At 56.0% G+C, this 70,138-nt stretch overlaps 1 protein-coding gene across 1 annotated transcript; it reads left to right on the top strand.

Moving 5' to 3' along the window:
• Window positions 1–18,535: 18,535 nt before the first annotated feature.
• LPCAT1 (lysophosphatidylcholine acyltransferase 1) lies at window positions 18,536–56,217 on the top strand (the record flags this gene model as incomplete). Its single annotated transcript, XM_079702786.1, has 14 exons — window positions 18,536–18,670; window positions 33,985–34,127; window positions 40,015–40,229; window positions 42,510–42,622; window positions 43,934–43,994; window positions 44,288–44,346; window positions 45,858–45,892; window positions 46,852–46,906; window positions 48,623–48,705; window positions 51,069–51,194; window positions 51,739–51,892; window positions 52,198–52,296; window positions 54,698–54,839; window positions 56,033–56,217. The coding sequence occupies 14 exons, from the start codon at window positions 18,536–18,538 to the stop codon at window positions 56,215–56,217; spliced, it is 1,605 nt and encodes a 534-aa protein (XP_079558912.1).
• Between the last annotated feature and the right edge of the window lie 13,921 nt (window positions 56,218–70,138).

Genomic DNA, 70,138 nt, shown 5'->3' on the forward strand with positions numbered 1-70,138 from the left:
ACTTGGTTCTGCCAAAGTCGGGGCCGGCGGGGAGCCTGCCCGACTGCGGCCCCACGGTGACCCTCCCAGCAGCGCTCCCACCCCGTGGGGACACACCCCTGGCCCTCCCGCCCAGCCCAGCTGCCGACGGGCCCGTCCACTCCAGCCGGTTCCCTGGTGAGCTAAGGAGCGATGCTGCTGGGTCCCGAGAGGCCACCCCTCCATCCTGTCCCTCAGTGTGTAATCAACACCGTCAGAAACTGTACAGAAGGCATGCCTTCCGTGTGCAGTGGTGAGGGCCTGGCAGTCCAGACGTGGTTAGACACAGAAAAGCAGCACTCAGTTAAAAAAAAGAAACTCTGAAACTAAGGAATCATCACTGCAAGGCTGTATAATCCTTGTTTTGACAGAAAAGACAGCTTCCAGATTACCCTGTTCTATAACTGAAAGTCTCACACACTGGACCGTCCTGCAGAAAATCCACAGTGGGCACCATGCAGAAAGGAGCAGCTGTCGGATTAATCAGCGGCCACGGGGGCCTGAGCTCCACGGGGTGTTCTCACCAGGACCCAGGGTGTCGCCTTCAGGGTGAGCCTTGGATGAAGGTGTTTAGCCTTGAGAAACACAGTTAGAATTTGCAAAGGTGTCAGGGTGGGGGGACCAATCCTATCACTCTGCAGAGGAGGACACCGAGGGGTGAGTCCCCAGCCCTGATCAGGGACCCGCGGTGACCCCACCCGCCCCGCGCCCGCCTTCCAGGGCTGGCTCTGCAGAACCTCTGTTTGGCACGTGGGCCCTGCATCAGCCACCCGCCTCCACAGTCTCCCGTTCTCCTCCCAACCCCACATGTGTGTTCAAAACACACCCACCTCCAGGACACACCGGCGGACAGGTGTGCTCAGGTGAAAACACCTGAAAACCACGCAGAGCAGTCCTGTGCCTACCTAGGCCTCAGAGGGGCAGGACGGTGTAAAAGTAACTTCCCTGAAGCTTTGGTTGGAGAGAGGGGAGGAACAGGGTTAGGTGGCTGGAAGACCCCTTGAGGGGAGCCCACCCGGTCTGCAGCAGGTCTGCCTGGAGGGATGAGCCCTCAGCCCCGCCTGCCCCCTGGCTGACCGCCAGCTGCAAGTCCCGCCCCACAGGGCCTGGGCCGCGTCACTCCGAGGACTGTGCCCAGAGGAGAAGCAGGAAACGTGCCCTCTTCTCTTTCTGCTCTGCTGATCTCTGAAAATGGGGCCCAGCAGGTTCCGCCCCCGATGTGCAGCACCAGCCCCTCCTGGGAACTGTGCTGCGTCGACTGGACGACAAGACAGCCTAGAAAGATCACACGGTGGCAGGCAAGCCCCCCGCCCCACCACATTCTAAAGTTCCAAGGCCTGAAAGAGCAAGACCCCCATCTGAGAACCAGCTGCAGCCCACCCGACTCCCAGCCCGATGCATCCGCCTCAGGTCCCTGCCAGGCTGTAGAATTATCCAAACAAGCCTGCCTCGTCCCCCTGGGAACTGCAAAGCTTCCTCTGCAGCCCCCCAGACGGGCCCATTAGTCATGTGCCTGTGACTAACACCTGCTGCCAGTCTCACCTGTCCAGGATGGGGTGTGGGCAGGTCCCTCCCTTCTGGGTGGGGCGAGAAGCAGGTGGCCAGAGCGGCCCCTTTGGCTGTGTTGGCTGAGGTCCAGGCATCCCTAGACGCGCTTTCCCCTTGGGGTCAGGGAATCCTCCCTGCCTTCCTTCCAGGCAACGTCCAAACAGCTAAGGTTTCAAAGCCAAAAAAAATAAAAAAAGGATTGAGAACTGAACACAACAATTCCACAAAATCTGCAGGAATGGAGGTCTCCCCCAAACCAAGTTCCTGATCCTGAGTTTGTGGGGCTGACGTGCCCCCTCCCCGAAAACTAAACACGGGACCGAGCGCCTCAGGAAGGAAAGGAAAGGTGGTCGTGAGGGTCCCGTGAACTCGGAGGTGCTGAAGAAATTCATGGGGCAGAGTCCCCTCCCTCCAGTCCACCCACTGAACCGGAATCGGGCACCGTCTGTCCCCCTCCACGGGCTTTCCCGCCAGGTCCATCTGCAAGTCCGTCCCCGTGGCTGAGCCGAGGCCGGGACCCTCTCTGTGCAAAGCCTGTCATGAGGGAACAGAGGCTTTTTGTTGCCCTGTGGTTTCCAGGGCTGAGCTGGCCTCACGCACTGAGTGGTCTTGCTCCACAGACCTTGGCCGCCTGGCCGCTGTCCAGCGGGGGACAGAGGGATCTGTGTTGGGTCAACAGCACAGCACAGCCATGGCAGGAAAGCGGGGCGGCCGTCCCCAAAGCTCTGGATTGTGTGAACGAGGTTTCTTTTTCCGAAGTCGCCAAAATGTCGGTCCATGCTGAAAGCTCACCGCCAGCCAGGGTCACTGCAGTTCCATCTAAAATAAAAATACTACAGAACCAGAAGCTGAGTAAATTCTTTTTTCTTACTCTCCTTCAACAAAGCTGAATGGAATAATTGAGATCAAATCCTCCCCTTCAAAATCACATTTGGCTGAGAACCATCTGTGCCAAGTGTCAGCCTGAAATAATCCTTTTGCTGACATTGTAAACCCTGTGAAAGAGCGTGGACCACAGAGATGCTGACGCCACCAGAAGCGCGGCAGGACAGATGAGATGTGAGTTCTCTTTAATTTTATTCTTAAAGTGAAAGAGCTTGTCAGCAGAGCTGCATCTAAAACGAGTCACGTAAATGCTGTGAGCACTCAAACCACCTACTGTCAGGATTTTACCCTCCAACGTAAAATAAAATTCAAGCACGGAGATTAAAATTAAAAGTATTGAATATAAAAAGCCACAGTTTCATGATCAAAAGAATAAAGCTCAAGACCTAAAACGTACATTCCCAGTTACATAAACACCCGTGGGTGTCTCAGGGTCACACCCCCTCCTGGGTCCAGCCCCGTCTGCTTTCCTGTGCAGGACGGCACGTGCCACAGTGAGACCCCGACGGACCCCAGCCTCATGCTGCTCCCCTAGCCATCTGCCTTTGTCCATTTACTGTTGGGGTCATTTACCATTGCTTCAACTTTCAGGAGATGTCTCATCACCTTCCGCATCTACTTGTCCAAATCTGCTCATGCCTTAGAAGGAGTCCGAGTCCCCACCCAAAGTGCTGCCTTAGGACACCCCCTGGAACTCTGTGCCTCTCTTCTTTGGTCTTAGGTTGTGATTGTTTCCGTGCTTCTAAAAAAGAAAAACAATCCCCATTCGCTGTGGTTCTCCGGCTCTGCCTTGTTACCCACCGCCAGCACCCGGGGCTGCATCTCCTTCTCGGCTACTAGTCGACTGCTCAGGGCTCCACACGTGACTCTGCTGACTTCTCTTACCACCTGCCCCCTGGATGGACACTCCAGTTCTCACAATTCCACAATAAAGAGTCTGCTCAGCTGTGGGGCTTCTCTGGGATGTATCCCTAGGGCTGTCGTTCCTGGGTCACAGGGCGTGTGCATCTTCACTGACTGGGTGTTTGCGCACTGGTTCCCGGGCGGCCGCGCTCGCCTCGCGTCCCAGGTCCTGGCCGGTCCCCAGCACCACTTTGCCAGCCCCTCTCATGCTGCATCTCCTTGGGTGCGTCTCCCGTGGGTCTGCAAGCTCAAGCACCTTCTCGTCTCTTCCTGCCCTGCGGGCTTCCTCTCTTGGGCATTGCCTGTGCGTAAGCTTTCCCCATTTGGGGTCATTTTGCTTTCTTAGAGCCATGTAGAGTTTCTTTACATTATCAAACGATGCTGGTCCTTTTCCCATGATGCTCATTGTAACTATTTTTTGGCTGACTTGTGGCTTTTATTTTCAGCTGGTTTACAGTGAGACTTTTACAATGTTATCGAAACGTGTTGGTGTCTCTTCGGCTTGTGCTTTTTGTGGACTCATTAGGAAATCCTTCCCTATCCAGAAGTCACAAAGATAATCTCCAATTTTTTTAACTTTAAGGTTACACTTTGCACAATTAGCCACTCATTCATTTGTGGGGGTTTTTTTTAATGTGGTAAAATAAACATAAAATAAAATTCACCATTTTAACCATTTTCAAGTGTATGGTTCAGTGGCATTTAGTGCATTCTCAATGCTATGCTACCATCACAGGCTCTTTCTTCACCCCGGACTCATTTGTTTTCTAAACCATTTATTCAACAGACCTTATCGAGCCTCTCATGAGGGCCGGCAAGACGCTGGAACAGCCAGTGAAGGAATTAACAGGACTCCCTGTCCTCGGGTGCTGACCCTCGGGGACACGTGTCAGTGGTAAGAAGCGGGGACCGGACTACCGGGCCGGCTCTCCGGCTTTTGCCCGAGGGCCGAGATTTGTCCCCTCTGAGCTGTGAGGTGACGCGTGGGGCCATCACCCCAGCCACGCAGGGCAGCCCGCATGCGGACCCGACGCTGCTGCATCTCAAGGAGCTTCCCCCAGAGAAAAGCTGCTGAGAGCACCTGGTGGCACAAACCAGCTCCCGGACGCCGCTGATGAGGGGTGTCTGCGGGCAGGAGATGACGCTCCTTCCGTGCAGATTTCAGATCTGCTGGAGCAGAGATGAGAACCAGATGAGCTGGTGAGAGGGGCCCCGGGAGGGCGGTGACGGCCACCGCCCCATCTTTAAAGGGCTCATCCTGGAGGGAGGCAGACGGCTGTTCTGCTCTGTTCGGAGAGCCGCTTTCAGGGTGTGGTCGGCGTCCTGGCCCGCGGTCGGGCGGCAGGAGGGGTGGCTCCTGGGGTCCCAGGAGGTGCAGGCCGTGGGGTGGGGGGGCCCCGGGATGTCCCCGGCACCTTCTTCATGTGCAGCCGGCAGGGCCACAGTGCAGCCACGGCTCCCCCGGGTTTGCCGATGGCACGGGCTCCTCAGCACAGGCCTCGGCCACATGTCCGGTGGGTAGAGGGAGGGTCGGCCTGCAGTGAGGCCGCCGGCTCGGGATGCGCCCTGGACAGAGGCACAGGGTCGGGGGATGGCTCAGGACCAGCTCGGGGTGCGGACAAGAGGCCCCGGCCGGGTCAGCCCCCTAGTCCACAGCCAGGCTGGTCCTGACTGTGTCACTCCAGCCACCCAAGGCATCGCCGATTTTAACACGCCTTCTCCTGAGCGGCGAGTTCCACCGGACCTTGGTAACAGAGCCATCGGGGAGCCGTCCCCAGAGCGAGGCAGGCCACTGGGGTGCCCCTCACATGACAGCACTCAGGACTGGGGAAGAAGGTGGCTGTTCCGTGTCTCACGGGGTCTGGAGCTTTACACAACCGCAGGTGCTTTCTTTAAGGAAAAAAGTGTAAAATTACAATAATAGATTAGGATGACACTGAACACCTGTTTAGAATGAGAACAGAAAGGGCCACATATCACAAACATTTTAAAGCTGCAGGACAAGGTCAGATGTGGGAGGAGTGCCCACCCTGGGACCGCACCCTCTCCGCTCCCCAGCTGGCCCACACCTTGGACACAGGGAGTCCAGAGCCCAGCCCAGCCAGGCCACATTTACTGACAGTTTAGGGAAGTTTCCTTCTGCTTTGCCTGCGGAAGGGCTGCCCTTTTGAGGCAGGAAGGGGGCAGGGCACAGCCTTTAAAAGCATGACACAGCCCGAGGACACGACAGAAGCTGGTTGGAACAGCGAGGTCCAAGATGGCTGACAAGCAGCCCTCCACTAGACCCCGAGCCTCAGTATCCGCTCACTGTAACACATCAGCTACATGACTCCCCCACAGGAGCCAGGAGAGTTCTGAGGGTGACCATGGAAGGCCGAAAGCAGGCGAGGCCCGATTCCCAGAAACTTCCCACCCCCCCAACCCTCCTACTCACTAGCCTATGAAATTACCCAGCCCTATAAAAACTGACAACCCCGTACCCTGGCTCCTTTGGTTTCTTGTTTCTCTCACCTTCCGTGGATGGAGTGTGTTTCTCCCTGAATAAACCTTCTTTCCCTTTACTACGGCTCGCTCTTGAATTCCTTCCTGTGCGAAGCCAAGAATCCACACTCGGCGGCCATCCCCGGGACTCAGATGTGACCTGGGAGGTGACCATCCTCTCACGCCTCACTCTCTTACCTGCAACACTTTGACCTCAGCTGTGCCAACTTCTTACCCTGCCTCAGCCCCCGGGGCTTGGCCAGGTCCTGGGTGCCCCAGGGGCAGCAGGGGTGCCCTGCTTGGTTCTTTCTCCTTGAGGGTCACAGAGGTCCACGTGGGCCATGGGCCCTGGGGGTTGGGGAGGTCATGTGGAAGCCAGGACCTCACCCAGGGGAGGGGGCACCTACTAGGCCTCCCCCCACATCCCAGAGAACGCTCTGGAAGGGTCAGGAAAGAGGGGCCCTGACGCTTGAGGGTGACTGGGCCAGGAGGTTGTGGGTGAGGAGGCATCACTCTATGGCCAATGGGTAGAAGCACCTCCCGGGGAGGCTATGGCAGTGGGGTGGACACCTGGCAGAGGTCAATCTCCTCGGGCCAGGCCCTGCGGCTTCCTGGCAGAAAGAGGAAGGAAGAGGGTTTGCTTCTCCGACTTTGGCACCTTCTCACTGCGTGGATGGTTAGAGCAGAGGCACCGGGGTCTGGCGCTGCAATTGTCATAGTTGTCACCTGGGCCCCCTTGCTGTCCCCTCACCGTGCTCTGCGGCTCACTCCCCTCTGCTCATGGGGGACCTCGGGGCCCCCATGAGTGCTGTCACTTCCTTCCTCTCACCTCGATCCCCTCAAACCCAGCCCCCAAGGGAGTGCCCTCCTGGCCCAGTGCTGGGGGGTGACCCCACTGCCGCTCCGTCTCCCCCTCCTTCTTCCTGTCCGGGGCTGCGTCTCCTCTCTGGACACCGCTGTCCACTCCGCCGCGTTCCGTCTGCATCCTGGAGCCGCGCCAGACATCTGGGCATCCCTTCCACGCTTGGTGGAGAGGAAACAAATTGGCTTTGAGGATCTGAAAGAAACCGCTGCCAAAGTAAACCTTAGTGTCCTCCACAGTGACAAATACCACGGTTGGTTCCTCAGACAGCCGAGATTCGAACGTAAACGTGTGGGTCCCAAAGACGCCGTGGGGTGGTCCACGGTCAACCGAAGAAGAGCTTGCAACACCAAACGGTAACATGTCCACAGAGTTTATTTTCTACTGAATCTCCTATTACTAGAAACTTTCTTTACTCCTAGGCTAAAAAAAAAATTTTTTTTTTAAGGATTAAGATAGAAAGATTTAAGTTGGAGCCTAAGAAACTTGTTACATAGAGCTTGAGGGACTGACAAAAAAAGAAGAGGGAAAAGGCAAGGATGCTACAAGGGTAAATCTGCAACTCTGTCCTGCCTGCAGATTTTACTGAGAGCTTTCTATCTCAAGGTAGAATACGATTCCAAGGAAAGAAATCATTTCTGGAAAAAGGACCTTTTGAAAAATGTTTGACTAGTTCACATTCTCACAGTGTGTCTTTACATTTGGACTTTGGATAAACTAGAGGAGTGGCTGTGTAACTTACCTGTGTCCCCAGGGATCCCGTCACAGGACACCTGACAAGGGACTCCACCTCCGAAGCCCTCGGGGCGGGACTGTCCTCTTCTCTCCAAGCCCTAACCCTGAAGACTTTATAGCTTAGACAGCAGGCCCAGACATCTGGGAATTCACTGGAATTCAAATTCACTGGGCATTCTTTCTGTTTGCTTGTTTTGTTTTGGTTTTTTAAGTTGATATGTTGTGTTTTCACTTTTATTCAGTTCAAGGAATTTTTTTTTTTTTTTTTTTTTTTTTTTGCCACACGGCACGCGGGACCTACTTCCCCAACCAGGGATCGAACTCGCTCCCCCTGCAGTGGAAGCCTGGAGTCTTAACCACTGGACCGCCAGGGAAGTCCCTGGGCACCCTTTTTGGGTGTGAGGAGACCCATCTCATCGCCCAGTGTGGGAGCTGCAAGGAACTGCATTTTCACACTTCGCGCCTGTGAAGTACGACCGTGGCTGCAGAAATACCTGGGGGAGCAGACACAAGGGCTGCACGGGGTTCCTGTGTTTTTACCCGCGTTCGCTTCATAGGGTGGGTCTTGTCCCCATCACACCTGTTGGGATCCTACAGGAATTCTTCGTGGTTGCTTAGCCACATGGGACGTATGTCCTTAACCCCAGGTCGTGCTGTGCACCCGCGATGCCCTCCCCCACCTCGGAAGAGGAGCTGGATGCCAGGAACGAGGAAGTGGCCCTAAACCATTTGGTTGGAGTCACTTCATGAATCATAATGACGGCTGAGAACAATAAGCCGCATTGTGAACACTGCATGAGTTCACCTCAAATATACTGTGTCGCTGTATGCAGCCTTTCCCCGGATTTCTTTTTAAACAGGGAAGACAGAAGACCTTACTGCCCACCCACGTGTGAGTCAATGTCCGTTTGTCTCGGTTGGTTTCATATGCGGGAGGTGGGTCCCTCTGGTCGTATCAGGGGCCTACCCTCACCCCCAGCCCCTCCCCCAGCTCACTCCCCCGGGGACAGGACAGGCACGAGGCTGGACCATTTACTTAGTGGTTACCTCCGTAACCCTCCTGACAACCATCAAAGAGGCGACAAGATCTGGACACAGCCAGTCCCATGGACTCCAGTGAGAAAGGGGTGGAGTTAGAATCCAGGCTTAGAAGCGGCCACCTTCAGCCCGTGTCGACTTCAACTTCTCACAAAAGCACAGCATGCCTGTGAGAGTCACACGTATGAGCTAACAGTTTAAAATAAAAGTCCACATCACATTTAGAGACAGGAAACAACCTGCAATTTAAAATAATAATAATAATTTGAATAATATTATAAAAAGACGACAGAGCATCGGCGTAATTTGTTCCTGAGAGGCTATGGTGTGGACAGAGACCCACAGTCACGAACACTGAGCAGCACCTGAACCAAACGCAGGCTATGATGTTCCACCTCGTGGAAGAAGTCCACACGGTTGGCACAGTGAGCGAGGAACAGCCGGACCTCAGGTTTAGGTGAGGAAGCGGCTCACGCTGACAGTGAGATCATTCATTACGAACTTCCTGTGAGCCCACCTTTTGCTAAGGTTGGACATGAAGACGCTGTTTGCAGTGACCCTTGAGACACGCCGTCTCACTGACCCCCTTAACTTGTCCAAGGTTCCCCTCATGGCAAAGGCCACCCCGAACCCCAACTCTCGGGCAGCCCCTGGGGGGCAGCCTTTGTTCCGGTGCCCTTGGTCAGCGGGCACGTTCATATGTCTAAGTCATGTCACCGTGCACAGATGCTGGGGATGTATGTCCAGAGAAATGTGTGTGTGTTACACAGGAATAAACCCAAACTGTGAAAATGAAGAATGCAGGGCACATGGTCAGAGTAGGACCCATGGAGCTGCATGTGAATGTGGAGGAAGTCCTTTGCTCAAAGAGAAGGTGGGGAGATGCCCACGTCAAAACACACCACCTCTCCTGTAAGAATTGGGACTCTCTGCTAAACACACGAAGTTGGCAGTGCGTTTCCCCAGTAATCCAGTCAGTAGCAAAAATCACATCCAACTTTCCACAAGGCCCTGTTTGCCGTCCAGGACCCAACTCTCAGAGAACTAGGACTGATTCCCTAACCTTCATGAAGCAGTTGACGCTTTGTGTTTTCCCGGCCACATCAAAACAAACTCTACCGAGAACTCAGGGATGTGCTCCTGTCCACCCCAAATCCCCGCTTCTCTGTGAAAAGAGCACTGACTCTGGCAGATGAGCACTGATGAAGACCATGGGGGCTTCAGAGCCCAGGCCATGCCAGGCGCCCTTCCACGCCCTTCCAGGCCCCTCACCTGTGCTCCCTCGGTGCTTCACAAAAACCCTGCAGACAGGTTCAGCTCCATCCTTAGTTTTCAGGTGAGGAAGGAAAGTGAGGCAGACAGAGGCGGTCCCCCCCAAGGTCACGGCAGAACCCACGTTCCTGACCCCACTCTGCTGTCTTGCTGTGTCACAGAATGTAACTCCCATGACTAAAAAATACTCTGGACTTGGGTTGTCCCAACGGTGAGATCGCCATTGGTTACAAGAGGGTTTCCAGGATGACCCTTTAATTCTGAGCCCGAGGAAAGGGGGATTGCTGGGACCATGGTCAGAAAATGGCCCCGCTCATATCAGACAAGTTTGCCCTATCACGGGGATTGGCACAGCTGAACGGTATGAAAGTATTTCCTTTACAGCTTGAAAAATACAACTGCAAAAGAATTGGGTTCATTTTGGGTTTTCAATGCCTGTTCTAACTGGGGGTCATTTGGGACTTCCCTGGTGGTCCAGTGGTTAGGACTCTGTGCTTCCACTGCTGGGGGCGCAGGTTCCATCCCTGGTCAGGGAACTAAGATCTCACATGCCACGTGGCGAGGCCAGAAAAATGGGGGTCATTCTAAAAATACACGATGAAGTGAAATATATGCTGTTCAACTAGGACTAAACACACTTTCCGGGAACCAAGGGCTGCACACCCAGTTCTGAGCGCAAAGTCCTGACTCAGAAGCCCTTCCTCAAACCCAGGAGCTATTTTCCACCCCTTGTCTTAAGAGATACACCCTCCTTATTGAGTCGCTAAAATCAAGTGGCTTATAAAAGCCCTATGCTCCGATACAAGTTCCCTGCCTTATCAATTTAAGTGCAGAAAATAGGCACAGGGCTCCTGTTATGACGGACACCCCAAGGTCAAGGAGCCGGATCAGGTAATTCTCTGCAGTCTCTCTTCTCAGAGACCAAGTGCTCCTGCTCAGGAGGATGCCCCTGTTTGCTGAAGCAAGAACCACTTGTACAAAGTGAGCCCCGGGGCTGCCGCAACCGGGGCGCCAATGCACTGGGGGGGACATGAAGAGGACAGGTGTGCAGGCAGGGCTGTGTGCAGGTGTGTGAACAGGTGCAGGTGTGCTTGCAGTTACAGGCTGTGAGCAGCACACCCCCGGGTGCCCATGGCTCCACGGCCCAACCCATCCACACCTGCCATGCTTGCTCACTTCCAGGCGTGAGTGAGGGATGTGGCACCACCCGGCTATGTAAGAGGTCTTGCCAGAGATCCGGTGCCCAGCCCTCATGTCCGCAAGAGAGGACTACAGGGAGGGAGGGGGCAGGCCACCCCCCGCCACCTGGCACCACATGCTGCAGGCACCACGGGGCCTGGAGCGGATGAGGTTCTCACCTCCTCACTCACCACTTTCCTCCTGGACCTCTTTCCAGACTTTCCCAAATGCCCTCTCCTCCTTGGAAACCTCCATGACCTTCCAGTAGGAGCTACTGCTCCCTTCCTCAAGCTTCTGGGCCTTTCCAGCCCCTCTTTTCCCCCAGGCACCTGCTGGGCCCACCTGCGTAGGTGTTATCCCCCAGCTCGGGGCAAACCCACATCCTTGCCCCAACCTCCCGGCCAGAGCTTGGGATGTACGAAGGGTTAGTCAATCATGAATATGAAGATTTAAGCCACTACACCCATCTAGAAGAAAGTTTTTACTTCTCTAAATGAGTCTATTTTCTCTCTCTCTCTCTCTTTTTCAAACGATAATGTGATACAACCAAAATGTCTCAGGACCTTAGAGCGAAGGTGGCACCTTTGAGAAACATCTCCTGAATCCCTACGACGTTCTAGAGCTTTGAGGTGAATAAAAAGGTCCGGGAGATGTCAGACCACCAAGGGCAGGAGGCCCTCCTGACAGGAGAGCAGGGTGGGCTTTAGGGAGTGAAATGGTGTGGGAAGGGGTGGAGAGGGGCCAGGCCAAAAGGCCCTGTAGAAATTGGGATGAGAGACAAGGGGATTGAAGAGGAAGCAGGAGATAGGCGTATTCAGAGGGGTTTAAAGGGGCCTCTTAAATCTAGTTCAGTGCACAAAGATCAATACCTAAGTCTATTTTGTCGATGCAAAAAGATCAATAACATATCTCCTTGGGCTTTGCTTAGGTTTTGTGGGGTTTTTTGTTTGTTTTTGTTTTGTTTGTTTTGGTTTTGCGTGGGCTTTTTTCAGTCCAAGCATCCCTAGTGGCCTATATATTCATTAGGATTAAGTTTACTTGCAAGCAACAGAAAAATCCAAAACAATAACCACTTAAAGATAGAAGCTTACTTCTCACAACCATGAAGGCCAGCGGTAGCCACCCAGGGTTGGGAGCATCCTCCACATGGTCCGGGACTTGGGTTCCTTCTCTCCGATTGGTCTGCTAGGATGCCTTCCACTCCCAAAGTTGTTTCATGGCTCAAGATGGATGCTGTAGCTCCAGCCATTACATTCCCCTTCCAGCCAGCAGAAAGGCACCCCTACTTAAGGGCACTTCCCAGAAGTTCCACAAACCTTGTGCTTTTGTCCCATCTGCTGCTGGAACTTAGTCATATGACCACAACTAACTGGCAGGTAGGTTAGGAAATGCAGTCTTTATCCTGGGTGGCCATGCTTCCCTGTGAGACGTGCATAGTCCATCACGATGGAGGTGCAGATGGGTGTGGCCTGGCCTCCACCCGCCTCCTCACGGTGAGCCCCCTCCTTCAGGAATATGCCCCTCTTCCGAAAAGTGAGGCCTCTGTTTGCAACTTTGTAAGAATAATTCGACACAGTATTTCTCAATGCCAACTGGAAACAATTACTGTAAGCAATTTTTTTCATAAAAGATCACTCCTTTGAGAATATATTTTCATATTTGTGCTTTCTTTTGACATTTTGGGAAGCAAAATTACATGCAAACATTTGTTCTGCAAACCCAGTGTGTGAGGAAGTTCTGCCTCTGAGTTCCAAAATCTGTTTAGTTTGCACAGAGGCCCACGGAAGAGCATCATCTCAGCGCATGTTCCACTCCGAGGATCGTTTTCTTAATGCCACAGAAAAGGGAACACTGCTAAGGGGACACTGCTAAGAGAGGGGCCATGGGATGATGAGACTTTAACCCCCTGGGGCCCCTTACACCTGCATCTCTGTGTAAGTGGCTTCAGATCACCAGCGTTACCCCAAGTGGGTTGTAAGTGCTTACCTGAATATTAAATGACAGTCAAAAATTACACATAGGGGCTTCCCTGGTGGCGCAGTGGTTGAGAGTCCGCCTGCCAATGCAGGGGACACGGGTTCGTGCCCCAGTCCGGGAAGATCCCACATGCCGCAGAGCAGCTGGGCCCATGAGCCATGGCCGCTGAGCCTGCGCGTCTGGAGCCTGTGCTCCGCAACGGGAGAGGCCACAGCAGTGAGAGGCCCATGTACCGCAAAAAAAAAAAAAAAAAAAAAAAAAATTACACATAAAATATAGAAAAATGTCAAGTATCTAGATCCTTACTTGATGTCCAATGTCTGTATCTTTGAGGAAAATGGTTTTGTCTGGAATCCAAGTGTTATAAAAATAGGACCTCTCTCTGGAAGGCCACCTGCAGAGATGGATGACCACGGGGCAAGTCCATCCTGACATGCGAGCTGAAGGAACGACACCTGGAAACATGGCTGCGGCCTTCACTGGTCCTGACTTGGATCTTGACCTCAGTCTCTGTGCCTCCATTTTTCTATCTATAAAATGGCCCTACTTGGTCCGAATGTGAGGGGAAGTGGGAGGGGAGGGAGGGAAAAAGAGGTCGGGAGAGAAGAGGGAGACTGGCGAAGGTGCTGACGGGGGTGGACGAGGTCAGGGGAGCCTCCAGCCAGGGGAGAGTGGACAGAGACTCCAGGGGCGTCTGGGAGCCCAGACAGTAAGGTGGAGGAGGGGCGTGGCCAGCAGCAAGATGCCCTGGAGCGTCCAGACGCCGAGAGACCAGGACCCAGCAGTGTAGGCCCCGGGACCGGCCATGGGAGGGTGAGGAGCCCGGGGTGGCAGCAGGTCCGGGGCGGCCGGGGATGTGGCCACACCAGCCCTCAGAGAGGACGGACACCTCGGGCCCCTCTGCTGTCCTGCCACCTCCAGAGGGTTCTGGGCCCTCCCCGGTGCCAGAGAGCAGCCCGTGCTGAGGGCACCAAACCAACACAGGCAAGACAGTGACGCTGCTCAGGCCACCAGCTCCCGGGCAGCCCAGCTCCAGCCACAGCCCCGGGTGGAGCTGGACGCCGGCAACGAGACTTCCGTGGGCGCATCCTCGCCTCTGCCAGGTCTGAGGAGGAGGAAGGGCTCTGAAATCCTCCAACGAGAGGCCAGACCTCACCTGTGTGTGCTGGTGGGTTAGCCCATGCTCGCAGAGATGCAGGAGTGAGCTCCTCCAGAACCTAGGAGACACCGACGCAGCCAGGTTTTCTTGAAGGGACCACGTAACGTAAATTCCTGAGCATGCAAAAGCAATATTTTCTTTGTGCTTCTACGCTGGATTGTGCACCTTGAATCTAAATTGAGTACAGAGAAGATGATGCTCTTCACCGTGTACTAGAGAAACCCTGTGTAATAACGCTCAACTGGCTGACGCTCATCAACATTATATTTTGATAGGTTGAAGTCCCCACATAGGTAATATTTTCTTTCTTTTTCTTCCTCCAAATTGCATCAGAGTTGGGTTGAATAAGAAAACACGAGGGGGGATACTTCGTGGCCTTAGAAACACGTTCACACACACGGTGCCCACATTGACACCTGTCCCCTGCCCTGGGGAGGGCCCCGGGGGAAGGACTCAGGCCCTGCAGCCCCGTCCCCACGGCTCACGGGGGCACTGCAGCCAGGACCCCTCCCCACCTCGAACCTTCCGAGGACTGGACGGGCAGCGGGTGCCCGGAGCCAGAGAATCCTCAGTGAACTCGGTGCTTGGGTATTTTATGGCCAAATGTGTACAGAAAACTCTCCCAAAGGGATCAGCAAGGAAATGTAACAAGGAGAGTGGCGGGCATGCAGTGAGACGAGGCCCCAGTGCAAGGCAGAACACAGTTGGAGGACTTACATTATCTAATTTCAAGGTTTAACACAAAGCTTCAGTAATCAAGGCAGTGTGATGTTAGCACAGGGGTCAATGTACAGATAAATGAAACACTACACGGGGTCCAGAAATGGACCCCATACTCATGTCACAAATTTGCTAAGGTAAGTCAACAGTGCAAGGATTTTCTCGTCAACGATGGTGCTGGATATCCAGAGAGAAAACAATATAAGCCTCTGTCTCCACCCTCACCACAGGGCTTCACAAACATTCATTTCCAATGGAATCTAGACCTACAAGGTTAAAGCTAAAACTATAACACTTTTTAAATTAATTAATTAATTAATTAATTAATTTGGCTGCATTGGGTCTTCGTTGCTGCGTGTGGGCTTTCTCTAGTTGTGGTGACCGGGGGCTACTCTTCGTTGCAGTGCGCGGGCTTCTCATTGCAGTGGCTTCTCTTGTTGAGGAGCATGGGCTCTAGGTGTGCGGGCTTCAGTAGTTGTGGCACGCAGGCTCAGTAGTTGTGGCACAAAGGCTTAGTTGCTCCACGGCATGTGGTATCTTCCTGGACCAGGGCTCAAACCCATGTCCCCTGCATTGGCAGGTGGATTCTTAACCACTGCGCTACCGGGGAAGTCTGATTAAGATAATTCTTGAAGCGCCACCTGGAATTCATCCTACTGGCGACTAAGGCACATTAATCCAAAGGTATAGATGTTAGAACAGTGTGGTACCAGCACAGGAACACGCAAACCAATGGAATAAAATAGAGCATCCAGAAATAGCTTTATAAACACTTCTCTTCATGCCCAAAGCGAGACCACAAGTGGGAGACACAGATTGATCAATGGTGTCGAAAATATCGGGTCACTGTGTAAGAAGAAAAATCTGTAGATGGGTTAGAAACAGCCATGAAAGGCAGAACTAAAAATAAATATTAGAAGAAAATGAAAGAATGTCTCTTCCTCTCCTGTAAATAACTCTAGAATTCAAAAACTAAACAAACCAAAACTACCTCATCACCCAGGAACGGGCAGATAGCACCTGCGCTCCGTGCATCTGGAGCGCGGGAAGTTGTTCTCTCTATATCCACCTTCACTAAACCAAGCAAAGCAAGAGTGGGGAGCTGAAGGGACACAGCTGTGTCCCCAGAGCACAGCCAGCAGCTCCTGGGTCCCAGTGTCCAGGGTCCGAGGGTTCCCGGGGATTCCAGGCGACTGGCTTTAGTGGTTAAAGGACCCACCTGGTGGTTTTTCCAAAACAAAGAAACTAAGGCCCCAAATGATTGAAAGCTTTCTTTCTCCTCTAGCAAAAGGAACTGCTTATAACTGCCTTCCCGAGACCAGCTTCTCCCAACCAAGCTTCCAGAGCCCTCTGGGACTTCCAGAACATCCCATTACACTATGAAAATTGAAGCCTAGGTTTGAATGACCAGTGCGAGCCAACAAGCTCCCCAGCCCCTCTTCCGGGCCCGCGGCACCCTCCCCCCAGCCCCTACCCAGCATTCTCAGTCCCCCTGCACACACGGAGGTCCCTCGTCCCCAGCGGGTAACTGTCCTCCTTTCCAGCTGGAGCAGAGAGGGCTCCCCAGCCCGTCCCAGCCCGTCCTGTCTCTTCCCCTGATCCGGGACCCTTCAGGACTGAGATGGGGCCACAGTGGGGGTTTCAACCTCCCCTGTAGGGCTGACTTTTTGCCTCCTGCCCCCAGCCCTTCCCCAAAGAGACAGTCCTGGATCCGAACCCCGCCCCTCCCCAGGCCTCCGCTTCCCTCCTCAGCTTTCCCCACGGCCCAGTGCAGGCTGGTCTCCACCGCTGGCTACTGCCACTGAGTGGCCATCCCAGTTCTATCCTGGTCGGTCCTGCCGGCGGGGGGGGCGACTCCAGAGCATCACCCCTCTCTCCCCAGCCCCGCTCTCCTGGCTGTCTTCCGCCCTCGTTGGCCACTCGGGGCCCACCAGGCTTCTGCTCGTTGTCAGTGAGTGCAGCATCCCTCCGTCACCCCTTTCCCCTCACACTGCCCAGCCCCCCGCACCATCCCACCAGCTCTCCCAGCCGTCAGAGCAACTGACCACCTAACATCCAGGAGGTCAGCAGAGGGACAATGGCCTCAGAGGCAAAGGAGATGGAGCCCACCGGTGTCCACCGGTGTCCACCAGCAAACAAGGTCCATCATGACCCCCGGGGCTTTCGTGTGGTCACAGCATGGTGGAGAAGGCAGGCACCGCTCGAGTTGCCTTTTACAGATGCGACAACCGAGGTTCTGAGGAGTGGTCACTTGCCCAGGTCGAGCATGAGGCTTTGAAGAAGTTTGGACGCAGCCGTGCACTTTCCCTTCTGTATTAACAATGCACGCAGGATGCCAGAGACTTCGGGGGGGACCACTGGCCTCCCTTTTGGCTCTCCTTGCCCCAACGTCTCTCTCTTCATCAAAACACAGAAGGGCCCTCAGCATGGCAAGGCTTCACCACGTCATCCGTGAGGGTATTGGCTGGGTTATCAGAGGGCAGATCACCCCCTGACGTGCTGCCCAGGAGAACGCAGCTGCCCCAGGAGCCCAGGGCTTTGGAGAAGGTCAGCCAGGCAGCCCCAGAACAATGTGGGAAGAGCTGGGGGTCCTCCCCAAGGTTTCGGGAGTCCTTCCTCACCCGCCACCCACTGCCTGCTCCTGCGCTCCGTCACCTGCCTGTGGGGGCCACAAGGAGAGATGTGCGGAAACGTAGCTGTTCTTGATACTAAAGGTTTGCGGTGACTTTTTGAAATTTATAGACTTTGAACAGGGAGTTATTCTGCATTTGCCCTAGTTAGTACTGTGCCACAAATTAGGGATCCCCTGTGTACCCCCTTCACCCAAAAGAGTAATTCCAAGAACTAGAGTCCTTAGGGAATGAGAAAGATTCATCACCCCCTTCTCAAACCACTGGGTCCCTGGACCCTGTGGTCTGAGTGGACCCCGTGCGTCTGGGATGAGGCCTGCCCTCAGGGGCTCCTGGTGCAGCCCACAGCCAGGGCTGGCAGGACCACGGAGCAGCGCAGCGTAGCCCATCTGAGGAGGACAGGTGAGGAGGAAGAAAAGCCAAGGGAGCTGGGTCCAGGACGGGGACCCAGTGGAACCTCTCACACGTGCGCCTGGCCAGGCGCTGCTCAACAGCGTCCCTCGGGATTTGGGCTGCCTCCCGCGGGGACTGCTCTGGGACTCTGCATCCACAGCCCGGGGTAGCGCGTGCCCGCCCCATCTCCACGTCGCTGCACTCCTTCCGCTCCACAGGCCGCGCCCCGGCTCGGCGCCCGGAGCGGCGTAAGGGGCCAACGTGGCGTGCCGCGCCGCGCTGGGGACTCGATCTCCCCTTCTCCGGGACCAGGCCCGGCTCGTGAGTCCCTGTGGTCAGGCCACCGCGAGCGGCTCTCCGCCAGGGCCTCGGCGCCCCTCAAGACCCGCGCCCAGCGACTCCGGCTGGCACACCCGGGAGCAGCGCGCGGAGCCCTGGGCTGTCGGCGCGCGCTGGGGCGGTCTCTCCCGGCCCTCGGGGGGCGGGGCGAACAAGCACGCCCCTCCCCGGCCCGCCCCGCCCACCCCGCCGGCGCCCCCCGCCCGCCCCACCCCGCCCCGCCCACGTCATGCAGCCTCCCCTCCCGCGCCTGCGCGGCCGCGCGCCTGGCCCGCTCCAGACGCCGCGCATCCTCTGCCTGCGCCCGGCGCCCCGCGCCCATCTCTGCGCCCGGCTCCGCGACCCGCTCCTCGCCCGGCCCGGCGCCCCGCTCCCCTCGCCGCGGGCGGCGCGGCCATGAGGCTGCGGGGACGCGATCCCCGAGCCGCCCCCGCCTCCAGCGCGGGGGCCGGCGACGCGCGGCGGCTGGCGCCCCCGGGGCGGAACCCTTTCGTGCACGAGCTGCGTCTCAGCGCCCTGCAGAAGGCCCAGGTGGGTGTCCGTCGTGTGCCCAGCCCGCCCCGGGCCCGGGGCCGCGCCGAGGGTCGGGGATGCGCGGCCGGAGGGGGCCGGGAAGGGGACTTCGGGCGCGGCCCAGCCCCGCGGCGCCCCGGGGCCCGCGATTGCCACACTTCCCTGCGACCCGCAGCCTGCATCCCCCGCCGCCCTCACCCCATCCCCGGTTCCCGTCACCCTGGTTCCCACCGCCAGTGCCCTGAACCTGGCTCTGCATCCCCTTTCCCCAGGTCCCCGCTCCCGGCTCCATCCCCCTTTCCCTGATCCCTGGACCCCGCAGCCCTTTGCCCTGGCCCCTGCACCCCGATCTCGTACCCGCACCCCGGTCGGTCGGCGCCGCGCGCTGTCCTGGTCCCGGCGTCCACTGCCGCCGCGTGCAGGCCCCGCGCGGTACCGGAGCGGCTCCCCCTGGATGTGACTTCGTCACTTGATGCGCTTCGTGTGTGGGGACCTCTTTGGTCTCTTGAGTCAGTGCCGGCGGCAGTGGGGTGCGGACTGTGGGCTCCCCTGGAGTTGCCGGCAGGAGGGTTCTGCGTCTGCGGGTTTCCACGTTGTTTCTGAGCGACTCCCTTGGGGGTTAGTCTGCGGCCAGAATCGGTCGCGTCCAGCCTTGTCCAGCCTGGGGTACAGCGCGCAGGCGGCCTGCTTCTGGCACGTCTTATCTGTGGGGTGGTCTGGTCCTGGCTGAGGGACGGCGGCTGCAGGAAGCAGGGCGCCCCCTACACTTGTCCCCTGCCTTCACGTGGCTCCCGACCTGGAGGGATACTTCTCTGAGCTGGTGGGATCTCTGAGCTGACCGTGAGCTGTGTTCGCATTTCTCTAGGATTGCTCACGGGAGGGCCTTTCTTTGACTCCAAAACGATGCGTAGAAGCAGGGAAGTTTCGGGTCTTCAGGGGTTGTCTAGCCGGTGGGGCGTACACCTCCAACTGGGACAACACTTTTTGTGGGAAGATCGGAGTTTTTTAAATGTGTAAAGTAACTCATCTGAAATCATATTAAAGTGAAAAGATCTTGAAGTCAGCCTAAAACTGTCATTTCCCCAGACGCCTGCCTTTTCTCTAACCGCCCCCTTGGTGGGTCCGGTGGTTGTCAATGGGAGCAGAACCGGGCAGAAGAATGGGGGGGAGGGGAGAACGGAGAGCGGCAGCCCCCTGGCGACACGAAAGGACAGGGCTGTCCCACCCCACCCGCCGTGTGGTCCCCGGTGCCTCCCCCCTCATCCTCACTGGCTCACACGCCCCCTTGTCTCCCCCAGGCGGGGCTCACAGTGGCTTCCTCTGAGCTCCTGAGTGAGCCCCCGTCACTGTCACACCCCCGCTCCCCCACCCCCCCACCCCCGCTTCCAGGGTCTTCCTCCCGCTGCTTAGAGCCCTCGGGAGGGGGCTCCCTGGGATGGAGCCCTGAGGCCTTCGCGCAGTTTCCGGTGCCCCAGGCCCGTCACCCTCGGGCCCCCCGCTGATGCAGAGCCGGCCCCTCTCTCCTGGCCCCTCTTCTCCTCCCTCAGGTCTGGGGTGAGATATCGCCAGCAGCAGGCAGCCCCCTGCGCCCTGGAGGGCCTCCTCTGTGTCCCTGTCACACTGGCAGCCCCCGTTACTGCGGGCGCACGGGACGGTGGGGGGTCAGGCCTGTCCTGCCCGGGACTGTGCTCACTGCCCCAGGGGATGGAGGACCCACACGCAGAGCCAGCTGGCTGTTGAGGGAATGAACAAGCAAAGGGACAGATGTCCGAGCAGAGTCTGAAACCCTGGCCCCCCTCAGGTGGGGGTCATGGGGCTGGGAATTGTAGGATCCCAGCTGTGGGCAGTTGTTGCCTCAGCATCTGGATGAGTTCAGAAGAAGAATAGGTGTGTGGGAAAAAAAAAAAAAAAAAAAAAAAACGAACAGGTGGGTGGCATGTTTTCACCTGCCTCCAAGGGAGTAATACTTTGTTTGTACCTTGTTGCAGTGTTTCAGAGGCCCGGTCAGAATAATCTTGGTGTATTTGTAACAAAGCCCTGTTTCTGCCCAGGGGTCTGAGGCCCCAGGTGTAGTCTGTAGTCTCCAATTTCCAAGTCCGGGTCTGCAGAAGCATTTTGCTTTTTACCAACACTGTTCTGCAAAGCTATCCCCCTTTACCATACTTTGTTATGGTAAAGTTTGAGCAGAGTGGACTGGCCTATCCAAGCAAAGAAAGCCCACCTCCCGAAATCAATACATAAATGGATCCTGCAATGTCCGAGACACCCGGGGGCCTCTCAGAAGCTCACCGAAATTCTGAGTTGAGATCGAACAGTCAGTGTGCCTATATTTACCTGCTGGCGTTTGCTGTAGGGGAGGGGCTGCTGCGTGTCTGGGGATTAATGACCAGTTGGCCCATCTGGCATTTAACTGCAGCTTAGTGAGGAGCTTAAGCATCTCTTTGGACAGAAAACAACAGGTTGAGACCTGAAAACCCATGGATAGTGGAATATCATATCATCACCCTGTGATGTGGAGTCAGGCGGTGGTTCGATGTCACCGGGTGTTTGGGTACTTCCCGCTGGAAGCCGCGGGTGTGAGCACATCCCCTCCAGCTCTGGTGCTTCCCCATTTCTGAACCCCCTGAACCAGTGTCACCGAGAGTTTACTTCCTGGAGAGCAGCCTGGTTTCCCAAACACCTTGGAACTGAGCCCTGGGAGGGAGAGGCCCTGCATGCACCCCTCCCCCGATCCAGTCCTCAGAGAGGATCACAGGAGGGGTGTCTCCAGGGACAGACCTGTTGGACAGCCCAGAAGTGGGCGATCTTTTTCTCCAAGTTCTGATCCAAATGCCCGAGTCTGGGGCTGTGTCTGGACGCCGAGTCAGGGGCAGCCGCTCCGGGGCAGGGAGCCCGCGCCCTGCACACTCCCCAGCCGCTCAAGGGAAGGCTGCTGTTTACATCCATCGTGGCCCCGGTGCTCCACCCCCGACATGTCCACACACCAGGCCCACCTGCACCCCCCCACGACCCTCACGTCTGGGTGCTTCACGCAGGAGACTCCACGGTGAGCAGCTCTTCATCCAACGCCTCCCACGGCCCCAGCGCTGTGCCTGGTGGTGGGGTTGGGGGGTCGGGGGGCGGATGAATGGGGAGGTGGCCCGGCCTAAAGCCGGTGCTCTTGAGGGTCTGGCGATAATAGAAACTGGGAACAGGAGATGGAGGCCTTCCAGGAGAGCACGTGTCCTGTGGAAGGAGCAGGCTGTGTCCCTGGGGACCTGGGAGGCCAAGGCCCCAGAGTCCCCTTCTGAGGACTACTGAGGACCCGGGAGCGCAGCCCTGGAAGGCAGGCGGGTGGAGGGTCGGGGGCCGTGTCCTCATGTCCAGGTGAGGAGGCCGAGGCCCAGGTCCTGTGCTGTCCCCGGGCTCCGGGCAGCATGGGCTGGCTCAGAGCAGGTGTCTGACCCGCCACTTTCTCTTCCAGCTCACCGGGAGCCTCCTGTAATCCGATCCTAATTTTCTGGAAAGATGCTCGTGTGAAACTTCATTGTGGTTAAGGTTGAGGAACGAGACGGGGGGGTTCAAGGGTGCAGGATTCGACTTTTCATTTGTTCGGTTCTTCTGACCTGAAGTGCGACACACACACACACACGCGCGCACATGTACACACAGTTTTCTCTTTCTCTTTCTCTTTCTCTCGCTTTAATTCCTTAGTGCTGAGCAAAGCACAGTCTTATTTCTCATTTTTACAAAGCAGGATTTTGTCCCTGAGCGTGGGCCCGGCCCGCCCCGGCCCCGAGGCCCGGGGACCGTCTGAGGAGGTGCCCGGTGGTCCTGTACCCAGCGAGTCCCAGCATGGCCTCCAGGAGCCTCTGTCACGAAGCCGGGCCCTGCCCACCTGCCCCCGGGCTCACCCACACAGCCGGGACAAGGGCCACCAGGACAAGGGCCACCATCCCCAGCGGGCGGGGCCCGAGCCCACTTCTCGCGGGTTCGCTGCAAGTTAGGGTTGGTGTTTCCGTGTCCCGTAAACCTTCAGTCTTGCTGTGAGTTATTCTGAAATGAGCCCAGAGGAAAGCGTGTGTTTGGAAATAGCCTGTGGAAATGCCGTAGTGGGTTCGTCCTGAAGCCCAAGTCACTGCTCGGCCGTCAGTGCAAGGTTTGCAGTAATTTGCTCATTCACACGTTCCTTGGTGTCTTGACCACGTTCCAGCCTTGTGGGCTGGGGTGTAACCGTGGCTGAATACCCTTCGTCACCGCGCACACGGCTGCCGGCCTCCGGGACCCCCTTGGGCCCAGCGTCCTCGGTGGTGCTCCGCAGGGGTCCCGGATGGGGGCCGAGCCGGGGCGCCTGGGACTGCGGCCTGTGTACCCCTGACTCGTGTTTCCATGTTAGACCCAGAGGAGTGAGTTATTTTCCCTAAAAACTTAGTTGCCACTTAAGAGCTTTTTAAACTACATCTTTCACGCTTTTACCCTTTCAGTCCCCTGGGATGGGAACACGGAGCTGGGCCTCACCTTGCAGAGTCGTGCTCGGGGTCCTGAGGTCCGGCTGGGGAGGACAGGCCACCCGGCCACCCGAGGAGCCCGGGAGCACAGAGCGACCTCGGTGCCCGAGACAGCGGGGATGCCGCTGGGCTGGACCAGGCACTGAATGCCCGCCCCAAGGCGGGGGTCTTTTCTACCGGGGTCTGTTCGCTAGCCCTGGAGGGCTGACAGCTGTCCCACGTACAGAGCGAGTGACAGAACCTCCTTTCGGTAGCAGCAGATATTTCTCCCAAGAGGGCGGAGCCAGTGGTCGCTTTTGTGCGTGTGCCTCATAATCCGCACGTCCTCACTGGGCCTTTCCAGCTGGACCCCTGGTCCCCCACCCTGGCTCCCTTACTTCGGCTGGTCGCTGGCCTGCGACCACCCGGCGCGGAGGGGTTGATGTGGGATGTGGAGCCCCTCCTCCCTCCCCCCAGAGTAGCCGGGGCCACTCTGCGTCCCCGCAGTGCAGTGGTCTCCCGGCTGCCTGCCCTGGCCCCGCCCTCTCCTTCCATCACTGCCTCACCTGTACCTCGTCCTCAGGAGCTGTCAGACCGGTCACCTGCCCGCTTCCCCAGGCTGCTCAGAGGAGTGACTGCCTGGCTGGGGGACGGGCTGCCCCAGGCTCCTCTCCACTCCTGCTACCCTGAGCAGCCCCAGGGCCCAGTGCCGGGCCCAGCCCAGCCCACGCCGGAACTGGCGGGCCAGGGGCTACCTGCAACCGGGGCGGGGGGGTGGGCGGAGCTGGGGTGTTCTGGGGGGCTGCCTGCTGCTGGGGGAGGTACAGAATGTACCCGTGGGTGGCCTTGCAGCTAGAGGGGCCGTCCCAAAGCTGGGATTACAGCCAGGATGTGGTTGGGGGGAACCCCTTGCAGTTGGGGGTAGGGCCGGGATGTTCCCTGGGGCTCCCCACAGCCGCGGGCCTAGAGGCAGAATTTTGGTGACGGGCCTCCAGCCGTTGGGCCGGGGTTGAGCTGGGATGTCCTGGGGGTGCTCTCGGTATCTGAGGGTGGGGTGCGTAGGAGGTGCCCCGCTGGGGGGCTGCCTGCAGCTGGGAGCCCCAGAGAGCCCGAGGCTGCTGGAGAGGCTCCCACAGCAGAGGGACTAGGAGACTCTGGCCAGGGCCCTGCCTCTTCCTGCAGGTATTTGCTGAACAGGTGGAAGCAGCGGGAAATGCTGCAGGTCTGGAATTTCGAGATTCTCTTCTTCAAACCCTGCAGTAAGGGCCCTGGAGATAAGGGATTTCCTTGAGCCACAAGCCAGGGTGGGTCTGACGTCAGGGCGGCTCTGAGCTGTGAGCAGGGGGCAGCGAGGGGCTGGGTCTGAGCCTCTCAGGCCCGTTCTGTGCAGGGGCTGGGGTGGGGGGGAGTTCTTTGTCATCGGGGTTCTCACAGCATCCTCCATCCCTGCCTTGGGGACCGCCCCAGGCCCCCCTTCCCGTGTGTCCTGCCCCTGTTGGCCACCCGCTGGGCGTGGTAGGATGCTCCTGGCTTCAGACAATGAAAACATCAGAAGGGGTGCAGGTAGGAGCCGGCCGCGAGAGCCCCGAGGGCAGGGACCGCCGTGTCCTGCGACACAGCCAGGGATTCATAGCCACCTGTGGTGAGCCAGCCAGTCGGCAGACATTACCTCTGGGCCCTGGCACTCATTCGGGTGGCACCCTCCGGCCCAGTGTGTTGTTTGTGGACACAGAGGTGCCCCGCCTCAGCTGCCCCCCAACTCCCCCCTCCCGTGTTTCTCAGCCCCTCGGGGAGACATTCTCGAGGACCAGGCTGCTGGGAGTGCTGGTGGGGTGGGCCCTGCACCCCGGTGCCTGAGCCTCGGCACCTTCGTGTGGGACTTGCAGCCTCCTGGGTCCGCTTCTGCAGGTGGGGAGCTCGGAGCCTTGGAAGCTCCCTTTCTGCAGACGCAGAATTACCGGGTGTCCCAGCCCCACAGGGGAGATGCCTGGGGAAGGAGGTCAGGAGTCGCTGAGTTCCTGAACCAGCACCTGCTTTGGGATCTGAGCCTCGTGCTAGTGGAATGTCCAGCCCAGAAGGCTTACACCTTCCAGCCTTTCTGCTGCTGCCACCCGTCCTTCCCACAGAAGGGCTCCAGCCTGGGGTTTGCTTTGCTGTGAATTTCACAGCTGGAGGCTGCAGATCGCCATCACGGGGACCCCGGGACAGAGCTCTGGTCTCCAGCAGAGGGGTCCTGAAAACCCGGAGGAGATGAGATTTGGTACAAAACTTGGGTGATTCGGAGGAGGATTGAGGATGGCCAGGGAGGGTGCAGGCAAGACCCAGAGGCCAGCCCGGTGGGCGCCGGCGGCCAGAAGCAGGAGCGGGGCACCGGCTGTGGGCGCCCCCCACGTGTCCGCCCTGCCCCTCCAGGCCCAGCCTCCCCTCCCACACGTGGGAGGCTCTCGCCTGCACTTCCTTCCGGCTTTGCTCGGACCCCACCAGTTATTATCCTAGGGGCCTTTCTCAACTGCCCTGGAGACCCGGAGTCCACGTGGCAGGCGGCTCCCGGTGTCCCAAGCGTCCACTGCCCTGGCCTCCCGGGCGGGCTCCTCTGCCGTCTGCTGGAATGTACTGCGGCCTCCAGCCTGGCCTGAGTGCCCTGCCCGGCCTCCTTCAGGCCCCCAGTGCTGCGATCTCTGCTGCACTGCCCTCGAGGCCCCCGAGCTGCCCCTCCGTGCAGACTGCTGACCCTGGGGCTGCCTTCCCACCTCCTTTGCCTGCGGACCATGGGCCCCACCACCCCCGGCTGCCTGCGGTGTCTGGGCACCAGGGACCGGCAAGCCCCGGCCCCGTGAAAGACCAGTGTGAGTGCCATGGCCAGACGCAGGCCGAGCCGGGCAGGATCAGCTGATGTGAAGGCTTCGACCTGCCCCCTGGAGCCCTCGGACCCTGGCTGGGAGGAGGAGGGGCCAGTGTGTGGTTCTCCTTGCCGCCTGGGCTGCAGGGCGTCATGCTTCGGGTTCCTTCCGACCAAGTGGCTCTGATCGCTCAGAGCTGCACAGGTGTTCACTGCGGCCTCACAAGATCACCCTGTCAGCTGTGGTTGAAAATGGTGAATATTGTCATCTAGGAAAATCGCTCTGCGTTGGGCTGTGGGACAGATTTGTAAACTCGGTGAATTACCGAAAGACACTTATTTTGCAGAAGGCTCCAGATGAGGCAACACGCGCTAAAACTTGAGTTGAAAGCTCTTGAGTAGATATCACCAGGATGGTGGGGAAGTTGGGCCTGCTTGAGAGTTTGAAAGAAAAAAATAGCTCTTTAGAAAAGCTATATTTAATTTTAGATTTGAGTGGGAGAGCTAAGAAGAAATAGCTTCTATACACAGTCAGCATGGGCTCTGGAAGGAGAGTTTTCCCAAGTGGAGGCACAGATTATCCTAATAGACACACAGGTAGATGGAGAGCCTCGGAGGTGAGGCAGTGGAGGCCTGAGGTCAAGAAGACAGTCACACCTTAGCAAGAAAAAGACACATGAGTCCAGTGTGAATTTGGGCACAGGATTTATGTAGATGGACAAACCCCCAGAAGAAGCCCAGGTACCCAATAAACAGAAAGTTCTCAATAAGCACAGGACAGGACCTGTGCCCCCTGGGCCCCCACTAGCCATTCCCCCCTCGCTGTTGACCCCTTGGATCTCTGGCCACACTTAGTGTTTTGTCTGATAGTAAAGAGAAGCCTTTTCTGGAGGGCAGCTGTGTGTGTGACAAGGTCCAGTGAACAGCCACGGTTCAGAATGCCAGCTTTTTCTGTTTCGCTTTTGCTTTCAAGTATTTTAACTATTCGAATTAGTTGTGAAAAGGACTGGTTATTTCCTATTTGAAGGCAGCATATGATTTGGACCGGAAGGCATTTTATATTTAATAAAGGTGTTTTGCTGATGGGGGTAAGCAGAGGGGATGCGTTTTCAGGTTGATTTGCTGGCTTTGCATCTCAAGCATCGGGTCCAGAGCTGGTGCTTCTCCTTCACAGCTGTGACCTCCAAGGGCCTGTGGCTTCACTGTGCCAGCTTGTAGGACTCTGTGGCAATAACTGTGCTTTTTCTAAGAAAAATAAAGTTAGATGTGTCTTTTTCTCTCTCACCGCTGCGTCCAGCAGATGGAGTGTTCCCTCAAGGCTCTGCCTGCTTCCTGCCCGAGCGAGGCTGGGGTGCAGCCACCGGCTGCCCAGGGCATCAGGTGTCACCTTGGCAGTTTTAGCATCTTCTGTCTACTCTAAAGTAGGATTCTCAAAAACAGCTGGCTTTATAGTTTGTTTGTTTGTTTGTTTGTTTGTTTTAATACATGTAAGTAACAGCAAAGAAAAGATTGATTTCCTGGGTGAGGCTTTCCTGTGTTTCTCCCACGTGCCTTGGAGACGTTTCTGCAGAATTTGCGAGCCTCATTTCTAACTTGCTCCACGTGGAACAGCTTGGAGGTGACCAGGACCAGGCTCCCAGGAGAGCACAAGACCAGCCCCAGAATGCACTGCTCCCTCCCCTCTGCCCCAGCTGTGCTTGTCTCCAGAGGTGAGCTCTGTGCCCCAGCGGGACTGCGGCTGACCTGTCTCGGGAGGCTCCTCCGGGTCGGGGCCGGGGCGCCTGTCTGACTCCCTCACTCCTCACCCTCTGGCCCTCGTCCGTGGCCGAGGGGTGAGAGGGTGCTGGCCCTGGCCCTGCAGCCTGGGGAAGGACCCTCTGCGGTGCCCGTGGGGGAGCCTGGGGTCAAAGGGTGACCCTGCAGCCATGCAGAACTCTGAACCCCGATCTGTTTTGGAGGTGGAGCCAGTAGGAGTTGGTAAGAAAGAGAGGTGGCGTGACTCCCAAGTGTGTGTCCAGGAACAGACAGGTGGGCGGGGCCCGCTTGGGTGTCCGTTTGGGGGTTGTTGCCAGTTTTCCCGCTGATGCCTCTGGAGCACTGGGCAGCTGGGACGTCAGTGTAGGGGCCTCATCCGCATCAGGCCAGGGTCCGAGAACGTGAGGGTGCTCACGGGAGGGAGGGGGTCCCAGGCCTGGGCTGCCCCCGCCCCCTCCGCCGCCAGGGCAGCCCCTTCTCGTCCAGGCTGCTCCTGGAAACTTGGCTTTGCTCCCACCGGCGGCTGACCTTGGGAAGCCGCCCCGCCCCCTGGCCGGGCCTCAGTTTCCTCGCCCATCTGAGCCCATGCACTGTGGGTGCGTTCTCTCTCTGGGGGGTGGCCGGCACCCTGCCTTCCCTGGAAAGATCATTGCTGACGCCCCATCTGGCGGCCTATGTGCTGGGCGGGTGGCCAGGCCCTGCCTGCCTGCGTCCTGCACGGGGTGCCCGCGCTGTTTGGGAGGGTGAACTGATTTGCGGGGAGTTGACGGTCGTGTTCCTGGAGCTGCTTCCTTGCATCCTGTGAGCTGGTGAGCCATCCCCGCGGTTCTCTGCAACCATGCGGGGTATCCTGGCCTCTGGCACTTCCTGCGGCCACCAGTCAGCCCAGTGCCTGTGTCCTGGGGTCCCATCCTCGTCGGTTTGGGGAGACCCACAGGGCAGGGCCCCTTTTGTCCTTCACACCTGGGATCTGGGCACCCTGGATGTTGGCTCCGTGCGCCCCAGGCCCCTGTGCTGGCCGTGCGTGTAGCACCCCTGTTAAGCCAGGCTTCACCTACCCCTCAACCCCACCACCGTGAGTGATTGGCCTACTTTCTGTGTGCTCACCGAGGTCCGCCATCCTTGAAAACACTTCATTCTAGGTTGTGAAGTCATCTAATTGGCTTGCACAGGTCGGTCCCGTCTTGTTTCGTGCCTTTTTTACCGACTGTTGCCCTGGGATGTGTCCTCTGTGTCCCGTGTAATTCATCGCTCCTCCCCTGGCTGGCCCCTGGTGTCTGTCACACAGGTGACCTTCAGCGCACCTGTCCCCCGGTGGCGCCCTGGGTGGCATCCAGCTCCGCTGCTACCAGCAGCACGCCCATGTGAGCAGCCCCTGGGGAGCTGGGCCTGGGCCTGCCAGCTGGCCAGGTGCCCATGCACAGCTCCCCACCCCGACCCCGAGTTCTCACCTGCAGCACAGAGGCTCCAGCACCGTCCTCACGGCCTGGGGACCAACTCTGAGCTGTGGTTATTCCCAGAACCTCAGGAGCACGTGGACTCCGGCAGAACCAGTGGGCCCTGGGCTCTGCACTCAGTGTCCTTGTGGGCAGCGGTGCAGAGCTCTTGGCCACATGATGTCAGGGGCCAGCGCATCTGATGGTCCACATCTGTTCTATCAGTTCATGGATCTTACCCACTGCCCGAAGATGGTTTGTGGTGCCTGCGGCAGATCGAGCACCCAGCGCGCGAGGGCAAAGTCTATTCCCTTTTTTTTTTTTTTTAAAGTCCTGCTAGGATTTTTTTTTTAATTTATTTTATTTATATATTTTTGGCTGTGTTGGGTCTTTGTTGCCGCGTGCAGGCTTTCTCTAGTTGCGGCGAGCGGGGGCTACCCTTTGTTGTGGTGCGCGGGCTTCTCATTGCGGTGACTTCTCTTGTTGCGGAGCGTGGTCTCTAGGCACGTGGGCTTCAGTAGTTGTGGCACACAGGCTTAGTTGCTCCGCGGCATGTGGGATCTTCCCGGACCAGGGCTCAAACCCGTATCCCCTGCATTGGCAGGCGGATTCTTAACCAGGGAAATCCCTCTTTCTGTTTCTATCAGCATGATTTTCAGGAACTTTCTGAGAAAAGAGGTAATGGCCGAGGATGTGGGCTCAGTGCAGGGTTTGTGTGGCCAGCTGGCCCTGTGTGTGCTTGCTTATTACATTTTCTTTCATCATAGGAGGGAGTGAATTTCCCTCCAGCCGCCTGGTGAATGCGGTTCCTTTGGAATGGTGGGATTTCTTCCCGTAATGAAAGCACTGGCATTGGAAGGCGCCTTCGGGAGAGTCTTCCTGTGCCTGCCGGTCAACATGCTGACGGTCCTGATGTGCTGGCACCCAGCATCTGGAACGTCTGCTCTGCCTGTAACACGGCCGCTGTTCTCCAAGCTGCTGGCACCGATTCCCTAGTGCTTTCCTGGCCGCACGTGTCATGTCAGGGTCTCGCACGGCTGACTGGGGTCCCTCAGCAGGCGTGTGCTCGAGGGCACAGGCATCGCAGCCCCCTGGGGCCTGTCCTCCCTGGGCGAGGGCCTGGGTCTCTCTAGAGATCTTGTCTCTTAAGTAACGCATTGTGTTTCCTCGTTGGTTGTGAAACATAAGGCACTTGGACCAACTTGGGTGATGCCAACGGCCTTGGTGGCCTTGGCAGGGAGGAGGGGTGATTGCCGGGCTGGTCTGAGCCGGGTGTTGGAACCTCAGGTGCTGCACCTGGAGAGTTCTGGACCCGTGGATTCGATGAATTCAGTGTGAACTGGAGACTGTTTTACATCCAAAACAAGAATTGTCACTTTCACAGTTCTTATCACAGGAAGTGTCAAATGTTTGACAACTTCTAATGGCTTAACCCAAGTAGCTCAGCTGGGCACTCATTGGACGTCACCCTCAAGGGTTGTGTTACAAGCCCTCGTGTGGCCCTCGAGAAGGGTGACCATATAGTTGACCTGGCACTTTTGAGGGTGATGGGCCCCTGATGGTGGCCCAGGGCTGAAGCTGTGGGCAGTATCTCAGGAAACCAGTCCCCCCTGTCCACCGTGGGCTCCCGAAGGGACCCGCCTCCTCCAAGCAATTTCCATGGCCCCCGCGTGCTTGCTGCCCACCTCGTCCCCCAACCCCGGCCCCGGCAGAGCCGAGGTGGGTCCCGGGCTCAGGCCGCGTTCCGTCGGCACCTGCCCACCTCGTCTGTGGGAGGCCTGCCTCTTTGCTGAGGGTCGAGGCTGTGTGGTCACTCACACGTCCTTTCCCCGCTGGCTGCAAAACTCAGACACCAGGACCATCTCCCCGACACACACAGAGCGGGCGCAGAGATGCATCCTCTGAGAGGCAAATGTGGTCACATGTCTTGTCCACGGGGAGTGGCCGGTGAGCCAGCTTGCGGGACGTCATCCGCTCATGAACCAGCAATTTGAACGGTGGCACTTGCCCCAACTCCAGGGTCACCCCTTCAAGCCTCGTCATCACCCCAGTTGGTCCAGACAGACTGGGGTGCTGCCTCCCCGGGGCCTCAGAAGCTGTGGGGAAACTGGGTGCTCTTTCTGGAACCCTGAGACCTGTTGTTCTCTTCTGTTACCTGCAGTAGCAGCCGTCCTGGCCGTGGAATGTGGCTGTACAGTCAGGCTGTGTCCGCGACCCGTGAGTGCTCTGAGTGTGCTGGCCCCGGAGCTCCTGTCTGGTGCTTTGCTGCCTGTTCATTCTCTCTATGGCACAGGCACTGGCTTTAGGGTCCATTTATGGGGACACACCGCAAACTATCCAGTGACTCAGCTGCCCTGCAACCTGGAGGAACAGCGGCCACGGGTCATAGGCTGAGCGGGTACGCGGGGCTCCCAGCACAGCCCCCAGAGCCGGAGCTCTGGGCCGTCTAGGTGACAGGCAGACCTAGAGGCAGGGCCCCGCCAGCGAGGAGGTGGGGTGTCTCCGCCCTCCCTCTGCAGCAAAGTTACAACAGCAAGGATGGACAAGGATATGTTTTGAAATGAAGGAAAGGCTACATTTTAAAACTTGTGGGATTGAATTAAAGTCCTTAGAGAAAGCTGCCTTCTCCATGTGAATTTGGGGGAAATAAGGTATTTCTGAAAATATGCTCCAGGCTCTTCCCTCAAGAAGTTAGAAAGAACATTAGGGTACACTCAGAGTAGAGGAGAGAGGCCCCTGTAAGACACAAAATTAATGTGACTGAATAGGTCACAGCAGAGATAAGGAACAAATGCACAAGTGGTTCTGTAAACAGATTAGTGGAGGGGAGGGCTGTGTATCGGCACAGGCTGAAGGGTCTCAGAAGCACAAACGATATGAACAACGACGCGTAGATCAGGGCAGGGTTGATGTAACTTCAAGGCTGCGGCTTCGCACGATTATCTTGAAAATGCACGATGGGGAATCTGGTGGGAGGAGAAGCCTGCTGAGGACGCCCAGAGATTTCCTCCCTGACAGAAATACTGAAATAACTCCAGAAAATAGGAAATCTAGATAAACAATGAAAAGCATTGGAACAGACATCAGGAAGCTCCATAGGAATTCCTCCAACGAGGTGGGCTGGTGTCTGGCGTGGTGACCGCAGGACCCGAGGACAGCAGTGCCCGAGGACGGCGGTGCGGGGGACGTGACCAGGCTCGCCTTCCAGACGCGTGTTGGCAAACAAACCTGGCGAGGCCCTAAGAGAGGTGGCTTCCCAGCGCTGGAACCGAGGTTGTGACACCAGAGAAGCCGTGGCTGCCGTGGGTCACGTGGACAGGGTGACAGATGAGCGCGTAATTATCCCGCAGGGAAGACTTGTGGCGACATTCACCCCGTTCACGCTGACCCCAAAACAAGATGCTTAGAAAACCCGGGGTGGGAGGCACGTTCCCGCCAGCACGTTCCTGCTCTGTCTGACCCCCTGGAGCAGACGACCCCCCACCATTTAACAGGAGGCATTGTCACCAGCGGCGGCCACGACAGGTCCGGGGTCACCGGCCCTGTTCCACCTTGTGCTGAAACCAGAGGTTCAGCCAGGGGACCCCGCCCCTGAAGGCGGGGGGCAGAGGCCATTCGAAGTCACCAGCGTCACAGCACATGGAGACCTGGACCCACACCAGCGTGGGCAGCACAGGCCACACGTGGCTGTAGGGCACCTAGAATGTGGCGCGCGTGAGTGAGATGTGCTGTGAGCCCAGAACACACCGGACTCCCTGGACGTGATGAGGAGAGTGTGAACTGGCTCGTCCACGCCTCGTACTACGTACGTGGGGAAATGACGGTATTTTAGGCGTGTTGGGTTAAATAAAGTGCATGTTGAATTAATTTCATCACCTTTGTGTTTTTAAACATGGCTGCTAGAAAATGTAAAATGGCACACGTGACCCGCGTTATATTCCTGTCGGGCAGCGCTGGCCTTGGTGGAGACCGCAGAGAATCAGGGAACGGTCAGCACGCAGGCCTGCAGGTGGCAGAGATGGGCGCGGCGGGTGGTGGCGGTGAGCAGCTTGGACACGGTACCACGGACCTGGGTCTCTTCCCGTCTTTTCTGTCTCCTGTGCACCAAACCTACGTATTTCAAGGGTATTTTCTTGCAAATAATCAAAAACTGCATCTGTTTGTTGTAAGGCTCCATGAGTTTTGTCTTGTCATCCCCTATTTTCTAATCGATCGCCTGAGAGCAAGTTCATCACAAAACATGCTGTTCCTGAATGTCGCCCACCCGCAGTGTGGGACCAGAACGTCACTTTGTATGCAGAAGTGCTGGGACCTCAGTCACAGCTGCCCGTCCACCGGGGCCCCTCCCTGAGCCTGACTTGGCCACTACTGAACCCGTGTGTCCCCCCTCACGTGCAGGGCCTGCCCTCCCCATGGAGCCCTAGCCTGCTTTCCCCGCGTCCACCGGACCAGACCCGTGGCTCTGGATGCCCCCCTCCCTCCCTGCTGGGCCCCCATCCCGTCTGTGACTTCCTGGGGTTGGAGAGACCCCGAGTCCCCGTCTTCCTTGTGGTCTGAGCCCAGTCCTGCCCCCCTTGTGCCTGTGGCCCCGTGGAAGCATCCTTGTGTGCAGGGGCTGCTGGGCGCGCTGAGGAGGGGGCTCAGGGGGCGGGGCTGCCTGCTGGGGGTGCTGGGAGTGAGCGGAGCGCCGTCGGCCAGGAGGACACCCCGACCCCAGGCGTCCCCTCGGTGGCTGTAGGAGGGACTGGGCCGCAGCGCCCGCGGGAGGCGGGTGCCGGGGGCGGCGCGAGGAGCCCAGAGGACAGTCCCCCAAGTGACCGTGCCCTGTCCCCCCAGGTCGCCGTCATGACGCTGACACTCTTCCCCATCCGGCTGCTGGTTGCCGCCGTCATGATGCTGCTCGCCTGGCCCCTGGCGCTCGTGGCCTCGCTGGGATCCGCTGAGCGGGAGCCAGAGCAACCCCTGGCCTTGTGGCGGAGGTGAGTGCACGTCTGTGGGGGCCCTGGCGGGTGTCGCAGGGCCGCGCTCCCCCTGCCAGCATCCTGCCCTGAGGCTCCTTCCAGGGCTCCGCGAGCCGAGTGGCCGCTGTGTTGCGCCCTGAGCACAGGGGCCCTGCGCGTCCCTGTCCCCTGCCCTCGAGGCCGCAGGTCAGCCTGCTGCCGCTCGTGTGGTCTCTGCTTTGTGTAGATGGACACGTGAATCCATCTCAAGTGAAGATCCAACAGGGGCCTCACAAAAGGACATGAAATCACAGCGTTTTCTTGTGTATTTAAATACCTAAAGCTGTTCCTTAACTCAAACTACATGCCGTTTCTAGTGAAGGAAAACGTTGAGCTATGGGAAGGATTTTGGTGAGTATTTCCTGAGTGTTAGAAGACACCGTTCCGGTCGTAAAACCAAGTTGCTGGCCACCTCCTGTGTCTGCATCTCCGATCAATCCTAAGGGTCCTTGGACGGTTTATTCAGAACAGAAGTGTTCTTATTTTAGCACAGGGGCGGTGGTCGGCAAAAGGGCCCACAGGCCAAACCCGGCTGCAGCCTGTTTTTGTGAATGAGGTTTTATTGGGATGCATCCCTGCCCATTCATTTGTACGCCATCCAGGGCTGCTGTCCTGGAGGGCAGGGGTCATTGTGGCCAAGGCCACAGGCCCACAAAGCCTAAACTACCTGCTGCCTGGCCCGCAAGGTTTATGGACCAGCTCAGGCCCCTCCTTTCTCTCCCAGCGTCTGAGCTGCTGGAATGTGGATGCCCTGAGAGGCTGTGGAAACTGGCGCCCATCCTGGGCCTTGGTTCCCCGCTGCCCACGTGCCGTGGTCAGAACAGCAGTTACATTCAGGGCAGAGACAGCCAGTTAAGGTTCAAGGGTTTTCTGAGCCTTTCATGGGCATGGCGCCTGGGGACCCCTCACCCTCCTCGTGGTAATATTTCACGTCCTCAGACCATCCCCAGTTTCAAGTGAACCATGGTCTCTCCCCCTCCCTAGAAGCCAGAAGGTAGACGTGGCTGTCTCCGTGGGTGTGTCCCCAGCACGGAGCCTTGCCTGAGGGACAGGAAAGTCCCTCCCAAATGAACGAATGAATGGGTCAGTGAATGACTGAATGAAAGAGGGCATGGGTGGGTAGAGAGCTGGGTTTTCTCATCTCTTTGGAAATCAGGCTTTACCTTGAGGTTTGGGGGTTTTTTTTAAATGTTTTAGCTGTAAAATATGAATTTGGTATCAAATATATAATCAAGCAAAATAAATCCAGACCAAATAGGAATCAGAATTTCAGTTTTCATTTGGTTGAGAACCCGTAGCTAGAAAGCAGAGACTTTGTAGTTTTTTACACATTACGAATGAGTTGATCAAAAGTGCCTTAACTCCCTGTTCCCCCTGCTCTGTTCTGGGGCGGGGCTCCCCTCCCGCCCCGCCGTCCTGCCCCACGAAGGAGGAAACCTCGCACAACCTCGGCGTCTGTCTTTTCAAAACAGGTGACTCTGGGCTGTTTCCACTGCCCTGTGTTGACTCCCTGTAGCTTTTCTTGTCTGCAATAATGTACTTGGTCTCATCGGGTGATAAATGGACCACAGCAAACTTTAGTTCCGACAGCCCGCTCACTTCACAGACACACCGTGTGTGTGTGCGTGTGTGTGTGTGTGTGTGTGTGTGTGTGACGTGCACACCTGATGTGCCCCACGTGGGGAGATGTGGGGCTAAGGTTCATGGGAGCTCTGGGTGCTCAGGTACGCGAAGACTGAGCATCGTTCCGAGTATATGTGTATATGGGCGTGTCTGTGTGTATATGTGTGTATGTATATGTGTGTGTGTGTGTACATGTGAGTCTGTGCATAAGTGTGTGTGCGCATATGTGTGTGTTTATATGCGTACTGGCATGTACCCCCGCTGCACACGCCACCCACATTGAATTCCCACCCCCTGCAGCCCTTGGGGTCTCTACACAGCAGCGTTTCTCGGGAACTCGGTGCACAGCCCTGGGTTCTGTGGAAACAAGAACAAACACCCGGCCCCAAGCTCCTCAAAGGAGACACAGTGACAGAGGATCCTGAGTTTGGGGCACGGGGAGTTAGGAGGAAACAAGTTTAAAATAACAGGACTCAGGGCTTCCCTGGTGGCGCAGTGGTTGGGAGTCCGCCTGCCGATGCAGGGGACACGGGTTCGTGCCCCGGTCCGGGAAAATCCCACGTGCCGTGGAGCGGCTGGGCCCATGAGCCATGGCCGCTGAGCCTGCGCGTCCAGAGCCTGTGCTTCGCAACGGGAGAGGCCACAACAGTGAGAGGCCTGCGTACCACAAAAAAAATAAATAAATAAAAATAAAAAAATAACAGGACTCAGAGTAGAGGACATCATGTCATCAGCTGCGGCGGTGGGTTGGTTCACGCCAGGCACAGCTGTGCGGTTTTGAGCAGATTTTTGTTTGATCAGGGAGGATTTTTGCTGAATATAAGTTAGTGTCAGTCAGACCTTCCTAAAATAAAATCTTGGGTTTTCAATGAAAGGAGGAACGACACAATTTCGCATAAGACTCTGTGTTTCAAAACACAGAGTGTTGTAAAACCTATAGTATTTATCTTCTTACAGAACCCAATCAGGCAGGGCAGGAGACACTGCTGGCCAGTCCTGCAGGCCCTGGCCCTTGGCCGACTCAGGGTTCAGGAGGGTCAGTTCAGCCGTCACAACCGGGTACCATGGCGGGGCTTAGACAGCAGGATTCGTTTCTCACCGTTTTAGAGGCTGAAGTGGGAGGTCAGGGTCGGCAGCCATGGCTCGTGGCGGGACCTCCGTCCACCTGCAGACGCCGCATCCTCGCAGGCGAGACCTCTTCCTCTCCTGTAAGGACACTGGTCCCCTGGATCAGAGTCCCACCCCGGGACCTCCCTGGACCTTAGCTCCAGATACAGTCATGTTGGGGGTCAGGGCTTCAGCATAGGAATGTGGGGTAACATGAGTCGGTCCATCGCAGAGGATGCCCTTTCCTGAGTGCACCGTGTGGGGACATCCATCCCTGGGTCATCTCCATGACGACTCTGAGTCGCCACGTGTATGCTGGTGGCGCTTCTCACTTTTGTTGGAGCAACGCGAGTTGGTGGTTACAGCAAAGTGGTGGGGAAGGGTGGGTGGCCGAGGGCAGGCCTGCAGTCCCTCCTCCCAGCGCCACACAGATGCCCTCCGCACGTGTGTGTGGCTTTTCTGCCGTTGCCTCTGTCACCCTGGGGAAGGAGTCGTGAGCTCTGGGCCTGTCGGGTTCGGACCCCAACCCCGAGGGGCACCGGGTGGCCTGCGCATCTGCACACGCAGGGCCCCGGGGTGGGTGAAGATGGTGGTCAGCATCGCCATGTGCTTCTCTCTCACACAGTTTCTCAAAGTCACCTGCACATCTGCCTGCTTTGTGAAGTAAAGTCTGAACTTTACTTCTTGTATTGTGTTTTCCATTTTACAGAATTTCCGATTTTATTTTGCCTGTTAACCAAGAGAATAATGAGCCCTGAGTGTAGCCTCAAAATTCTCCACCCCAAAGTCCTGTGGCCGCTGCCTGGGATTCATTCTCCTCCCAGAGGGTCCGGGGCCCTGACCGCTGCGTGGCGTGTGTTTCTCTTCTGCTGCACTCTCAGCATGATCTGCATTTCCTGGGCCTGTTTTCTTTGTCTTTGTTTTTTGTTCCAAGATTTTCTGGAGTATTGGGTTCTCAGAAGGAAGATGTGCAGGAGGAACTCATTCACATCTTGTGTCTGGAAATGTCTTTATTGTCTCCTCTGTGTTGGTGTGTAGTTTGACTGGGTATAGAATTGCAGGTTTCACGTCATGTGTCCCCAGAGCTTTGGAGATGCGCTGCTGACACCTGCAGCTTTGATGCTAGAAACACGTTTGTTTTAAACTCTTCTCTTTGTCGTTGGAAATTTGAAAAATTCTCAAAGGAAATAATATGAGTCTTTTTCACAAAATTCATTCTGCTCAGCACCTTGAGATGGTGCTGAAGATCTGGGTCTTTCTTCAACTCTGAGAAACTATTTTCTTTATATCTTATAGTTCGGTCCCTTTCTTTTTCCTGCATGTTCTGGGAGGTCCCCTTCTCTTGTCCTCTGGACCTTTGCAGAGCATCCTGCTCTCCTGGCACTGTAATGTCCTGATGCGTGTGGATTTTTACACGTCTCTTCTGATGCCTGCCCTCGGGTCTCCTCAGGGTCATACTCCTCTTATCCATCATGTAGCTGGTTCTGCCCACACGTCCAAGTCTGAGGTGTCCGCCTGTGTGATGAACGACCGATGGAGTCGGGGTGCAGGTCCCTGCCCTTGAGCATGTAGATCTGTCTCCCGATTCCCTTCCCCTGGAGAAGCTCTGGCATCTCTGGTGTCACTGGTGCCCTTGCCTTGGGGACCGTGGTGCTGGCCCTGCACTGGGCAGTGGCTGGGGCTCTGCTCTGAGGCCGGTACCGACACCCATAGGCATCTCTTCCCCACGGGCAACCTGGGGACAGAATTCCTCCAAGACCTTAGAGAATTATCAGATTTGGTTTTTCCTGTCCCAGTACATCACTGTCACTGTTTGACCTATGGACCCGAGAGGTGGTGGGTGTGTCTCCGATGGAGGGGCTGAGATTTGACCCCACTTTTCACCAGCTCTCCTCCTGGACCTGCCTTCCTGGGACTGGCTGTGCTCCCACTGCAGCCTCCCCCGCAGTCTCGTTTCTCTCTCCTTGTGCATCAATTGACATCCATTGGCTTTTATTTTTGTAAATGACTTTATCCTGAAAAATAACATGCATGCAGAGAAGTGCATTTTAAAATGTGCAGTAGAACAAGCGAGTGGAAGTGCATGCTTTGTAGTCACCTAGCTCTAGACGCAGCACCCAGCGTGGCCCCCGCATTGCGTGGGTGACTGTGCAGGACCTGCCCGTGGTCAGAGGACGTCGTTTCCAGGTGGCTCCTTGCAGGCGCGGTGCAGCTTCAGAGACCTGCTCAGATCTGTCGGGGCTCATCTCGGGAATTCTCTTGAGAGGGTTGTTAAGCCCCTTGGGAAATCAGTCCAATAAGGATTTAGGCTCTTGTGCTTCTATGCAGTGATTTTTACCCAATTTGATCACCCACGTAGCACAGCAGCACAGCGAGACATGGGTCGCTCTGAAGGTGGCCCTTCTCCCAAGGGCTCAGGTGCGTGGCCTGCAGTCACTTGCCCGCCAGGCCATCACTCACCCTGGTTTCAGGGACATGACAGTGATCTGGTTTGTAGTATCAGATTCCTATGAAAGGGAATGTGCAGATTTAGATGCTTAAGTTCTCATATGTTTAGAAAAGAATAAATTAGAAGCAAATTCAGTTAATCTAGCCTGATTTTTACTCTGTTTTCCAAATTTATTGTCCATCTAATTTCATCCAGAAAAGGCTAGTCTCCGGAAGGTAACAGCTGCACCCTGGAGCCTGAGGCCACCTGTGGGAGGCGAGGGTGCGGTTTACCCAGCACGTCTCTGCTCCTGACCTCAGCTCTGCTGCCTCTGCACATTTCAGTGTGCATTTTAGGTGCTGATGATTTCTTTTCATTTAAAACTTAGATCCTTAGGATGCTGAGAGATCACCCGACGTGTCTGTGTCTCTAGTTTTGTCCTGTGGGCCTCACTCCTCACATGCTGCTGGCCCTGTAACGTGGCTGAGACGGCTTCCGTGTTCTTGAGTGAACGGGTGCGACAGCTATTCTGCTGCCCATGTGCACAGTCGGAGGGAAGAAAGCACAGCCTCCTTCCCTTCCCTCCTCGGATGTTTCAGTGACAGTGGCAGCAGATCTCCTGGGATTGGCACAGTCCCTGACGGGGTGTGGGCAATGGGGCTGCGTCCCCCGCCAGGCCTGGATCTGACAGCTGCGCTTCTGTTGCAGGGTCGTGGACGTCCTGCTCAAGGCCATCATGCGCACCATGTGGTTTGCCGGCGGCTTCCACCGCGTGGCCGTGAAGGGGCGCCAGGCGCTGCCCACCGAGGCCACCATCCTCACCCTGGCACCACACTCCTCCTACTTCGATGCCATCCCCGTCACCATGACGATGTCCTCCATCGTGATGAAGGCGGAGAGCAGAGACATCCCGATATGGGGAAGTGAGTGAGCCCCCCCATCCTGCTGGGAGTGAAACCCCCAGTGCTGGCCAGTCCAGGTCACGGTGACAGCACAGCCACGTCCACACAGCTCATATACCCACGTGAAATAGGCACCAGGCCTTGCATCCCTGTTTTCTCTGTTGTGATTTCTTCTGTGATATTGTTGTGATTTTCATTTTTTATTAACACGCAAGTGCCCTTGGCTCTAAGGTGTTGAAGTGCTCCTTGAAGTTCTAACAAGAACGGGTCACCCTCATCACACAGAAGCTCTAGAAGTTGGGGACAACTCAGTAACTGTCCCATTGGGTTAGCGTCTGTACCATAAATCCAGGTGTATGAGCGTCCTGAGACCTCGTAACCCGTCACCAAAGCTGAGGGCTTAAAATCACAGGAATTCGTCCTCTCCCAGCTCCGGGACCAGAAGCCTGCCATCAAGGTGCCCCAGGGCCCCACTCCCTCCGGAGGCTCCAGGGGAGGCTCCTTCCTGCCTCTCCCATGCATTTACCCACCGCTTCAAATGTCTTGACCACAGAGCTGCCCGCTGCGAAGCAGGCATCGGGCCCTTCTTGTCCGGGCTCAGGGCTCGGGGGACAGAGACTGCGTTTCCCTCCTGTCCTCAGAAGCACGCAGTTCTCGGGTGGGACTCGGGTGGGGTCCCCACAGACACGCGCAGTCGGGGACCCCTGCCGTCCTGAGTCCAGAGAGCCCTCCGGGTTCCCCGCCTTGGGCCTCGGGTCCGTCCAGGAATTGGGAAAAGCCTCCTCATCCGCTTTCTTCTCTTTGCCGTGTAGACAGAGTAGCTCTGGCCGGTAAAACCCACCTCCCTGCCAGGTGAGCAGGCCTCCTTCCCCCTCACTCCCTGGGAAGCGGCGCCGCGCTCGGGCAAGACGGTCGCTGGGCTCACCTGTTTCTCTGAGCCCCGTCCTTCTGGGTGATTCCACCGGACCTCCCTTTCCTTCTCATGGTCATTTTTTAGCAGCATCAGGAGTAATTGGTGAGGAAAGATAAAAGAGTTCCAGTTTGGTGAAGAAGCAAAATGTTTCAAGACGTGGGAAAAACTACCACTGAGATCCACTTAGATTTTATGAGTGCCATGGACCCAACTAGAGAGAATTTTATTCTTTTTTAAAATGTGTTTTCTTTGCTTTTTGGAAGACCTCCAAGACGTAAAAGTCATGAAATATTACTCTTTACAAGTAACAGAAATGCTCAGAAAAGAAGCTCAGAGCTCATCTCAGTACCAGTGAGGTGTGGAGCAGGTGGGGACGTGGCCTCACCGGCCCAGGAGGGCGACCGACTGCCACGGCCTCTGCCTGCCATCAGTTCAAAGTTTTCTAAGAAGTATGTTAGAAATACCACCTTTACATCCTCGTTCGAGAGGACTGGTATGCTGGGTGTCGCCATCAGCTTCGGTCAGGGAGCCCTGACCTCACACACTTGCTGGGGGCTGTGTGTGTGGTGCTGGAATGGGGTCTGTGTGAGTGTCCTGGGGCAGCCGTGACAAAGCACCACAGACCACAGAGCTCAAAACTACAGAAATGTATATTCTCTCACTGTTCCGGGGGCCAGAAGTCCAAAATCAAGGTGTCGGCAGGCTGGTCCCAAGGGAGAGTCCATCCCAGGCCGCCCTCTGGTCTCCAGTGGTCCCGGCTCTCCTGGGCCTCCCCCAGCCATGGCCACATCACCCCGTCCTTGCCTCTGTCATCATGTGGCGACCTCTCCCTCTCTCCTCCTTACGGGGACACCAGTCACTGATCAGGGCCCACCCCAGCGCAGTGTGACCTCATCTGAACTTGACTGCATCTGCAGAGACCCTGTTTCCAAACGAAGTCAGTCACAGGCATCTGGGCTAGGACATCAGCCTGTCTCTATGAGGGACACAGTTCAGCCCGCAGCGAGGCTGATGGGGTCCGAGCCATGTGCCCCAGGCCCTTCTGGCTCTGGGTCCTCCCCACTTCCCCCCCCAGCCCCCCACCGGTGACACGGGTGACCAAAGGCTCTCCACTCCCCATGGGGTCAGCCCCATCTGTCTCTTTCTCCTGATTTGTCATCTGTGGATGCTTGGATTTGTTACTGTTGGCCCCGCAGTTTGCAGGGCTTCTGGCCAGCCTCTAAGTCCACTGAAGCTTCAGTGCCCCCGCCCTCCCCGATCCCTCGTGGCCCGCGCTGGCTGGCTGCCTGCCCCACGGCACAGCCCTCGGGGCACCTCTGGGGGGCTCACCTCTCACCGGGCGCTGTGGGCAGCCACCCCAACACGAGCACCGCCCCCCTCTCTTTCAGCTCTGATAAAGTACATCCGGCCCGTGTTCGTGTCCCGGATGGACCAGGATTCTCGCAGGAAGACGGTGGAAGTGATCAAGAGGCGGGCGCAGTCCAGTGGGAAGTGGCCGCAGGTGTGCAGCGCTGCTTGCGTTCTCAGCAGTTATTCCAAAAGAGGCGACCTTAGGGATTGGAGGGGAAAGAGAGACACGAGGGCCAGAGCTTGCTTCCCTGGAGGCTGGCTTCCTTGTGTTTCGTTTTATTTTCAATGAGTGCAAATCCAAGAATGTGCCGGATATCAGGTAGTTTGGTTTCTGGCGTTTTAAAAATAAAAGAAATAGGGGAAAACAATTCTCACATGCATCTCAAGTTGCCGAATCGTCTTTTAAGTTCTGTATCGGAAAGAGCCAGCTGCCCGACCCTGGGGTCGGCATGGTCTCATGTCTGAATACTGCATCAGGCTGCAAGGTGTACCCCATTGCTTCTCAAAGTTCCGGGCTTGTCTGGCATGTGTCTGGTTCCCTCGGGGCGTCGGGAAGGCTGCCCCGGGCCGGGGGCAGGGGCCTCAGCCAGTGTTAGCTGTGGGTGTGTTTGACCTATGCTGTTTATGTATAGTTTTTCTTTTCACTTGAGCCGACCTTGAGAAGCTGGAAATCCCACAGGACTCTCTGGGTTCTGGCTGCTCAGAAGACATTGAAGGCCTTGCTTGTGGCACCCATGCCCGAGGACGGGCAGCCCTTTGGGGGTTCCAGGGTCTCCAGCTGCCATCCGCACAAGAATAGGTTGACCCCCTCCGCCATTCAGCTCACCTGCCTGACCCTCAGGCGTGCTGGGGTCGGTCCCAAGCTGACTCAGTGCCCCTTGGAGATGATCTTTCTCCTGGGCTCAGGACTGAAAGCAACCTCACGGGCTATACTTTCCACCACGCAGGGGAAAGTTAGCGTACGTTATGTTGCTGGAAGTCAGTAAGAATTGGAGTGATTGGAGGTCCTGGTGAGGAAGGCGTTACTTCGCTGCTGATGCTGTGGGTGTTTGTGTCGCTGGCCCGGCCCCAGCCTCTCCCCCACCCCACCCCAGGCCCCGTACTCAGCCACGGGCTCTCCATCCCTGCGCCTTTGTCCTGCTTTGTGCTCGTGGCTGCCGGCTCCAGGCAGTGGGATCTTGTCTGCACAGCAGCTGCAGGTGGGCACTAAGGCCACTTGTTCACATATCCCACCGCCCAAGAGGGCACATGCTGTTTGTGTACCTGCGTTGCTTCCAGATTTTAGTCAAACCAGCAGTTAGAAGGGAACTTAATGAAGGCTTCTATATGCATCTTAACTTTTTCAACTGAACATAATTAAAGTACCTAAATCACATCAGGACTAGAGGAAATAGGTTGTGAAGTTGGCCCCTGTGAACTCTGAACTGTCCCTTTGATGCTGATTTTTTTTTTCTATTTCAAGATAATGATTTTCCCAGAGGGCACTTGTACCAACAGGACCTGCCTAATTACCTTCAAGCCTGGTAAGTAGTTTTCTTAATTATTTCTTTTTTGCCTTGAGAAGGTGGGGGACACCCTCACTCCCACCAGAGTACCTCAGCCCGGAGACGCTCTTGTGCCTGTTTCCTGTGCCCCTGGGGTTTTCTCTGAGCGTCCACGGCTGGCACAGATGTTGAGGAAACCTGCCCAGCACTGAATGACTGCTGACCGGGAAGGCCTGTCAGAGAAGCCCACTTTGTTCTGAGACCCACACGGGAAGTATGGGCAGGGGACTTGCTGCCACGGAGATAAGAGGTGTCCCTTTCTCCCTCTGCAGGTGCGTTTATCCCAGGAGTTCCTGTCCAGCCGGTGGTTTTGCGGTACCCAAACAAACTGGTGAGTGTGTTTTCCTGGCACGAATGTCCAGTGAATTTCCTGGGCCTGAGAATTGCCCGGTATCTCAGGACACTGTCTCCATCTACCCTGGCGTTCTGGAACATTCCCCAGCACTAGCTCACGAAGTCCCGCCTTCATGGATCACAAAGCCCTGGCCCTTCCGCAAGCCTGACGTGCAGGTGTGAGACCCCCGTGTCCTCGGTGGCTCCTGCCTCCCAGGTCGCACTCTGGGACATTTTAAAACTGAGAATGTTTAATTCCCAAAGGCTGGCAAGCAGGAGGGAAAGAGGTTAAGTGCCTCCATGGTCCCTCTGCCAGGTGCACAAGGGTGATCTTGACGGACCCCAGCTCAGCTCGCAGGGTGGGGGGCCTGGATGAGGTTCTGGTGCCTGTGGGCACTCCTCCTGGGCTGCCCTGTCTGTAACCCCCATGTGACATCTGTGGGTACCAGGGGCTTTCAGCCCTCCCTCTTCCGGGCCAGGGCCCTGGGGTCCAAGGTCAATGCACTGACCCTGTGCCCATGGGTGTGGATAGGCCCAGTGTGTGAGTGCCAGTCAGAAGTGGCAGCCACACGGGCCGGCAGACACAGCTGTTCTTACAGCTCTGAAGAGGTGCGTTCGCTAGCCAGTTTCTGAGAATGAGAATCCATCATCACCAGTGTGTAGGATTCTAGATTTTCCCCTTTTTAAGTTTGTTCCATCAGCTTATTTGAAGCACAGCACTGGGTTCTTCTGGGAACATTCAGCTCGGTTGTCGGGGAACGGTGACCTCTGCCTTGCGCTCATGGTCTATGCCACGTGCTCTTTGGCTGCTTAAGGTTTGAGCACAGACCTGCATGGAGGGGGCTGGGCTGGGGACTGCGTGTGGGACGCCCCGTGGCAGGTGGGTTTCCAGGAGCCATAAGGGTGTGGGTGGGAGTCAGGCCTGCGAGAGAAGGAAGCCCTGGTGGGTGACCAGTGTCAGGGTGGAAGCAGGACGTGTGTCACCCACGGTCCTCACCTAGGTGGCTGAGGATGGAGGGCATCTGAAATGTCCCCGTGGGACCCCGGGCAGGCACGGGGTGGGGGAGATGCGGCCCTGTGGCTTTGTTCCGCGCGCCCTGCCCCCATCCGGAGCCGACCGTCAGCGTCTCTGACCAAGTCCAGGCGAGGACCCTGGGGGCTCAAGTGGGTGTGGAGCTGGAACGAGGCTGCCAACAGCATCACCTGGCTAGGTGGTGGTGATGGGCAGGGCAGGGCCTGCAGAGCACAGAGCAGGTCCGGGCGTGGACTGAAGTTGCCCCGGGCGCCCGGAGAAGGCGGAGGCAGAGAGGGGCAGGACGGGGTCTTGGGCGGACGCTGGGATGGGTGAGTCTGGGGGGACCTGCGGTGCTGGGCTCCCCCTTCTCCCCTGCCCCAGAGGGGACGTGGCTGGTAGGGAAGACAGCCCCTCTGCGGTCCCAGGTGGCCAGCGCGAGGGCCGGGGCGAGGCCGGCATTCCCTCCTGACTCATCGCTCCTTTCCTGCCCCCAGGACACCATCACCTGGACGTGGCAAGGCCCCGGAGCGTAAGTCAGACCCCGCCTGTCTTGTTTGTCCTGTCCTCCCAGGAGAGCAGGCCCACTCCAGTGACCGCCGTGCTGCTTACTTTAGCAAAGGCAGAAACGGAGCACAGGGCCGCTGCTGCTGGACAGCAGTTCGGTTCGGCCCAGGGAGGCCAGCTGCACGAGGCCGGCCTTCTTCACACTCCTGGATTCCAGGACTGAAGTTACTTGTCCTCGGCCCTGGCGGGAAGGTAGCTGAGAACGTCTCTTCCCGCCTGTGTCTGGCAGCTCGGCGCTCAGCTGCACGTGGCCGGCCCCAGAGAGGGGAGGGGAGCGTGGGGCCTCCTCCCGCGCGGCTGCTGGGGGCGGACGGGGGTCCGGGCGCCGGCATGAGGCGGAGGGCCGGGTGGTGAGGCCACGCAGAGCCCCCCGAGGCCCCTGGTGCGCCCGAGCGGCGCGGGGGGTGGGGGCGGCATTGCTGAGGCTGGAGGGCGGAGTGGGCGGAAGCTGGGGAATGTCTGGGAGGGGGATCCTTCAGGGTCCCGGTGACCTGGGCTTGGGGCTGGCAGTGATGAGGTGGAAGTGGGGGGTGGGCGGAGAGCTGAGGCCGGGCATGGGGATGGCATGATGCAGGGCCTGGGACAGCCAGGAGGGGGCGGGGTCAGGTAGATGAGACTTCCTGAGCCGGAGGACAAACAGGGCACAGCGGCTTCCAGGGCACAGCCAGGCGGGTGTGCGTGTGTTTAATAAGCTCAGTGGAGACTTCTGTTTAATCAAAGTAGCCTTGTCACTCAGTGGTGTGTTTAAGGTTCAGATTTAGGCTGAGGAAGGCTCAGCATCCCCTCCTGAAGGAGAATTGCCTGCTCGGTGGTGCCCTCTGCAGGGGAGCGGGGTCTGGAGACTTTGCTCCAGAACTAGAAGTAGTTTAACTAAAAGGAATTGAGAATCTTTTAACCAGTGCTGTAAATCCTTTCATTTTTAAGGTTGAAAATCCTGTGGCTCACATTGTGTCAGTTTCACAATCAAGTGGAAATTGAGGTTTGTATAGATACAGTGTTACACAATGTTGTTTGGGAGTTTATACAGATGCGATGTTATACAATGTTATATTGTCTGTATTGTTATAATGTTATATTGTGGTTTCTATAGATACAGTGTTACACAATGTTATTTTGATGTCTCTATACATATAATGTTATATGGATACAATGATATATAGGGTTATACAATGTCATGTTGGTATCTGTACAGATACAAAGTTATATGTCATCTGTCTTGCTTTGAACTTTTTCCATTTCTCATGGCTCCTTAAAGGCGCTTCCCAAGGGTTTTGCATCAACTTTGTGTCTCTTGCATGACTTTTTATCCATTCAGATAGGATTTTAAAAATCAACAGGAAGCTAAGCCCATCATTCTTTTATTATGGTTAGCATAGCTTAAGGGCATGTAAGGTCGGCATACCTGCGATTAATGATTCTTTTGGCTTATATTTTTACCCAGTACTAACACGGCTGATATCGTACTGCTAGCTTATCATACTGTTGTCCTGTTTAATACTTGGTCAGACCAGGTAGACTGCCTCCAGTATTCAGCCCATTTCCAAAGTCACAATACCTGTCCTCTCTACTCACATAAATATGGCCACATTCATACAGCCTGTAAATTTAATTGAGTGGATGAGGAATAGAGTTTATTTTCTTAAAAGGGGAATTAACTTGCTACTCCTATACCTGAAAATGAGAGATGAGTCTTACACAACTTAAAGCATTTCATTTGCTACCTTCTGATAAATACTGCAGAGTAATACTGAATTTACAAATGAGCCCGGCTTTCAGCCAGGTTTTTCACTTCAGTAGAACATAAGCCACTTAATTATAAAGGACTGGGCTGAAAGGGCCATGGCCTGAGTCCAAGGGTGGCTGGCCTGCAACCCAGGATATTTTATGGGGCTCGTTTGCTGGTGGCCGAGAGGCAGCAGCGGGGTGAGACTCCAAGGAAGATGCTCTATTTCAGACTGGTTTCTAATTTTAAGAGTTGGGAAGAAACTGTATGGCTTTGTGAAATCACCCTAAATTCTTTCTTTGTGTCACTCCTACAAGACGCCAGTGCTAATATGAGGAACTGTTGCAACTTACAAAGTTTTTAAAAAGATAGAAGTGAAAGACTAGAATTATACGATGAGAATTGATAGGCTTTGGGGATGTTCCTGTCTTCTTGAATATCCATACTAAAGAAAAGGGCTTCGTGATGGTCTTTTTCCTTTTCTACAATGGGGGGTTGGCACAGGGTGTGAGACATACTTATTTAAAACACGCAAAGACACACGTTCCTGGGACAGTTTATTATATTCTCCAAATGCGGTAGTTGTCAAAAAGCTAATAATAGTCTTTCATGTGGAAATAATTTGTCGCGTTACCCACAACACAAAACTGAGACTTTAGCAGTGGAAGCACACATGCGATTCTTTTGATTCCAAAGACTAAGCCCCTGTGTGAAATCATAAGCACGACTCACTGGCTTCTGTGCCGGAGGAGTGGTGCTCCTGGTGAGGAAAGGCGGGTTGTGAGTTTACACACGTGTGTGTCTGTGCACGTGTGTGCGTGCATGGGCAGCAGTGACAGCTCCAGAGACGATTCCAGTGGAGGGTGCGCCGACAGATCTTGATTTGTCCGGGAGGAGCTTGTCATCGTGGTGGGGGGGGCCGAGGGCAGTGTCTTGTGCTCATGCAGGTAACCGGCGTCTCTGTGTGCACAGTTCCTTCCCGTGTACACCCCCTCAGAGGAGGAGAAGAAGGACCCCACTCTGTACGCCAGCAACGTGCGCCACGTGATGGCAGAGTGAGTGAGCGCCCCTTCCGCGGCGGGGTGGCGGGGTCTGCGGGAAGCCCCGGTGCCCTTGGCTTCCCTGAGCGTTCGTTACTCGGTGTCCTTGTCCGCCAGTGTCGTGGCCTTGCTGTAAAACCAGTCAGCGGCATCGGGGAGGTGGCTGGAACCAGCCTAGGCTGAGCATCGGCCAGAGTGTGCTTGGCTGCATGCTTTGTCTCCTGATTCTGTTGGAGGACATTTCTGCTTGTTCAACATTTGGAAGATGGTTCATTGCCACTTAATTCTGCACATTGCAAACATCCCCATTAGCCAGCAGTCCCCATGGGGACTGCGTCCGTGCGCGTCCCTTGGAGACAGGCAGCGGGGCCGCGGGCGAGAGCACTGGCCTGGGCTGGTGCGTCCTCGACACTTGCCATCTACCCACACAGCGTTCCTAAGGTTCTTACTCCGTCCCGCCGAGCTAAGTGTGGTATTTGTGCACTTAATCTTGCGCTGCTCGTACAACAGTGTGTGTGTGGCCAGGAATCTTCTCACCTCCTATTTCCCTGCAGTTGCCGCTTGTTTCAGGCCCTGGCAGCCTCAGCCCAGACCCCAGGCGCCTTCCCCCTTCCTCTCAGCCCCAGCCCCTCCCTCCCCTCCTCTCTCCTCCCGGGCAGGGGCTGCCTCTGAGTTCGGCCACTGCAGTGCCTGGAGGGGTGCTCAGACGGTGTCACCTGTGGGGACGTGCACACAGCTGCTCTGGTGCGACTTAGGTTCTAAGGGAAAGTCCATCTCCTCACTACGGATGCGTCGTCCCCGCTTTAGTGCATTCTGTGAGACACACTGAGCAAAATCATGCGTTTAGCCTCAGCACACGTGAATTAAACTCAGCCAGGCGTTCAGTCTGCCCAGGCGTCCTCAGAGTGTTAGGCGCTGGGAATGGAGTCCAGCAAAACACGCCCGCTCCCCTCAGGCCCCCCTTCTCCGAATCCCACATGCGGACACAGAGCTGCCGGGATGCGGGAGATTCTCAACTCCCAGCTTTTGGGAAGTCAGGGCAGTGAGTGACACCCTTGATCAACCTCTAGATAAGAAAATAATATCCAGAGTCACAGACCTGACAGGTTAGGTGTAATTTTTTTTTTTTTAGTTCGTGTTCAGACAAATTAACTATTAAATATTTTAAATATGTGTCCTAAAGAAACTTTTATGGCGTCATATGATCTGTGTTAACAGAGACGCGTCACGTTCAGTGGAAAAGGGCAGAAACCCATCGGGTCTCCCCTTGCCTCACAGCCAGAACCACAGGCGTGGGCCGTCACCTTCCTGGTCTTTAGTCACACCGGGGCTGCACCTGGGAAGGGCCCGGGTCCTGACAAGCTTTGCAGGCGGCCCTGAGCCAGCCCCCTCCCCCTTCCTGTGGGTAGCCCGGGAGCTCCTGGGGCAGTTCTGGCGTCTGTCCCCACGCGACCAGGCCTAAGTGCTCTTAAGGGGAATTTAGCAGCCTCGGAAAGAAGCCCTCAAAGTCGCTGTTTCCTTATTACCTGACTGCACACAGCATTGCCATGGCAACAAGGAACTATAGCTGTGCCCCAGTACCCGCCAGGGACTGGTTCCAGGACCCTCGGAGACCAAAATCCAAGGATGCTCGAGTCCCTTATGTGAGACAGTCTGGTGCAGCTGCCCTCTGTATCCTTGGATGTGGAACCACGGATCCAAAGGGCCGACTGTCCCATTGAAATGAGTAAACGCCCTTTCAGTTACGGAGGCGGGGTTGGGGGGCAGTTTTCTATATGTGGTCAATTTCCTACCATGAATGCACTTTCCAAAATAGTCAGGAGAAGGCTATTTTTCTTGAAATCTGACGCCGCTCTGTGGAATGACTGGGTTCTGACTCTCCCTCTGACTTCAGGGTGGTGCCAGCACAGATAGCAGTGGTCCCTGCGGCCTGCAAAGATGACTTGAGCTGAACTGAGCACCACTGCGGGCAGCGTCGTCCTCTTTAAGGCGCTAGATGCGTGCTAGTTCCCTAGTGGGCGGAAACCACAGCGATACGAGGCTAACCACGAAGCTGGGGCGGCCCCAGCTTCCAAGTAATGGAGATTTGGGGTCAGCTCTTCGGCCTTTATGTTTACTGCTGAATATGGTCTTATTTATTTATTTATTTGTTTGTTTGTTTCTATTTTGGCCACACCTCGAGGCATGTAGGGTTGTTCCCCGACCAGGGATGGAACCCGGGCCGCTGCAGTGAAAGCGCCAAATCCTAACCACTAGGCCACCAGGGGACTCCCTGAACGTGGCCTTTAAACGTCACCTTTCCGCCCACCTCAGCATCCAGAGCACTCGCTCTGCTGCCCCGAGGGGGCGGCTGATGGCAGTGCCCTCCTCTCTCGCAGGGCCCTGGGCGTCTCCGTAACTGACTACACGTTTGAGGACTGCCAGCTGGCCCTGGCGGAAGGCCAGCTTCGTCTCCCCGCGGACACGTGCCTTCTAGAGTTTGCCAGGCTGGTGAGGGGCCTGGGGTGAGTTCCCTGCTCCTTTCTCTTGAGCGCCCAGTTGGAGGCAGCGCTCCTGTGGGTGCCTGTGACACCCCCCAGGCCGCCGCAGGGTCTCCGCCTGGGCACTTGGTGACCGAGCTGGAGGTCACGGGTGGCGGGCAATCGAGATAATTAATGGTGCTTTTTCTGAGATTTGGGGTGGTTTTTTTTTTCTCTTTTTTTCAAATACAAGCTTCATTCCACACAGAAGTGTCTTAAACCCTGAATGGTCGGCCCTGGCCGTCTCTGTATGGACGCCCCCGCCGCCCCCGTCCGCCATCCCCTGAGGACCTGCCCAAGGGTGGGGCCCGTACACCCACAGGGGTGTCAGTGCTTGTGCGGATGCTCACACAGGACACACTCGTGCCTTCAAGCTCCTGGAAGAGCCTCTTTTCTCGAGGACTGACTGCTGCTTGGTCTATGAATCCTTTTAATGTGTTGTTGGGGTTTAATACATAACAGTAAATCTGCCATTTTCAGCATTTTGTAATTTTATTGAAAAAAAATGTTCCCCTCATTTTTTGTTTAGGCTAAAACCAGAAAAACTCGAACGCGACCTGGACAGACACGCAGACAGCGCCAGGCTGAAGCGGGGCGGGAGGCTGACTCTGCCCGGGCTCGCGGCGCAGCTGGGGGTCCCCGAGTCCGAGGCGCTGGAGGACCTGTTTGCCCTGTTTGATGAGGTGAGGCCTTGTGGGGGGGCTTGGGGGCAGCTGTGTCCCTCGACAGAAACGTTCTTCAGGCAATTTTGGAAGCAGAGAAGGGGAGACCAGCCCTTGTTGCCCATCCTGCCAGCCCCCCAGTCTTTTGGGGTATTTTCTCCCCCAAAGATGCTGTCAAATGCACATAGAAATTTGGCTTTAAATCAGCGTTTGCTGATAAACACGCCTGTAGTTGGGGTTTTTTTAAGCGGTTGCCAAAAGGCCTGGGACGTCACACGCATGCTCGGGAGGGGGCAGGGCTGTCTCCTGAAAGCGTCTCTTCCCAGGGAGGCAGCGGGGAGATGGACGTGCGGGAGTACTTGGTCGCTTTGTCCGTCGTGTGTCGGCCGTCGCAGACCCTGGACACCATCCAGCTGGCGTTCAAGGTAAGTGTGGCGTTTACGTGACCTTTAAGTTGTGGGGTCAGTGAGACCTGGGTCACGTGAGACCTGTGAGGCTTTTCATAGCCCCTTATGACTTCGGTAAACGTACTGTTTGCCTGCTCTTCTCACATAAGCTTGTACTGGCCGTTGTTTGTAAAAAGGCCCACAAACCTCCTCTACTTGATTCCTCCCTGGAATCAGAGCCCTCACTCCTAAGATAAGAGTGTGGAGAAGGGTCTTCCTGAGTCCTGGATGCCTGAGCAGGACCAGTGGGTTCTAGCTCCCAGCACGGCCTCCCCATCCCATCAGCCTGTTGACCAGAGGAAAGCAGGGCTTCGGGACTAAGGAGCCGCCTGCCCCAGCGCAGCCCAGAGCCAGGCCGTTCACCATGGGTGCAGTGAGTCTGGGAGACTGGGGAAGGCCCATGATGGGGCCCCGGCCCGCCCACAGATCCACCTGGCTGCCCTCAAGCATGGCCTCACCTGGTCAGTCCCCTAGGGTGGAGCTGGGCACGCTTTGCCACATAGAGACATCCTGTCTGTGTCTCACAGGTGCAACTCACATTAGCCAGACTCACGAAAACATGACGTATAGGTCAGGAAGCCGCTGTCACTCACTGCCGGGAAAACCCCTTCTCTCCCTTCTGACCCCAGCAGACCCTCTCCATGGCACACTGGGAGAGTCCCCCACGGTGCAGGGCGGCTTCTGCGGGTCAGGTCACGGAGGTTAATCAGACGGCAGCGGCCCTCGGTAGCGCCCTGTCTCAGAAAGCCTGTCCCCTCCTCCAGCCTTGGCGGGCACCTCCAGGGTGGCTCTTGGGCTCGTCGCCCCCGTGCCGGTGCTGCCTTGGCCACGCCCTGTCTGGTGGCCCTGCAGCAGCTTCTCTGACATCTCCTGGTGGACTCTGCTGCCACAACAGTGGCTGGCAGGGAGGTAGCCAGCTTGTTTCTCAGTGAAACAGCTGAGCATGAGCATGGCCACCTTCTAGCAGCGCTACCAAGGCCCCCACCTGAGGGCAGGCGCGAGGGCCGCGGGGAGGACGGCGCTGCTCGTGCCGCCTTGTGGGTCCCGGCACTTCTCCACGACGACGTCCCCTGCAGTGACCACCCCTCACGGGCCCCCTGGGAAGGCAGACAGCCCCATGCCCGGGCATCCGCACGGCGGGGCCGGTGTGTCCTGCTCATGTGGACATCCCGCCGCGGGAAGCCCACCTCTAGGCAGGAGGGCAGAGTGACCGCCCCAAGAAGTCCGGGGGTTGGGGAGCAGGTTGGTCAGGGGGCCCACAGCGTGGGGAGGAGAGCCTGCAGATAGCACAGCAGTGATGGCCCCCAGCTCTGCAGCCCCTGGTCAGGCTGGGGTGGGGGAGGCAGGGGTCGCTTCTCCCAAACTGGGGCAGGAGGAGGAGGACATCAGGCATTTACAGCGCAGGATGGAATGCGGTCGTGTGCTGGTCTGGTCTCAGCCCGTCGGTAGCCAGGGCTGTGGCTGGACCAGCCCCTGGGGCTCCCAGTGTGACTGCAGGACGCCCTCGGCGACAGCCATCAGGGAACTTGGAAAAGACAGGTCTATTACTCACAGGTCCTGGAGGGCACACGGCGTGCCCTGGGGGCAGCGAGGTCACAGGTCACGGGGCTCTGCCTTTGTCAGGGTTGAGGGTAGGGGCCTAGGGTTTTGGGGGTTCACTCTTTCTTGGTGAATTTAAAGCGTTAAGAGTGGGAATTAGGGCACGGGAGAGGAGAAGCAGGGTCCCTGAGGTGGTCAGTTATGTGGGTCACCCAGGGCCTTCTGGAAGGGGGACCTCACAGAGGCGGGGCGGCCTCGCTCCTTTCCTGGCAGTTTCACTGGTCACCACGACTCACAGCCGCAGCGTGTTCATTCAGGTGGGCATCTGTGAAGTGGGCACCTCGCAGCCAAAGGCTGAACGCCAGGTCCTCACGTTGTAGTGTATATACCACCCTTTCTTGGTGGGTTTAAAACACAAGAGCAGGGCCTCCCTGGTGGCGCAGTGGTTGAGAGTCCGCCTGCCGATGCAGGGGACACGGGTTCATGCCCCAGTCTGGGAGGATCCCACATGCGGCGGAGCGGCTGGGCCCGTGAGCCATGGCCACTGAGCCTGCGCGTCTGGAGCCTGTGCTCTGCAACGGGAGAGGCCACGACAGTGAGAGGCCCGCGTACCGAAAAAAAAAAAAAAACACAGGAGCAGGGAACTGAAGGCTCCTGGCTGCCACCCTGCCCGAGGTGCTCAGTGCTCCCGAGGGCTCGGTCGTGCAACTGAGTTCCGGCCACTCTGACCCTGTGGTATCTGGGCCGGCCGGAGATCTGGGAACGCCAAGGAGGAGAAACAGCTGCCCTGGGTAGTCGGGGCTGGCGGGGCCACGGGGTGACGCCTGCCCCTGCCTTGCAGATGTACGGGTCGCAGGAGGATGGCAGCATAGACGAGCACGCCCTGTCCAGCATCCTCAAGACTGCCTTGGGAGTGGCTGAACTGACCGTGACCGACCTCTTCCGGGCGATCGACCAAGAGGAGAAGGGCAGGATCACGTTTGGTGAGTGCTGGGAGCTGGGGAGGCCACCCCTAGTGCGAGGTGGGGGAGTTACTGCCCCTGCCCTCTCGCCAGGCTCTCCTGAAACCTGGCAGGGCTGGGGTGGGAGCTTCCAGTCTCGCTTCTGCAGGCCATTAACAGAAGCACGTTCCCAGCCCAGCTGTAAAGTAGGCGCCTTCCCCGGGGCTGCGGCCGGGCTGAGATCAGGGTCCCCGGTGGGGGGAGGAACCCCATGCCCGGCCCATCAGGACCGATTCCTGGGGCATCTCCTCTCCCGGGGTTTTGGCTGTGTCACCTGTCGCCACACAAAGCGGAACAGCCGAGATCCTCGGGAACTGGGACCGGAACCCGCCTGGGGACCGAGGCCGGGGGCGTGGGAGCAGCAGGAGCTCCAGAAGGCGGCCCGCTCAGCGCGCCGGCCGCGTGCACATCTGAGGATGAGCCCATAATCTCCCTAAAGTAGGAGGAGACGTTTGCTCAGGAAAGGTCACTGTGCACGTCGTGTTTGGATGTGTTTTTAAATCGCATCCAAATGTCAGGCAGGTGCCGCAGCGCGTTGGTCTGGGTGTGCGCGCGTGTCTGCGCTAAAGGGGGCCGTGCCTCCCGGGGAGCGGGTGCTACTGCTGAGCCTCGGAGCCCTGACCGACCACAGACTCCCTGTGGAGGCAGCTCCGCTCCCCGCGAGAGCACGGCATTTCTCTGCAGCCGCTGGAGCTTGCAGTGCCCTGGGCCCGGGCCTCTGAGCATCACCTAGCCCCCAGGGTGCCCCAGTGCGAGCCCGAGGGCGCTCCCCACCCCGACGCCGGGACCCAGGGCCACCAGGAGACACACAGCCGCTCAGGCCCCACGATGGCTCGGGGTGACTCTCTGTGCACCTGGTGTCCCCAGAGCCTAGCTGTGTCCATCGAGGCTCCTGCCTCGGGTGTATCAGGCCGCTGCCAGGATGCTGAGCACCCAGAATACATCCCTGACTGGATCCTTTAGTTTCCCCAAAGCAGGAGTAGCCGAAAGGACGTGAGAGCCACCCTGGTCTTCACGGGGAATGGGGTACACAGAGAAAACTGAGGTGCAGTGCCTCGTGTGGCCTCCCGAGGGTCCACGTAGATGCCACGATGCCCCCAGGGTGTGAGTGGGGTGCCCGGACTCTAGACCTTTGCCCCCGCAGGCCGGTAACCAAGGTGCCTTTGTCTTTCCAGCCGACTTCGAGAGGTTTGCCGAAGCGTACCCCGACTTCGCGGAGGAATACCTGTACCCCGAGCAGACGCACTCCCAGAGCTGCGCACAGACACCCCCGGCTCCCACCCCCAACGGCTTCTGCGCCGACTTCAGCCCCGAAAACTCGGCCGCTGGGACGGAGCCTTTTCGTAAGAAGCTGGACTAGGACGTAAGGTTCTGGAGAGACGAGGACTCTCCGCAGCCGCCGCCCCGTTTGCTGTGACAGCATCCGGGCTCCACGCTCCCACACGTGCTGTCCCTTTCCTGCCCACGGGCCCGAGTCCTAGAGCAGCGCGGGCCCGAGGCCGTGGCCGTGCGTGCCCTGACGGGCGCGGTGAGCTCATGGGGGCGGCTCCTGGGCCTCCCTTCCAGGCGGCACTCGGGGGCCGGCCCAGGCATTGCTCTCTTTTCACCTCGAGCCTCCCGTTTTGTTTCCGTGCTCTCCCACCGTCCCTGCTGGCCCGTTCCAGGCTGCGCAGGCCAGCGGCTGCCACACGCACCTGAAAGCGGGATGTGTCACCCGCGTTTCGATTCCGGCACAAAGTCTCTGCCGACCTCGGTGGAATCGGTGGGCAGAACCGCCATCTGATTTTTCAACGTTTCTATATTTGCAGGAGCTCATGAGTATTTTATAAACTTCATTTAGATACTTCAGGAAACACAGCATTTTTTTACGAAAAGAGAATTGCTTTTCTACTTCATCTTCCTTGGAGGGTCAGGGGATGTTTCTTTATAGGCCCTTTTCCTGGCAGGCCCTGAGGCTGCCTGGGGCTCTGAGCTAACGCTCCCTCCGGCCTCTCTCGACCAGGGAACTCCCCTCCACCGAGGCTCCCGGCCCGGAACCACCTTTTTGTCTCCTCGGTCCTTTACAAAAACCCCCTCTTTTTATACCAGCTTTTGGGGTTTCTGTTTCCGTGTGACATGATCTACTTCACCAAAGTGTCAGCTCCGATCAGAGCATTGAATACTGGGGAGATGAGGTGGGCCGGGGTGGAAATGGGGGGTTCCTGTCTCCCGGGCCGGGTGCCCCAGGGGATGGTGACACTCTGGAAGGCCCCGCCTGCGCTGACTGTGCCGCCATTCGCACCAGGGTTCTCGGGGCATCTGGAGACGGATGAGCCTCGGGGAAGGATGGGCAGGCCTGGGGGGCTCCAGTCCCTCTCCGTGTCTGGGGGCGTCAGTAGGGAGCAGTGCCGCCGGGCTCGGGGAGGGGCTCCAGGTGCTGCCTTCACCCTCATGAAACCACCTTGATTCACCTCCTTGTGACGTATCTAGAAACCTGTCGTCAAAGCACAATGACAACCACACACTGAGTTCCCTGAAGCAAAGCCTCTGGGTCTGTTTGGGAAATTTTTTTTGAGTTTCTAATTTCTCTTGGGGGCATCTCCATAGGAAGTGACCACCAGAGCCAGAAGTACAGGGAAAATGTTTACTAACTTCCTGAGGCTTGGAGATGTGCGTGTCTCCAGTTAGACGTCAGAAAAGGAAACACCCTTAACTTCCGTTCATTCCGAAGCCCCTCCTGCCCCGCGCAGGGTGCGTGCGGGGTGACTGACATCATTCCAGGGCGCTCGCCCGTCAGGCGCAGAGCTTCCCGCACAGCCTTGGTAGCGAACAGGACTGATTTCATGATCGTGGGATGCGTGGAGTTTCATTTTTAAAAGAGAAAAACCCACACCTGGCAATGAAGGAGGTGAACAAGCTGAGATGTTCTGAGGAAGGGCCTGGGCCCTGCGTCTGTGGATGAAGGGTTTTTGAATGAAATGCCGCTGTGCGTTTTCAGGAAAAAAATCTCTGATAAACAGACATTGAATGGATGTTTGTTCCTCCAGATACTCTTTTCTCTTTCGTAGCGACTTAGGGTCGCGGGCATCCAGAACTGTGAACGTACAGAGCTCGGGACTGAATCCCCTTGTGTGGGACCAGGAGCCACAGGGGCGCCCGCCGCCTGCAGAGGCCCTGCCGGGCGCGAGGCGGGTGGGACGGGAGCCTCCCAACAAACTCGGGGTTTTCAATGGAACGAATAAAACGCAAAGTCTTACGTACTTGAGGACGTATTTGTTATGTGCGGTTTTTTTCATCGGAAAGACAACAGCAGACATGATGCAGGCTATGACAGGAGAACCAGTCCCACTGAGATTTCTTAGTGCTTTTCTAGGACGTTGGGGAAGCATCGTAATTGAACTTCTGTAGAAAAAGCTTTCTGGATGGCAAAGGGAGGGTCGGAGGTTTCACTGGCATGCAGACAGCGGCTGACGTCTCACAGAACTCAACCTCGTAGGCTGTTTGCCGACCTGCTGAGTTGGTCTCTATAATTTCTCTGTGAAACACGCACCTTCCACGTACGCTTTGTCGAGCAGAGACAGGAATCTTGAATTCGTCCTATTAAATCAGTGAAGGATTTAGAAATAGAAGTGAAAGAGCGAGCTGATGTACTGCAGTCCCGAACACTGTATAGGAGAAAATTGAGGTTGTGTAGCCAGCGGCTTCCGGATGGAGTGACCCTTAGCATCGTGTTCATGTCGTAAGTCAGGGAAGCCGGAGAGGGAGCCCATGGTCTGACCCCATCGGGGCAGCGGCGGAGGAAATGCACCAGAATGACATTCATGCACCAACCGGGGTAGGCGTTGGCCCTTCCTAACGTAACAAATAGGTGTTGCCTTTGAAATTGGTTAAAGTTTGCTCAAGTCTTTAAGTAAAAAAACAGGGCCAAAGCAAGCCAGGGTCTGGACATTTCACATTCAAAGCTGGGCACAGCTTCCCAGTCGAAGGAAGGGGACAAGCAGCCTCTGGGAGCTGGGGAGTGGGGGGAGGAGGGCACACTGCCCTGGGACCTGCCGCGGCTTCCGGGGCTTCCCAGCACCTCAGAGGGGACGGGTGTTAAGGAGGGGTGGGCGCTCAAGGTGTTCCTGGTGGCGATTCCTACGGAAGCAGAAGGTTCACCTCTGCCCAACTCCCTGCCCCCATTTGCTGATCCGGCCGGAAGCCCCCTCCTGGGGCGGAGCTCCGCACGTGGGGGTGGGTGCCGCCGAGAGCAGCAGCGGCCAGTGGCCAGGACGGCCCGTCCCTCCAGGCACGCAGCGCCCATCCTCGCTCCTTCCCGCGAGGGAGCGACGCGCGTGATGTAATGGTCACTTCTGCAAACGCAGACGCTCCGCCTCCTCCCAGAAGGTGAGGTCCCGGGGACCCTGGCGTCCCTCCCGGTGATGCTCATTCTTCTGGTGCCGGCAGACACCCCTCGACGCTCTGTCACACGGAAAACTAGGTTTTCCCTAGTTCCCGAAGTTCCCGCTCCTCACCACTGCCGTTCCCTCTGTAAACTGAGGACACACACACACACACACACACACACACACACACACACACACACACACACACGCCAGGCAGGAAGGCGGCTGCAAAGGCGCTGCTGTCCTCACTTCCGGGGCCGGTTGTGTGGCTGAGGCCAGTATTTACGACTTCCTTCCTCCCTCCCCTCCCCTGTCCCCCGTCCCCCTTCCTCCGGCCTCCCTCCCCACCTCCCCCATCCCCTGTCCTGTGGCCCCCACCACACCTTGGACGGTTGGGTCTTTGCCCAGTGAGACGACTCACATTTTCACTCCAAAGTATCCGGAGCCTGTGGTCTTGCCTCTGCTGGTCACAGGATTTGTCCTGAAAGTGCCGAGAAGCACCCAGAAGAGCCCCGGGCCCCCTTCCCCTGCTGCCGTTAGCCCCCGTGACACCCCTGGTCCTGTCACGTCGCTGGCCGGAGGAGCCCAACAGCTGGTGACCATCTGAACTTGCAGCGCGGAGGCTCCGCGGTGTCCTGAGTAGGAGTGTCTCATCCAGCGGAGCGGAGACCTTCAAGACGGACAAGCCCAGAGCTGCAGAGAAGAGAACAGAGAAGCATGTGGCTGGTTCTCGGGCCAAGATTCAGGGCAGCGACAGGTTCCCCCTCGCTCACCTGTCCTGGGGCAGCTCCAGACGCCTGTCCCCGCGCACACCCATCTGCCAGCGCAGCCTCTCTCCCGGGTCCTGCCAGGCGGACGCACAGGGAAGAGAAGAGCCCGACGCTTCTGCACGGAAATAAAACCCTACCCCTGCTCACATCTCCCCGGCCGGAGCGCAGCACGTGGCACCCGAGTCCCACAGGCTACGGCATCCCGCAGACGCAGAATCACACAGGCCACACCCCGCAGTCACCGGCCGTGAGGGTGAGAAGAGCGTTCCCACGGGCCCCCGGGTGTCGCAGACGTGCGTTGTGCGCGACCAGCTCGAAGCACAGCCTGCACGCCACGGGGGCACCCCGTTAGGACGGACCCCGGCCACTGAAGCGTCAGAAGTTGTTTCTCCTCCCGTCAGGCCGGCGGCTTCTGGTGGGGGCTTGCTCAGAGCTGCCAGGCTTCCCTTGTGGTAAGATAAATCCCTTCCTGACGTAACACAAGGTGGGCGGCGGGGAGTCAGCCGCCAGCTAAGTCCGCAGACCGTACTGCCAGAGCCGCAGGGGCGGGAAGGAAGTCCACCCCCGGCACAAGTGTATCAGATGAAGACAAGCATTTCCCCTCGAGGACGGGGGTCTGGTGCGAGCAAGCTGACGCCCAGAGAAGGGGCCGCGCTGGGAGCTAAGTCCTGGGCCCGTGTCTGACAAGGCGGGGTCCGGCCCGGCCACACCAGCTGGGGCTGCTCTGGTCGCTCAGCTCCGGGTGGGGATCCGTGCTTCACCCAGCCCCTCCGTCCCCTGCCATGCTGTACTCGCTGCGTCGGCTGGGAAGAGAGGCAGACCCATAGCCACCGACCGCATCCCGCCCTGGGCAGGGGCACCTGAGAGACACACTACAGAGAAAACACCATGAGCCCATTGTGTAGCAACATGTGGGCCCAATGGAGCACAGACTGGGAAGAAAGCTGACCAAAAGAAACACCAAGGGTCCTATCACAGGTGACGGGAGGCCCAGGGAAGGGGAGGTTAGGACAGAAAAAACTATTGGACAGAATAACGGCCAGAGTTTTCCCAAATCTAAGAGCTCAGATATCCAAGAAGCTCAACTCGCCACAAGCAGAAGAAATATAACAAAAATACAGCAAGGCACTTTACAAAAAATTCCGGAAGCCACTGGTAAAGAGGTAATCTTAAAAGCAGCCAGAGAAAAAGAAAATATTATCATGGAACAAAGGTAAGAGTGACATGCATGTGGAAACCTGGCTCTGCAGAGAGAATCAGTGTTATTTAAAGAGAGACCGTGAACACTTAAAAACGTATTGCAAGCCTTCAGAGAAAACAAAATAAAAACAGAGAGGTATTATTAGTTAATAAGCCTATGGATAAATAAAATGGGATAGTTTAAAATAATAATTTCACCCAAACTAAGCAGGAAAGTAAGAAGAAAAAAATAAAGGACAAAGGGCAGATAATACAAACAGAAAACAAACAGCAAGTGGTAAACTTTAATCCAACCGTACTAGTAATTACATTAAATATAGACTAAAAACTCCTAAATGACTGTTGCTAGAACAAATTAAAAATCCAACAAAAAACCCTAACTATATGCTGTTTAAACACATATTGAAAGTTTAAAAAAAAAAAGGAAATATATGTAATGTGCAAACATAACCACAAGACAGCTGATGTAGCAGGATTAATAATATCACACTAAGTGACCTTTAAGACGAGGAGGATTACGGTGTCAAAGACAAATATTGCAGAGCCATAAAGGGTTCAGTTCACCCCAGGACACAGTCATCCTAAAGGTGTGCATCCCCAGTGACATACCTTGAAATATACTAAGCAAACATAGACAGAATGAAAAGAGGAAATAAATAAATCAGCAAAGTTGGAGGTTTTCACACAATTCTCTCAGTAGTCTATAGAGCCACCAGGGAAAGAAACACAGTTTTGTAGAAACTTTGAAAAACCCTGTTTACCAAATTGACTTAATTGCCATTAAAAATGCACATGAAGCAGTTGGCTAAATAGACTCTATGGTTGGCTCGAGAATAAGTCTCAAAATATTTAAATCATACAGTGTATGTTCTCTCATCCAAAGGAAGCCGCCCATGTTCCAGGGGCAGAACCGACCTCCATGGCCCCCCAACCACACGAGAGTCTGGCAGGGGTCTACCACAGGATTGTCAAGAGCTGCTCGGGCTCTGATTAGTTCTTTTAAACTTAATAAACTTTAATGAGTCCACAATTTTGCTTCTAGTCACGATGGAGGGGCAGAGGCTGCCATCCTGGAAGGGGTGCTCAGGTGGAAACTCAGATGGGTTTTGCCTGAGTCGTGAAGAAATCGTAACCCCCTCGGCAAAACTCGACTCTGGTCTTGCCACGCAAAGCTTAAAAGCAAGACCTGAAAGAATGACCAAACTCTTTGTAAGTAGCTTGCCTGCAGCCCACAGTTCAAGAATATTCAGAGGAATATACAACTACCCAGCATCCAAAGGGTCAAATTCACAATGATTTGCATCCCATCAGAGGTCACCTAGATGCAAAAAAGCAGGAAAGATGATCTGTAATCAACGAAAACAGACCCAGAAGTGACTCAGGTGATGGAATTAGTAGATGAAGGCATTGACAATCATTATGCAAAATCTGTGTCCAAAGGCTAGCTGGAAGCAAGACTAACCATGTGTAGTTATGACATGACAGGTGTCTTTTAAAAGACACAAATCTAAATTCTACAGATAAGAACTACGATGTTTGTGACGCAAGATACCCTGGTTGGGATTAACGGTGGCTTTGACATCACAGAGGAGACAGCAAGTGAACTTGAAGAGTAGCAGTATGAACTATTCAAAACAAAATAGAGAAAAACGACAAAAATTTGCACAGAGCACCAGTGAGTGTGAGACTTCAAGTTGCCTGATATATATACCACTGGAGTCCCAAGGGCAAACAAAAATATTTGAAGAAATACTTTCCCAAATTCAGTACAGACTATAAACCCCTGGGTCCAAGGAGCTCAATGAATTCCAAGCACAAGCGCCATGGAGGAAACATACCAGGAGCATCATAATCGAATGCTTAAAATAGATGATAAAGAGAAGGTCAGCCACCAGAGGAAAAGGACACAGAGCAACAACCATGTGCACAGAGCAGATTCTTCATCAGAACAACAGAAGCCAGTGAAGCAACGTCCATAAAATACGCAAAGAAAAAGAACACAGTCAACCCAGAATTCTTCACTCGGCAAAAATATCTTTCACAACAGAGAAATAAAAATGTTTTTAGACACAAAAGCTAAAAAAATTTGTCACTGGCTGGCAGACCTCACTACACAGTGTGTGAAAGTAAGTCCTTACAGCAGAAGGAAAGTGATTCCATTCTGAAATCTGGATCCACACAGAGGCCTGAGGAGGCTCAGAAGCTGTAATCATGTGGGTAAATAGAAACACTTGTTTCTCATCATTTAAATCTCTGTAAAGGATGATTGAGTATCTAAAGTAAAACTGACAATGCATTTTGGGGTTCATAACACATAGGTGACAATGGCACAGAGGCCAGGAGGGGTGACTAGAAGTGGCCCCAGGTCCATCCTAACGATGTGTACAGCAGTGTGATGCCACTTGAAGGTGACATGAAAATGACACAGCAAAGAGATACGGCTAAGAGTCCAACAGGGGAAGCAGAACATGGGACTTGAAAACTCCTCAGCCTGAAGGACAGCAGGAATGGTGGTAAAGGGGGACAGAGGGCACAGTGTAGCAGATGGTAGATTTAACGCAACTGTATCAGCACTACATTAAATGTAAATGGTCAAACACCCCAATCAATCAGCAGAAATCGTCAGATTGGATGTAAAAGCAAGAACCAACCACAAGATGCCTGCAAGAAGCACACTTTATCCGGCCACCAATGGGCCAAAAGGAAAAGGACAGTGCCAACTCCATCAAAAGAAGGTAGGGTAAATGTTGATCTCAGAGACCAAGTGGTCAGCGGGTGTAAGAAAGGTCATTTCACAGTAAGGATGCAGCTCCCAGGGGGACGGGGCAACCCTAAGATGTGCGCCTGACAAGAGAGCTTCCACGTGAACCATGCAAAGACAGCAGAACCACAAGGACTATAAGACCAGTCCACATGGCTGTGCCTCAAGGTTTCAACACTTCTCTCCCAATGACCCATAGGACAAGGGTACGAAACTGATCTATACCTTACACCATGGTAATTTAAAATGGATCTTATACATAAGGGTAGAACCTAAAATTTTAAAACTCTTAGAGGAAAACTTCGGAGAAAATTTTTGTGATCTTGGGTTAAGTAAAAATTTCTCAGATATGGCACTAAAAGCAGGATTCATTAAAAAATTTGATAATTGGGCTTCATCAAAATTAATAACTTCTGTTCTTCAAAAGACTCTATTAAGAGAATGAAAAGGCAATCCAAGATTGGGAAAGATATTTACAAAGCACCTGATAAAGGACTTGTATCCAGAATATGTAAAGAACTCTCAGAACTCAATAATAATATAACAATATAATATAACAAACAACCCAAATGTGCAGAAGATTTGAACATCCACTTGACAAGAAGTGATACTGATGGCAACCACACACATGAAGGACTGCTAAAACACTTCAGTCATTAGAGAAATGCCAATTTAAACGGTAATGAGATACTACCGCACACTTATGAGAATGGCTAAAATTTAAAAGACCGGCCATTCTAAGTGTTGACAAGGACGTGGAGCAACGGAAACTCTTGCACTGTTCACGGAAATGTCAAACAGTATCACCGCTTTGCAAAACAACTTGACAGTTTTTAAAAACAGTTAAACACACATCAAGCAAATGACCCAGCCATTCCACAACTAAGCACTTAACTCAAGAGAGATGAAAGCCCATGTCCACACAGAGACTTGTGCACAAGTGTTCACAGGGGTTTGTTTTATCTGTAAGAGTCAAACGTCCATCAACAGGTGAATGGATGAATAGATTATGCTCTATCTATATGATGGAACACTACTCAGCAATGAAAAGGAATTCACTGATTCGTGTAACAACACAGATTCAGCTCAAACATGCTGAGTGGGAGGAAGAGACCAAAAAACAGTCCTTACTGCAGGTTCCATTTATATAAAATCCTAGGAAGAAAAAGGAATCTATAGCTGGGGGACGAGCGGTTGCCTGGGTGGGGTGGATAAAGATGGATACACAGGAGCGCGACGATTGTCTGAGTGGAATGAACATTTTATCCTCATGGTGCTCGTGTCCCGTGGCCACATAAACGGCCTCCCAAATTGTGCACTTGAGACCCGCGCAGTTTATGGTATGTCGATTAAACCCCAATAAAGCTGTCTGTAGAGCGAGGACACAAATGGCAAAATAATGACAGAAAATACAGTTAAGTTTCGTGCAGATGGTGGGATTACAAAGTTTCCTTTGTCCTCCAATCTCGTTCTTTTTTGGCATTGTTTTGGCTACTCTGGGTCCATATGCATTTTAGAACCAACTGGTTGAGCTGTTCAGAAGAGCCAGTTAGAATTTTGGTTGGAACTGGGTCTAATCTATAGTCAGTTTGAGAAGAAATTAACATCTTAATGATACTGAGCCTTTAGATCATGGACATGGTCTTACCACTCCACTTCCTTCAGCCCTTTTAGTTCCTCAGCAGTGTTGTCTAGATTTCAACATTCATGTCTTGCACGCACGCATTTTATGCCTAAGCATTTTGTTTTGGATACTGTTGTAAATGAAATTATTTTAAATTTTATAGTTGTTTCCTGCTGGTATATAGAAATACAACTGATTTCTGTGTATCCTATGACCTTCTAAATTCACTTGTTAATTCTAGCTTTTGTTTTGTAGATTCATTAAGATTGTCTCCATAGGTGATTATGTCATTTGCAGATAAAGGTCTTGTCATCAATTTCCCAGTTTTCTTTGAACTCTCTTATCACACAACCAAACACTAGACAATGTGTAAGAATCACTGAGACCCGTACCTCTGACCGTCCTCTTCTTGGCTAAGGAACAACCCTGTCCACTGCTCAGGTATCTGCCCACCGGGAAGATTTCCCTGTGTCTTCCGAGCGTGGCTGCAATGCTGCAGCCTTCCACTCCCCGGTGGGATTGGTACACTGTGGGATCCATGTTTCTGCAGTCAGATGGTCATAAGAAACGCCCGTAAAGCCCAGGTACAGGTTAAGGGGGTGATACCGATGCAACAAGGGAGGCACCTGTTCCTGCAGCTTAGTTGTGTCTGCAGCACCCGCCCGAGCCTGAAAGCGTGTATATTGCCTCCACTTGATGATAGCAAATTGCTGTCTGTACCAAACTTTACGGGTTGGCTGGTTAATTTATGACGGGCAGCTCAGCTTATATGCTAACTGAATTTCCATGAGTTTCTACTATGGCTCAGCGGTATACTAATTCAAACGGAGCATAAGGATTTTCAGAAGACTGTTTGGTTATTCTCCAAAACTCCAAGTGTTTGCACTGAGTCCCTGCAGGGGCTGCCAGGGGCTCCACGCTGCATCTCTATCTTCCAGAATCTTCCACTCCCCATGGGTCCGGCCAGGTCAGTGTTTCTCAGAGTGTGGCCCCAGAGCCAACAGCAGTGGCATCCCCCGAGAAGTTGTTAGGAATGCAGGTCCCCAGGTCCCACCTCAGACCTGCTGACTCAGAGTCTCTGAGGGTGAGACCCAGAATCCTTGCTTTGGGTGCGGGCCAGGGTTTACGCGGGCGACTTGGGAACTGCGCTGGGTCGCAGCCCCCTCTTGCCAGTGCCGCTTGCTCTGGGCTCCCCTCGAAATGAACCCTATGAATAACCTGGGAAGCAGGCCCGCCCACTGGCCTCCTGCTCGGTCTCTGCAGCTGCCCCTGCGGGCGTGGCCCGGCTTCCCACCGCAGACCCTGAGCTGGCCTGACGGAGGCCCTTTGGGAAGCGCAGTCCTGGGCTCCAGGCTCGGCACGTGGGGAGCTTGGGGTGCAGGGTCCAAGCATCTATCCGCACAGATGGCCACAGCAGCATGGAGTGCCCGGGGGCGCTGCCAGGCTGCTGGCGGCTTTTCTTTCCGTCTGCTCACTGCCCTTTGTCCCTCGGTGAGGAGCAGCCAGGCCAGGGTGGCCAGGAGCCTCTGAGGGCAGGAGGCTGCTGAGCACAGAGCCCGGCGCTGCCCTGAGGGTCACTGCCAGAAGCGATTGTTATTTCGGTCCCTTTCACACTGTGTGAGGGTGGTCAGCAAGCAGAGGGGAGAACGGAGGCTGGGACACCGCATGAACGGCGTGTGACCTGTGAACTTGGGGTGAGGCCTTGTCCGGCCACCTGGAGCCCTGGCATCCTGGTCTGGTGTCGATGCCTGCAGCAGCGTAGGGTCAGAAAGGGCGAGGGAGCTGTAGCAGAGACGCTCCCATGGGCTCCAAGCCCAGCGCCCAGTGAGGGTCCAAGCACCACGGTTCTGCTTGTCCCCTTACGTCTAAAGCAAAGCCAGAGGGAGCGAGGCCTGAACTGAGCCCCAGGTGCCCTGCCAGTGCCCTGAGCAGGGCATCCTCTCCCACCCTCTGCTGGCACCGCCCCGAGAGTCCCTTCTTCCCTGGAAGCAGCAGGACGCCTGGAGCCAGCTCTCCTTCACCCCGCCCTTCCCACTCCAAGACTTTGCACGTCCAGATTAAACCAGCCTGAGCTGCGGGGACCGCGTGGCGGGAGGCTCTGACGTGTTCTAAGCTGCTCCCCTCGAGAACAGGCCTGTTAAGGTTCTTCTTTCTTGTGGGTTGAACTGTGCCCCCAAATTCAGATGTTGCAATTCTAAGCCCCAGGACCTCAGAATGTGGCCTTAATTGGAGCTGAGGTCTTTGCGGAGGTAATCAAGCTAAAATGGAGCATTAGGTCCGGCCCCGATCCAACATGACACAGACACAGACACACGCACACACACACACACACACACACAGAGAACACCATGTGAGCGTGAAGGCAGAGATGGGGTGATGCTTCTACAAGCCAACGACGCCAAGGATGCCAGCAAACCCCCAGAAGCTGGAGCGGGGCCTAGAACAGACTCCCCCTCAATCCTCGAAAGGAGGCAGCCCTGCCAACGCCTTGATCTCAGACTTCTGGCTCCAGAACAGAGAGAGGATGCTATTCTGTTGTTTAAGCCACCCCATCAGTTATGGCAATCACTCTTTTTTTTTTTTTTTTTTTTTTTTTTTTTTTTTGCGGTACACGGGCCTCTCACTGTTGTGGCCTCTTCTGTTGCGGAGCACAGGCTCCGGACACGCAGGCTCAGCGGCCATGGCTCACGGGCCCAGCCGCTCCGCAGCATGTGGGATCCTCCCAGACTGGGGCATGAACCCGCGTCCCCTGAATCGGCAGGCAGACTCCAAACCAATGCGCCACCAGGGAAGCCCGGCAATCACTCTTAAAATCTAGCTGGGGACCGATCTCATCACCAGTGTGGTGACACCTGAGCTCTCCAGCTCTTCCTAACAGAGCTTTGGGGTGGCGTCCCTCCAGCCAGGCACCTCCTGGCAGACGTGGATCTGGAGATGAAAAAGCACCTCCCCTGCTGTTGAACTGCTGTGCTCACCGGGCACCACTACCCCGCCCTCCCCTGCAGGTGGCTTTCTGAAGCTCGGATAGGATTCTGCATTTATCCACCATGGCTCCAGCCTCTCGGGAATCTCGAAGGCCTTGACATCAGCGCATGGCCTTTGTCCTCCCGTGGATGGGGCACCTGTCGGGGGAGCACCCACGCTGCCTTCCAAGTCAGGGTGAAGCAGGCTGCGCGAGACAGGACACAGGGCAACGTCCAGCAGCGACCTCCTCGGTTGGCAGCACCCAGATGGGTGTCACCAGTGAGGCAGAACCGCTCTGGGGGCAGCAGCCAGAGCCACAGGCTCTCCCCTGGGCCCTCCCACGGGCTCTGCGGCTGCAACGGGTCCACAGCAGACAGCGAGCGACTGCCCTGAGGCTCGGCAGGATGATACTCTGAGATACTTCGTCCATCCAGGGCTCTGAGCCAACAGCAGCCACGCCAATAATAAACTTTGGGCAAAGTTCCAAGCATGCGAAGGCCGGCTGTTTAATCCGCTCTAACCCCACAGGTTGCACCCGCACAGGTGCCGACAGGGAGGACCCTGCCGGGGACGATGGAGGTGCACAGGAGCCAGGCAGCTGCTTGCTCTGCCTTCTGCGGCCAGGCTGCGGGCCCAGCTCCCACGTCCTTCTGCTCCGGAGCACCCGGGCTCTTCATCCTGAGTCACTGGTAGAAGAGAGGCTCGGGTGGGGCGGCGGGGGGTGGTGCTCCTGGACGCACGCAGGACTCTTCTCCTCGGTGCAGGTTCGCTGTTGGGCCGCAGCTGCTCCCACCCCCCCAGCCCCGGCAGGGTCTGCTCTGCTTCCCAGGTGTTTCCAGCTAGTATGTGGGCTTTGTTTTCTTTTCGGTACACGGGCGTCTCGCTGCTGTGGCCTCTCCCGTTGCGGAGCACAGGCTCCGGACGCGCAGGCTCAGCGGCCATGGCTCACGGGCCCAGCCGCCCCGCGGCATGTGGGATCTTCCCGGACCGGGGCACGAACCCGTGTCCCCTGCATCGGCAGGCGGACTCTCAACCACTGCGCCACCAGGGAAGCCCTAGTATGTGTGCTTTTAACATACACCTCTGAGCTCACTGGCTCTGCTCTGTGTTCCCGTGACCCTGTCCATTAGGCCCAAACCTAGGACCACTCCTCTTTCTTGAAACTCACACTGTGGAGCATCTGTGGGGAGAGCCCGCCTGCTGTGATGGCCGCTGGTCACAGATTCAAGGTGGCACATCACCATCTTCTGAAATCCCTGCCCCCTCCCCAGGTGTACGGAATGAATTGCGTTCCCAAAACTCATGTTGAAACCCTAACCCCCGTGCGATGGTCCTAGGAGTTGGGCCTCTGGGAGGCGGTCAGGTCATAGGGGCTGAGCCCTCATGAGTGGCACCAGTGCTCTTATAAAGGTGGCTCCAGAGCACTTCTGGGTGCTTCTGCCGTGTGAGGACTTGACTTCCAGCCAATATTTCCATGTCCGTAAGCTGCCCCGCCTGTGGCGTTTCTGTTAGCATAGCCAGCGGAAGCCGGGACCCTGAGTCGTGGCTTCTTCCATGGATCCCAGTCCTGCCTGGAAGAGCAGCCCCTGCCGGTTCTT

This window comes from Hyperoodon ampullatus, assembly GCF_949752795.1.
Source record: "Hyperoodon ampullatus genome assembly, chromosome: 4".
NCBI classification, from domain to species: Eukaryota; Metazoa; Chordata; class Mammalia; order Artiodactyla; family Ziphiidae; genus Hyperoodon; species Hyperoodon ampullatus.